We start from the raw sequence: 72,089 nt of genomic DNA on the forward strand, positions 1-72,089 counted from the left end.
TGCTGTGGCTTCCAACTTGCTACGTCACCGAGAGATCAAGGCTTAACAATTTCACAGTATGCCATGCATATCTTCTCTGTGCACCCTATAACCACAAAGAAAAATACAGAGTCTCACGTGTGTTTAAAACTGTCTGAGAGAGAAACTCTGGACGCCTAAAAGAACAGGAGCTTTCCAGACCAAGTTCTTTCTTCCACATCTCAAACTTGTTCCCCCCTCCCCGCATGCCCTGTGGTATCTGGGTGGCACAGACAAAGTTCCTACTAAGAACACATCTGCAGTGGTTGAGGAAATAGCTCAGTGAGGAAAGACACTTGCTATGCAACCATGAGGACTTGAATTTGGATTCCCAACAAAAGCCCCGTGCAAAAGCCATGCACAGCAACACATATGTAATCCCATCACCAGTAAAGACAGAGATGGGGAGATGCCTGGAGCTCACTGGCCAGCTGATGTCGCTGAATTGGTGAGTTCCAAGTTCAGCGAGAAACCCTGCCTCAAAAAACAAAAACAAAAACAAGTTGGAGAGCCATTGAGAAATATATCAGATTGTCAACCGGTGGCTCCACATATGCATGTATCCAAATTACACAGTCATGTGCATAACACACACACACACACACACACAGAGAGAGAGAGAGAGAGAGAGAGAGAGAGAGAGAGAGAGAGAGAGAGAGGAGAGAATCTATCATGTCCATAATCATCTGGCTCACTCAGTTAACTGAGACTCAATATTCCTGGTAGCTTTTCCTGCTAGAGACAGCTAAACTATAACTGAAGGTAACTGGGAATGACATAAATGTGCTTCACAAACCTCAAGGTAAATGAATGTATTCCTAACTCAATATCCCTTTAGGCAGAAACCACAAAAAAGGATCGCAGACATGCCAGCATCACCTGACACAAAGGATTTAGCATCATTACCGCTCCTCTCAAATGCCTGACTCTGTGAGTTAGCAGGCAATTACTGTGGGGACCTCTTCAGCATCCCCCAGCCCATCCCTGGCATTTTACACGCAGGAAGTCATAAGCCCAGAAGTCCATCCCCATGAGGACCTCTAATGCCTCTGTGCCTAGTTCTGTCTCTGGTACAGTCAAGTCTGCAGAGGACACAGCTGCCTGCTAATTGGAAGAAGACCTGACACGTCCTCCTGACTCACTTGCAACAGTGGCCCTCTCGACTGCCAGGGAGCAGACTGTTGATCTTCTATGTCAATCGCTAGCCACTGGATTTTCTGCCCTGGGAATCTTGTCCAAATGAAGAGTTTTTCTTGGCTTTGCAAGGCTGCCATGCGGGCTGTCAGGTTATAAATATGCATTTCTGTGCCCAAACCCAGATGTGTAGAAACTCCTCCAAATGTCTGCCCATGAGCCATGATTCTGAATGGAGCACTGCCTGCCCCCATGGGACTGTGCAACCTGCCACATAAGGCAAGGAAGGAGCTGGGGACAGTATGTAGAATGGAAAAAAGTCAGGGCAGAAGGAAGGGGCTATAACTTAACACGAGTTTGCAAGGTTCTGAAAAAGAGCTAGACCCACGAGCTCAGCTCTCTACGTTCAAATAGTATCTTTACTACTATACCTCTCTGGACACATCCAACCAAACCTGCTCTGCCGTTCCCATTGCTCGGACCAGATCTGTCACACAGTAGGTGTGACACATAGTAGGTGCACTGTAAGTACTTACTGGGTTGGATTGATCTGGAACTGAGCTCCACAGAGAGCTGCTGCCATCAAACATAACTCTTACAAGTTATTAACCTCTGAAGGCAGGAGAAGAGGCAAGAACCCAGCTGCGTCGATCCAAAGACACATGCAGTCCAGGTAAAGAATCCATGCAGAGCCTCAACCTGGTCTCCTTCCCTATGGAACTTCATGTAGTCAAAATGGTCAAAATGTGTGAGATCGTAGTTAGATGTGTGGTGTGTTCATCTCACCACCTGAAGTGTTTTGGAGGGAAGTGACTGGGGTCACTGCCAATACTCAATCACTGTAGTATCTCTCCACTATCGCAGGGAAAGCAGAGAACAGGCTATGGATTATAGTGGTGCTGGTGATGGCGGTGATGGTTGTGGTGGTGCTGGTGAGGTGGTGATGGTGGTGATGGTAATGATGGTGGTGATGGTGATGCCCATGCTGATGGTTCATAGAGAGTAACTGTCTTAGTCAGGGTTTCTATTCCTGCACAAACATCATGACCAAGAAGCAAGTTGGGGAGGAAAGGGTTTATTCAGCTTACAATTCCATACTGCTGTTCATCACCAAGGAAGTCAGGACTGGAACTCAAGCAGGTCAGGGAGCAGGAGCTGATGCAGAGGCCATGGAGGGATGTTCTTTACTGGCTTGCTTTCCCTAGCTTACTCAGCCTGCTCTCTTATAGAACCCAAGACTACTAGCCCAGAGATGGTCCCACCCACAAGCAGCCTTTCCCCCTTGATCACTAATTGAGAAAATGCCTTACAGTTGGATCTCATGGAGGCATTTCCTCAACTGAAGCTCCTTTCACTGTGATAACTCCAGCTGTGTCAAGTAGACACAAAACTAGCCAGTACACCCCCCCTTCCCAGCTGAGCAGAGCAGGTTTATCAGTGATGTTCAGGGATTCCTTCCCATGTCCTCTGCTCTCTTCACCCTTCAGACAGTCACTCAGCGCGTTTCTCTCTGAGTTTCTCTCTTCTCTCCGTCATTGTGCATATCCCCCTCCCATGTCAGGAGAGGTTGCACTTCATGTCATCTTCACACGATGTGAATCACCTCCATAGGTAATCTCTCTCGGAGTCTCAGAAGAGGTCCTATGGCATTGATGTACACACTGGAGCAATTTACACAGAGGGAATTGGAAAGTGCTGTAGAGTTCTTCTCAGATCTTAAAAATCGTTCATTGGTTACTGTACTGGCTAGTTTTGTGTCAACTTGACACAGCTGGAGTTATTACAGAGAAAGGAGCTTCAGTTGAGGAAATGCCTCCATGAGATCCAACTGTAAGGCATTTTCTCAATTAGTGATCAAGGGGGAAAGGCCCCTTGTGGGTGGGACCATCTCTGGGCTGGTAGTCTTGGGTTCTATAAGAGAGCAGGCTGAGTAAGCTAGGGAAAGCAAGCCAGTAAAGAACATCCCTCCATGGCCTCTGCATCAGCTCCTGCTTCCTGACCTGCTTGAGTTCCAGTCCTGACTTCCTTGGTGATGAACAGCAGTACGGAAGTGTAAGCTGAATAAACCCTTTCCTCCCCACCTTGCTTCTTGGTCATGATGTTTGTGCAGGAATAGAAACCCTGACTAAGACAGGGGGCCACAGAGAATGTTTAATCATGGCTGTGATCTGAGCAATGCTCTTAGAATGTACTGACAGCCAAAGTGTGCCAGACACACAGAAATAGCAGAAGCCAGGCCTATGGAAGCAGGCTCATTCAGGGCTCAGGAAGAGATGAGAATCCCTGGAGCGAGATGTGCAAGAGTGGGAAACCTTGTGGGAAACATGGAGACAGTCCTCTGTGGTCTACACGAGAGCCCGTTACCTAAACAATAGCAGTATGAAGACTTTGTATTTGAGGGTCTTGGTTCAGGTAAAACAGGGAAGGAAGGGGATCAATTTCCTTGTGAAAAACAGTAGAACTGCCCCTTCTGCCATGTGACAACATTGGAGGAAGTCACCATCTCTGCAGAGTGGGGCTTCACCAGACACTTAATTGGCCAGTGGCTGCATCTGGGCTTCCTGGCATCCAGAATCATGAAGCCTATCTCAGCAGCTCTCTGTCTGTCTTAGGAGTCTGAACAGAATGTACACGATTCTGCCTCATGTGTCAACTTTTGCTGTCTCCAGATGCTCAAAATTCTTGTTGATGCCCCCTGCTGCACCCACAGAACCACACAGCAGTTTTCATCAAAATTTCCCCAGACTCTGCCCATCATGAGCCCTCCTCTGAGGCCATGGGACTCGCTGACTCATTTTCCCGTCCGTCTGCATGCATGAAGCAGCTTCTCGGCTCCAGACACCATGTACAGCTAGAGACCTCAGAGATGTCTGTGACGTACCGGCTCACCACGAGAAGCTAGTGCGGAGCTGGGAAGACAGAAGTATCCTATTACCCGTGATGTCTCACTGTATCTAGAATATGATGGGATATAATGGAAGAAGCTCTTCTCGAAGGATGAAGTAGGCTTTAGTCATGGGACTCTAGAGGAAAGATGTGGATGGCAGAGTCAGGGTTAAGGAGCGAGAAGAGGAGACAGATGCACATGCCCAGACACAAACTCTCCTAACTGCTGTCTGGTGACACCAAGTCATCTCCAAACCCCAATGTCTTCAGGTTTGTAACTTAATAGCTTTCTCGTGGTATGGAAATTTAGATTTCGGGCTCACCTGAGTCTTCTCAGCTCAGGGAAGAGTAGGTTGGCTTTAGTTGCATTGGGGGTGGGGGGTCAGCAGTGTCCATCAATGTGCCTTAATCTTGACATCCAGCATCAACTTCTGAACTACTTGCTTATGAAGAATGGCATGGGTCCTTATCTACTCCCCAAAATGTTTAGTTGCCAAAGATAAACCAGGCTGAGCAAGAGGCTACAGAACTGGGCTCACCCTGGCTTCCTTCTCTATTGAGAGCCTCGTAAAACCTACCCTTTTGTTAGGAATCAAATATTAATGAAGAGGGTGAATAATTCAGTGTGCCTGAGGAGCCAGGAGGAAATCCCTGGGGATATTTTGGTGCTCTGGGGACTCTACAAGTGCAGCCCTTTGTACCAAGTAAAAAGGAGAGGCCCTGGTTCCAAGATGGGCTCTGAAGCCAACCTCGCTCCCCACTGGGCCCGTACCTTCTGCTTGCCTCTCGGGTCACTCACTGTGCTGCGCTCTCTGCTCCTGCTTTGACAGGCTGGAATACATGGTTTGCAGCGACAGGCACATGGCATCTCTCTCTTCCAGCAGTGGAAAGCCCATTTTCTTAGTTTGGTTTCTACAGCTGTGATTAAAAAAAAAAAAAAAAAAAAAAAAAAAAAAAAAAAAAAAAACACTGCCCAAAAGCAACTTGAGGAGGAAAGAGTTTACTCCATCTTATAGCTTACACTCCATCACTGAGGGAAGTCAGAGCAGGAAACTTGAGGCTGGAACCTGCAGGCAGGAACTGAAGATGAGGGCATAGAGGGAGGCTGCTTATTGGTTTGCTCATCAACACTCGATCAGCCTGCTTTCTTATACCATCTAGGACCACCTACCTAGGGGATGGTCCCGCCCACAGTGGGCTGGATTCTCCCACATCAATCAAGAAAATGCTCCACACGTTGCCCAAGGGCAAACCCCAAACACTATTCACCAAGTAGACTGTTCTCCAGCCTTCCCCACAGACTTGGTACCTCAAGGAAAGACAGAGTCATGCGTCCCTGGGTGACCCTTCCCTGTCCGTGCATCTTGTCTATGTCAGAAGATAGGAGACAGAGGCAAGATCGCTTATGCTCAGGAAGACAATGAAAAGAGGCTGAGAGCCAAGCCTCTGAGGAAAAGCCAACAACGACGACAATTCATTTGTTTATCCATTTATTAATTTATTCGATCAACAAATAGCTGAGTGTCTGCTATATGCTGGCACCTGGCCAGGGCTACACCAGAGAACAGAATAAACGAATGGTCCATTCTCATGGAAGGCCAGGCCTGGGAAGACAAGTCCAGAGGAGTAGCCATGGTGGCCAGATCCAGGCTCTGGAATCTCTTTGGCTCCAACTAAGATAAAAGTAAGTTCAACTAGGGTCAGCTGTGGGCAACCACTACAGTTTTCTTCCCGGGGCAACTTGAAGCATTATGATCTTGTTGTTGAAAGAATGTGCTTAGTCTTGACCACCCTGCCCACTGTGTGGCAAAAAGGAGGTTTATTCACCCCTGAAATACAGTCTCTATATGAGCAAAGTGGGGACAGTCACACCCGCTGTTATTTATTTTATTTATTAATTTATTTACTAAATCAAAATTTGGTTTTACTTATTAAAAGTCTGTTGACTATAGGAAGTGTCACATATAATTATAAGCTCCTCTATAGATCTTAACCTCACTCTTGGAGGATCAGAGTTTTAACTCCATGTCTGTTAGCAGAGACTGAGGGGAGTTTCCGGGAAGAGTCTCTACCATCAAGTCCCCCACACCCGTCCCTCACAAGGCAGAAATATACCAAGAAGAGAACCATGGGAAACCTCAGTTCTGAGGAGACCATGGAAAGCACATTACTGTAATGGGAAGCCTCGCAGTGAGACTAATAATAGAAAGGCAGACCCGCAGCGACCCAGCGGCGGGGTAGTATTAAACAGTCAGGGGCTTGGTGCTACTGTGGTGCACCGCGCTCTTTCCAGGGGCAGCAGCTTACTTGACGTCAACCCCAGCTGTGTAGATCTTGGGTGAGGTACTCAAATTCTCCAGGCTTCTTCGGCCTTAATCAGAGGCACAATTTTCCTGCCTCACAGTGTTGGGATTATAAGATCAAGTGTCACCGACTTAATGGTAAATACTCAGTGGGAGAGGCACTGGGCGAGGGGTATCTGCTAAATGTCAGCTCTTAGCTCGGTAGCGGTAGCGCAGACCTTCCTGCAGCGCTGTGAAGAGGGAGGCAGTCAGGCATTCCATACACAGGACTGCTAAATAACCAAAAGGTGGGTAGCAACCAGTGACTAACGCGATTGCGCTCGCTCGCTTGTGCTGGCCAGCATCGTACTCCATGGTGAGGGGTTACGTTACAGGGTGGCTCTTCTTCAGGTGTTTAACTTCACTTCACAGCCAGGCACAGAGGGAGCACACCCCTGATCTCGACTTAAACCTGCTCAGATCCTGAGCGCTCGCTGTTACTTGAATGATTTTGGATGGAGGCTGTCACCATTCCAGAAAACAAGAAGAAAGTTTCCTTCATCTCTCTCTCTAATCCAGGTTCCAGGTTCCATTTAGAAGCCTTTAGCTGTAGCAGCCTTCTGACAGGAAGCACCACCTCCCTGCCCCACGGGAAACAGAGAAGCACACAGAATGGTTCTAGTTACAAACTGCTGGGCATCCAGAAAGGACCTGTAGAGACTGAATCCCCCACCATATACCACTGATCTGGAGTCGCCAGCCTCTGCTGGTACCCAACACCCCCATCCAGGGCATCCTCTGCATTCCTGCTTACTGTGTGTGGTGAGTCTTCTAGGTTTTGGTGTGTGAGGCACAGTGCCTTAATCTCTAACTGTATCAGGCACAGCTAAAGTAAGATCTGGGCAGGTGCCTTAGGGTGTGGTTCTCAACCTGTGGATCATGACCCCTTTGGGAGGGGTCCAGGGACCTTTTCACAGGGGTCAAATATCAGATCTCCTGCACATCAGATATTTACATTATGATTCATAACAGTAGCAAAATTACAGTTATGAAGTAGCAATGAAATAATTTTATAGTTGGGGGTCACCATGACATGAAGAACTGTATTAAAGGGTCACAGCCTTAGGAAGGTCTTGTGGGTAGGACCACCTGCTGTATATATAGCATGGGGGCCTGAATTTGAACTCCCATAAGCCACATCAAAAAGCCAGGTGTAGTCATGTGCCTGTAATCTTAGAATTGTTGGGAGAACTGGAAACAGGATATCTGGGACTTGCTGGGCCCCAGCCTCCTCCTGCCCCCCCATGTTTGGTGAGAGGCCGTTTCTCAAGAGAAGAAAGTGGGGAGTAATCCTTGACATGTATGTAAGACACATGGAAAGAACACCTGATATTTTCATCTGACCTTCATACCTGGACCACATACATGTACACATGTATACATGTTCACATACACATATTCACATACATACATGTACACATACACACCTGTTCACATAGATACATGTTCATATGCATACATGTACACATATACCGCATGCACACACCCATACACATACATTAAAAATAGAAAAGTGTAATTGGAGAAAGGAAAGTTTAGATGTGTTCACCATTCAAGAGTACAGCCCATCATGGCAGTGAACTCATGGTGGCAGGAACCTGAGGTGTGACAACTGAGGAGTCACAGCATCACAGGCAAGAAGCAGAGAGCGGTGACCTCTGGTGCTCATCTTGCTTTCTCTTCTCTGTTCAGCCCAGAGCTGTACCCCGTGGCATGGTTCTTCCTACTTCTAGGGTATGTCTTCCACCTTAATTAACCGCATCTAGAAAATCCCTCCGACACATGGGCAGAGGCTAGTTTCCACGGTGATGCTAAGACCCATTAAGTTAGCAACCCAGACCGACTATCTCACTGTCGCTGAGCCTCTCTTCCTCTTCCTTAGCTTGGTGACTGAGTTTGATTCTTTCAGCCTCTGCATAGGGTACTGAGAGACCAAGGAGCCATCGATAAACTGTAAAGTTCTCCTGTAGTTAACATATTTCTCTCATGGCCTAGAGGAACGAGTTTCCATCAGAAGGCCCATTTCGGAGTCTACTGAGATCCATCAGCTAGCAAAGAGAGTTAAGACTTCTCCCAACCCCCACCCCTCCTCAGATACCACTTCTACAAGACATGTGCTCGCCTCGGTTGGCTTTCTCCAGACAGCCCTCCTGTGAGCCATTTCCCTCCAGAGAAACTGCTATTCGAAGGGGGTAGTCTCCAAAATTTAGATGTTCATGTCAACCCGCTGAGACTTTTTAAAGTTAGGGATTATGTGCACATAGCATGTGTTCTACATCCAGACTTACCCATTCCTCTCTCTCTTTCCTGATAGGAGCACTGTGGCAGGACCTGCCAGACCTCTGGTGTCCCCAGATCCTGCACAGAGACAAGCATGTTGCTTATGTTACTGAATTAGAAACAAAACTGCCTTCCTGCCTAAAGACATCTACCACAGCAGCTACACAGAAAGAAATGAGCAACCCACCCCCATACACACACACACACACACACACACACACACACACACACACACACACACAAACCTCTTCCGGAAGAGGCAGCTGAGACTGCTCACTCTAAGGAGAAATTAATTCCGCCCAGAAATAAATCCCCATTGCACTGGCCCAGGAGACCGTTAGCAACTGTGGTTACCCCCAGGCAGGTTCTCCCTGCGAAGGCTGGGTTGACTCACTGCTCCAATCTCCTCCCCTCACAGCAGTTTGCCTGAGCCTGAGGGATGGCCAGCAATTATAGAAGGCTAAATATTTCAGCAGCCCAGAGGGGGCTTCCCAGCAGCCAACAGGAAGCCATTTTTCTTCCTCCTAAACTGTTTATTAAAATACAGAGTTAAACCCAGCGAGGGAAAACATTTCCTACCTCTGCCTGCAATTAACCAGCTATTGCAATACCGAAGTTTTGTGCACACTGTTAGGCAATAACACTTTTTGGGAGGAACCCTGAGAGTTCCCAATACAGAATCAACTGGATTCGGGTTCCAACCTATTCAAGAACTAGCCAGTAGATGGTCTGTGAGACATTGCTCTCTGAACTTCAAGGCCAATAGGCTGGCACAGCAACACCTTCCTGTCAAGTACAGCGCTGCCTACATGAGAGCCAAGGGCAACCCCAGACAGCTGCTGTGACCAAAAGCTTCTCTCCCATTCTCCACAATAGTGCGTGTGTTGCTCAGGCTCTGGGTGACCGGGATAGCAGGAGGTACAGTCTGCCCAGTGACAGAGCGTGGATTCTTATTGTTAGACGTCACCATGGTAAACCTGGTCCCCATCCATGGCAGGATTAAGAAAGGACATTCTGCACAGCTGACTGCTCGTGGCGAACACATCTCCTTGGGAGCTTCTGGAGGATGGCGCGTCGTTTCCAAGAGATTCCTTGAGAATGCAGTAGATATTTTATACTCTTGGATATCGGTGGGAGTCGATGATAACTGTCATCATCGGGATGGGATCTAGGTGAACTGGGCCCCTGAGCATGCCTGGGAGGGAATGTTTTCATTCTGTAAATTGTGAGAGTATCAGCCTTACTAGTGCGTGGGACTGTGCCCTGGTCAGAGGATCCTGGCGTACATAAAATGGGAAAAAGAAGCCAAGCTGGAAATCATACAGTCATCCCTCTATGTTCCTGACTGTGGGTGTGATGTGACCTGCTTCACACCCCTGCCTCCTTCCTTCCCCTGACCGTGGGTGTGATGTGACCTGCTTCACACCCCTGCCTCCTTCCTTCCCCTGACCATGGGTGTGATGTGACCTGCTTCACACCCCTGCCTCCTTCCTTCCCCTGACCGTGGGTGTGATGTGACTGGCTTCACACCCCTGCCTCCTTCCTTCCCCTGACTGTGGGTGTGATGTGACTGGCTTCACACCCGTGCCTCCTTCTTTCCCCTGACTGTGGGTGTGATGTGACTGGCTTCACACCTGTGCCTTCCTCCTTCCCCTGACTGTGAGTGTGATGTGACTGGCTTTACACCTGTGCCTCCCTCCTTCCCCTGACTGTAGGTGTGATGTGACTGGCTTCATACCCCTGCCTCCTTCCTTCCCACCTTGATGGACTAAACCCTTGGACCATGAGCCAAAACAAATCCTTTCTCCCCAATGTTGCTCTTGTCAGGGTGTTTCCATAGCAACAGGAAACAAGCCTAAGTCAGTGTTTCTCTGTGTTGCAGTCACTTTGTTACCACGAAGGGATGGACCCCAAGAACAAAAGCTCTTTCACAATGTTTCAATGAGCAACAAGATGGAAAGAACCTGGAAGCCTGATATGACAGACAAGCCTTTCCATTAACCACCATGTTTCTTGATCCACTGGAATTTCTGATAAGGAAAATTATTAATGTCCTTCTGCGTGTGAGACATTTTTAGTGGAGTGATGTTTTATGTGCATCTGGTAGTGACTTGGAACACCCCCATATCAGCATGTTTAATCTTGGGGATTTCATCTGTCCCTCTAATCAGCTGGTTAGAAATCAGTAAATTTTCAATGAATACCATCTGATGCACACACAGCTCAAGGTTTGGAGGATGTGCAGTGTTGTAAAGAGTAAATGAAATTTGAAATCCAAGGTGTATGGAACAGCCGTGATGGTGACAATGACCCATGACAGATGATGATCTGCTATCGATGCCCAGAGCCAGCAGGCCCGTGCCTCCTAGTGACAGCCAGACAGCCAGTAGGCCCACGCCTTCTACCTTCATGGAAAGGGCAGAGTGTGTTAGATTATCTGGGGCCTCAAGACTCTCTCTCGGGGCGAGTGGCCTGTGTCTAAAGGCCAAGGATTAGGAATGGAAGCCAGCTCATCTCCTAAAGGCCGATGCTCAGGAATGGTAGCCTGCTCATCTCCCAGCTCTGCATGCAGCTCTCTTGGGTCCTCTGGCCTTTGGGCACTGGCCCTGCAGATGCTGAGCCCAGGACACAGCTCTTATATCCTTGGGTTTTGAGGTCTAGACACTGCTTCCTCGCCCACATGTGGTCTTCCTCCTGGGAATACATTCTCTACAGAGCTGGTTCTTTGCGTTTCCATCAAAGCAACCCTTATGTGGATATCCTCTTTTCCTCTCTTTCTTTACTTCTTCCTTCCTTTCTCTCTCTCTCTCTCTCTCTCTCTCTCTCTCTCTCTCTCTCTCTCTCTCTCTCCCTCTCTCTCTCTCTCTCTCTCTCCTGTCTGTCTTCCTTTCTTTCTCTCTGGCTTTCTTTCCTTTTTCTTTTCTTTCCTTCTTCCTTTCTTTCTTTCTTTCTTTCTTTCTTTCTTTCTTTCTTGTTGTTGTTATTTTTCTGTTTTGAGACAGGGTGTTGGATAGCCCGGGCTAGCCTTGAACAATTTGCTCTTTCTGAATCAGTCTCCCAAGTACTGGGGTTGCAAGCATGAACTACTAGACTCAGCGTTTATGAGGGGACCTTTGATGACCAAGTCTAAGCCACATTCATAGCTTCAAGGGAAGCTGGGAATTGACTTCTGAGCTCTTGGGGATTTTCTTTTAATAAAGAAAAGGGGTCAGAAGTGTTAAGTGAAGTGACATGAACCTATATTGTCAAGCACTCAGCTTTATTTAGCTGGGAAGTCCTTTTGTAAAGCTGACATTTTGGGCAAGGAGCTTATCAGGCAACATTTAAATAGTAATTTAAGACCACTGAAGACAGAGGTCCACATTCTGACCCCACTTAATTATTATTATTATTATTATTATTATTATTATTATTATTGTTGTTGTTGATGATGATGATGATGTTATCTCATATATTATGCCTCTCCCCTCAGTTCCCCTACCTCCACCCCTCAGTCTCTTTTCCGCACCTCCCCTCTCCCCCAGATTCACCTGACCCCACTTCTTACCAGCTGGGTCCCTGTACTTCTTAGCTATGTATATGACTGTGGGTGTCCTTGAGCCAGCCTTGGTCATCTGAGCCCCAGCCTGGCAGGCCTTGGTTCAGAGGCAGGGAGGCTGAGCACAATTCTTTTCTGTCTACCAACTGGTTTAATGACCTTCAGTGTGTGATGGAAGTGCCTTGGGACTAAGTCTCCAAACATTTTAAGTGGTAGCTCGGACCAGATGGTGTCTAAGCATCATTCTGTCTCATCCTTAGAGCAGCACTGCCTCATCTGACAGCTCACAGTACATCTGGTTCCTAGAGCAGCCATTTTCCCCATTTGCTCTTAGTCGCTTCTGCAGGAGTCACCAAAAAAAGTAGCTTCCCCAAGAAATCGGATGGTCCAGCTTCAGTGAACGTGCACCTGATGTTTCCCAACTTAACAGCTACCGGGGAGGGTTTTGCAAGCACAGCACCACGCCAACATCTTCTAATAATAACGTCTCTCCCCAAAGACCTGCTACCAACCTGTGGCAGTTAGCTGCCTGCTGATTCATGCACCCTCAGAAGAGGACAGTGCAGCCTAGCTCACTCATTGCCCACAGATTGGGTGTCCTCCACCCTGGCTCCTAGGGAGGTGAGGGGTTTCCTCAGGTCCGTTTACCTGGGAAATGCTATAAACATGGCAACCTGTAGCTTTGGAAATTCCAGCCCCTGCCCTGCAGGAGCTTGTCACAAAGGCTAACTCCTGTGATCCGGCCATCAAGATCCTATAGCATCTATCAAGTGACTTGATTGGTCGCAGGCCAGCTTCTGTCTCCTTTTCTGGGCCTCCGTTTCCCCTTCCTACAACACAGAGATTAAAATACCAATTGCAGAGAATTGGTAAGAGCATTCGGATGCCATGGGTGGGTGCTGGGGTCTGTAGGTGCCATTGTTTCAGCCCTTCCTTATCACCTGGGCATCCTCTGTTTCTGGATGGTGCCCTTCTTGGGTGGCCCTCTCTTCAGACCTGTTTCGTAGAGTCCTCCAGTTTCCCTCTAGACTACCCTCACAGGGAGTCTCTGCCTCCCTACAATCACAGCGGCAGCCCATTTAAATGAGTTAAGCATGCCATTGAGCCAGTCAGTGGCGGAGTTAAACAGAATGGGTTATGTCAATAATGAATCATGCTAAGTTTTAGTGATAAAATTTTAGCTCGAGGGAAATGGGGATCTGGGTCCCCACCAAAGGTATCCATGGGGCCTGTGATGCCAATTAATCATACACACACACACACACATGCAAGCAAACACATACCCATGCACACATAGACACACACATTGACACAAATACAAAAATGTGTACTTGTTCACATACACAAACATATACATGAACACACAAACACACCACCATTACCATTAGAAGTTCCCAGAGCTGGTAGGACATCCCACGTTCTCTGAGCTCTTGGTGGGCCTGTACTCTGAAGCTGTGCTCATGGTGGGTGAGGGATTTGGCATGGGGCCCAACGGCTCCTCTGTGGAGTGTGCATCCCTTCCATCTTGAGACCCCCAGCCGGCTCTGGCCACGGCCATCCTAACTTTGCCCGAAGCTCCGGAGACCCTCATTCTTCTCAGCCTTCCTTTCTCCCCATAATAGCCCAGTGTTTGTTGTGTGTGCTTTCTGGATCAGCCTCATGGGCAGATGCTACAATACCCTGTCCAGTTGTTGCTACAACCCAGTGAAACGCCCTCCCAGTCATCACCATTCCCAGGAGAGGACACTGAGGCACAGCCCCAGGATAAGCAACAGGTGCACAGGATCAGATCCTGCGCACTGGACTTCTCGTGCGGCATCATCTCCACCCACCACAGAGAACACCTCCCCACCCCCACCCCTGGCTGGGTGTCCTCTGAGGACACCGCACACATTCCAGCCCAGGAAGTCACCATGCTCTGATGGCACAGGTCTGCGGGCTTCCTTCCTATCCACATGGTCCTCCCCAGGGGCATCTGACAGAAGGTTTTGTGTCCAGGCCCTGGCGTGGTCCATTCTAGCTGTCCTACTGTAGTGTTTGAATGCAGGTACTCACCTGCGTGGCTTTGTATCATTGTCTGCAAAAGATGGCAGCTCTGGATAGGATTATCCCAAGCACTGTGGAGGGACCTGGGCAGGGACCTGCTACTGTGGTGAAACTCACCTGAGCCTGACAACCCCACCGCAGGATCAGCGAGTTTGCTTAAGGAGGGACAATTCCCCCATAGCTTTAAGGCTGAGCTTCGCTCTCCGCTCAGCCCTTCTTATTCCCAGCAAGATAACCAGTCTAAAAAAAGAAGGAGAAAAAAAAATGCCACCCTTGGCATCTTCTTTGTCCCTTTTCTATCTGCTCTCGTTTCCATGGAAACCCAAAACCATTTGCCTCCCTCTCTCAGCTATGCCTTCTCTCCTACCCCAGGCCTGCCTGGTTGGTTTCCCCCAGGCTCCCAGAAAGCCATGTTTAGGATTCCTCCCCTTGTCTTCAGACTTCCCAGCTGCCTCCAGCATTCTTTTGTCTCTTGTTCCAAAAAGGCAAAAATGGCCTTTTCCAGCGGCTGCTCCCTCGAAGTCTCCATAGCAGCCCTACTGTGTGTGGGATTTGTCAGTGGGCCACCATAATGCATGAAGAGGCCTCAAACCAAGGCCAGAGTAGGGAGGACACTGCCGGGGCTCTGCAAGAGGCAGCAAAGCCCACTTCAGCATCCCTATCGTGGTGACGTTGGGACATCACCTGACCAGGTAATCTCTGTCTCTCAGCCTTCGTCTCCCCCTTACGCATCCACCCACATTCACCCACTCCCGACCCCCCACCCCTGGCCACACACAGCCTCTAGCTTCCCCTCTACAAAACCCACAGTTCTTCAGAGCCTCTGGGGTAAGCAAAGCTGGCCTGGCATGCGTAGAACTCCCCACTTCTCCACCCCGCTGGCTCCCGCCCACTGGCACAGCTGGAACAGCTGCAGCCATCTCTCTTTGGCTTACCTGCCAGCTCCATCCTTGAGCTGACGACTAAGCCTCTGTTCAATGTGGCCTTCTCTGCTTATTAAAATTCACACACCATCTTCTCCTGCACCATTAAGAGATTTGCTCAGCAGCCCGGACTCCACCTGCTTGGGCAAGAGAGGGAGGGAGGAAAGGGGTTAGCACACTGTAAAAATGGTGGCCAGGGGAGCACCAGGCGAGTGTGCAAAGGGGATGGATCCTGAAAGACTCTCATTGTGCAAGCAAGGGCTCTTAACAATGAGCACCCAGTGATACTGTTAAAGGATGGGTGAGTGCTAGGCTGTGGGCAAACACTGACGTGTGGACTCCCCCAATGACATCACCAGACACTCAGTGACCACATGTTTCCTCCATGCCAGGCACTGGCCCAAACTCACTAGCTACATTCTTTTATTTTTAAAAGATTTATTTGTTTATTTTATGTATGTGATTACACTGTAGCTATACAGATGGTTGTGAGCCTTCATTTGGTTGTTGGGAATTGAATTTTTAGGACCTCTGCTCGCTCTGGTCAACCCTGTTCACTCTGGTCTCTGCTTGCTCTGGCCTAAAGATTTATTTATTATTTATATGTAAATACACTGTAGCTGTCTTCAGACACTCCTGAAGAGGATGTCAAGTCTCATTACAGATGGTTGTGAGCCACCATGTGTTTTCTGGGATTTGAACTCAGGACCTTTAGAAGAGCAGTCAGTGCTTTTACCCGCTGAGTCATCTCTCCAGCCCTTTTTTAGTGCTTCCTTTTCACTCATCCACCCACCCATCCATCCATCCATCCATCCATCTATTCTGTTTCTTGAATATGCATGGGGGTTGCAATGTGTGCTCTTGTGTGTGAGGCAATCTTGTGTATCAGTCTTCAGGCAGTCAGCTTTTCCCCTGATGCAAGCTTTCTTTTTGGTTCATTCGGTGAGTGAATAGGGCCACACTGGCTGGCCGGTGACTCTGGCATCCTCCTGCCTCTGCCTCTCTAGTGCTGAGAATGGGATCATGTGCATGGCTGACTTTTTCACGTGCGTTCTGGGCTTCAAACCTGGGTACTCGTATTCACCCAGCAAGTGCTTCCCAGCTGAGCCAGCACCTCAGCCCCCACCAATAGCTTACTCGAATTCTCAGTGGTGTGCAGTTGGGGAGCCTCTGCCCTCTGCCCCTGTTCCCTGAGGCTATTGCTTTCAGCTCTTGGTGGGGCCGGTTCTGTTTAGAGTCACCCCAAGTTTAGAGAAAAGATTTTTGTAGAGCCTGACTTGGAGGTTTATTGTTTGTTTGTTTGTTTGTTTGTTTGTTTTGCTGTGGGGTGTAAGCTTCTTGTCCCAGTCCCTGTGCCCAATACATACACACACCCCATCTTCATCTTCCCATCTTGGCTGTGAGTGCTTTGAGTTAGAGCCTCAGCTGCTTTGCAAGACCACATCTGTCACAACATTGCCGTATGAAGAGCTACGTACATGCTGCTTTGCCTTGATGTGACAGTCACAAAAGCTTTCCACTAAGAGGTTCTTCTGGGGGGCGTGGGGTGGTAACTATCTGGGGGCCTCAGCTGCTGGCCCTCTGGCCTAGCTAGCTTCATGTTCACTCCAAGGCCACATTCCTGCAGCCAGTGACTGAACACAGGCCTATCCCTGCAAGATGCGGGGACTCTCGCTGTGGGCATCTTTGGTTGGACAGTTCCTGAAGCATACAGCTGCTCCCATTTGAAAGAGGTGCTGAAGCTCTTCCCCCTCCTGTCTCCCCCACTTCCTCGTTTCAGCCAGCCCACACGCCCCGTAGTTCATGGGCTGCCTCACACTCTCTTTCTCTCTTAGATTCTTTTTCTAGTTTATTTTTAAATTTTAATTAAAATATAATTACTACACTTTCCCCTTCCCTTTCCTCATTCTGACCACTGGCACCCCCCCCCCATCACTTCCTTTCAAATTGATGGCCTTTTTCTTTGTTATTGCTACATATATGTATAAACACACACACATATCATGCAGAGTCTGCTTGTGTGTATATGGTTTCAGGACTGCATACTTAGTGTTGGATAACCAATCAGAGGGCTCATTGCTGTGAAGGACGAATTCTCCCTCACTTGACAGCTGCTAGTTGCCTGTAGTTCTTTGTCTGGGAGAGAGTGCCCGTGAGGTTTCACATTAGCCTGTCTTTTGGTTCAGGTCTTGCTTAGGCAATGGTGGTGTTGAGGTATCATGGGTGTAGCACCCTGTCATTTCTAGGAGACACAGTCTCACTCCTCCTCTGGCTCTTGCAGTCCTTCTTCCTTGGTGTTTCCTGATCCTTACACATGGAGGTTGTGTTGTGGTGCATCCACTGAGACTGGGTACCACCCCAAGATCACTTGACCTCTACAGTATGGCAAGCTGTGGGTTTCCGTAATGGTCTGCAGCAAAAGGAAGGCTCTTTGATAAAGGGTGGGAGCTACACTTATCTGTGGGTAGAAGGATGTATTTCACGATGCAGTTAGAAGTTATGCTGGTCTAGTAAAATGGTGTTAGTAAGTTCTCTAAGATTCATGACCTCGAAAGCCCCAGGTAGTTGGCTGGATTTCTAGTACCAGGCTCTATTTCCTTCCTGTTGAGTGGACAACTCAAACAGGATCTAAGTAGAAAGCCTCCTGCCTATGACCTAGGATGTATAGTACCAGAGGGCGCCATGCAAGCTACCAAGGGAGAGAAGCTATGACGCCCATGAACCACAATGACCATCATAACAAAATGTCCCTGAGGGTGCAGTGGTGGCACTTGGGTAACAGTGGCAAGCCAACACTGTCTCGTGGGACCTGGGGCTCTCACTACAGTGCTCTTGAAAGTGGACTCCTAGGGATGTCAGTATGGCCCAGCCAGGGGGGCTGATGTAGCCGTGGCTGTGCAAATGTCTCCTTTAAAGCTCTGTGTTCTGGGTCTTCCTGTGCACACCCAGGACGGCAATGACCGTAATCTACACAAAAAGTCTGTCTGGTGTGTGGGGAGTCACCATACTCTTCCACAACTGCTAACCCATCCCTTGTATTCTAAAGGACACTGCTGCATCTTCCAGGGCCCTGGGAGGGACACTGTGACAGGTGTCCATCATTTCTCAGGCCCATTTTGGCTCAGGGTTTAAAGTCTCTGGCCTGTTCTTATTTATCATCTTGCCTGCTTTCCAGCCTGCAGTTGGACCTCAAATCTGTGGCTGTCTTCTTCCTTTCTGTCTCTGGCCTTAAGGATCTAAATATTCTAAAACCAAACCAAACCAAACACTATTCCTGTTGTTTTGTTGGGCTTCCCAGAGGGAAGAAAGCTAAATATGTGACCAAGCATCTCTCCCTTCTAAATCTTAATTGGTTTTTAATCACAGATTAAAAGTAATTAGAAGTTCTTGATTGAAGATAAGGTTCTGAGATGGATGGCGGTGAGAGTGGCATGTTAGTTTTGGGGTGAGCCCCTCAACATAGTGAAAGATAACACGGGACCAAGCCGTGAAGGCGGGTGTAGGAGTCTGACTGTCCCCGCTCTGTCACATGCTGAGAAAGGAGGTGTAATGGTTGGCTTCTGCTACTGTCCACCTATCCAAAGTAGCAGTGAGTGGCCCCCCCATGGGAATGCTTGTGGTTCTCAAGCTACGCCTGGGGCTTCCTCCTCTTCTGCTCTGAGTTCTCAGAAACGGACCTACCCAGAAGCCATCTGCTTTCTGACATCTGGGTCACTCCACCTGCTTTCAACACTCATGAATTCCCCCTCAGACTCACTTGACAATTCCAGCAACGGCACAACTCCCTCAGTCTGACTCCTGCAAAATCAACAGGCAATCCTTTCATCTTCCTCCAGGCAGGAAGACGACACAGAAGCCACATGGAATATATTCTAATGAAGTAGCAAGATTGTGAAAGATACATTCCATTTATCTATTTGTTTATTTACATCCCAAACCTGCATCTTCTCCTGGTTCTGCCCCCCCCCCCACCAAGTCACTCCTCCCATCCCCCCTCTCCTCCTCTGAGAGAGTGGGTACCCCCGGACATCCCCCTACTCTGACCCATCAAGCCTCTGCCAGATTAAGTGCATCCTCTCCCGCTGAGGCCAGACAAGGCAGCCATGATGACTGAAGAGCACATCTGCTACCTATGAGCCGGGGCCTCAGTCCAGCCCATGTATGTACTTTGGTTGGTGACTCAGTCTCTGAGTGCTACAGGGATCCAGGTTGGTTGACTCTGTTGGCCTTTCTGTGGAGTTCCCATCTGCTTCAGGGCCCTCAGTCCTTCCCCCGACTCTTCCACAAGAGTCCCCGCCCTCTGTCCAAGGTTTGGCTGTGAGTATCTGCATCTGTTTCGGTCAGCTGCTAGCTAGAGCCCCTCAGAGGATAGTTATGCTAAGATCCTGTTTGCAAGCATAACAGAGTATCATTAATATTGTCAAGGATTGGTGTTTGCCCATGTGATGGGTCTCGAGTTGGGCCAGTTATTGGTCAGCCATTTCTTCAGTCTCTGCTCCATCTTTGTCTCTGCATATTTTTAACAGGACAAATTTTGGGTCAAAAGTTTTTTGGGTAAGTTGGTGTCCTTATCCTTCCACTAGATGTCCTGCCTGGCTATAGGAAGTGGCCTCTTCAGGTTCCATGTCTCCACAGTAAGGTCACCCACATTGACTCCTGGGAGATCCTCTATACCAGGTCTCTGGAACGTCCTAGAGGTTCCCGCCCCATCCTAACCTCAGCAGCTGCAGGTTTCCATTCATTCTCCTAGCTCTCTGGGCCTCTCTCATGTCCCCCCTATTTCCGCCACCCCCCATTTCCCTCCTTCCCTCTGTCATTTATGACTATTTTGTTCCCCCTTCTAAGTATGATTCAAGAATCCTCACTTGGGCCTTCCTTCTTGTTTAACTTCTTTGGGCCTATGGGATGTGTCATGGGTATTCTGTATTTTATGGCTAATATCCACTCATCAGTGAGTACATACCATGCATGTCCTTTTGGATCTGGGTTACCTCACTCAGGATGATATTTTCTAGTTCCATCCATTTGCCTGTGAAATCCATTTGTTTTTAACAACTGAATAGTATTCCTTTGTGTAAATGAACCACATTTTTGTATCCATTCTTCAGTTGAGGGACATCGGGGTTGTTTCCAGATTCTGGCTATCACAAATAAAGCTGCTATGAACAGAGTGGAGACAGCCTGGCCCGAACTGGCCGGAACTGATAATTCCATCACTTACCTGAGTCATTGCCCAAAGAGGACTCTGAGGGTGGCTTTGAATAAGTCTGTCTGCCTCTGGACCAATCAGCAAGAACATGTAATTAATCGGAGATAAAACCCTTATGACTGACAGGTTGGCTGTGGTTCATTATCTTAATGTTTGCCCTGGGCTCTGTGGCTGTTCAGTGATTAAAGAGGGCTCTAGAAAACAGTGGCCCATTTTGCTCTGGGTTCCCTGGTTGTCTGCTAAATGTCTTGCCATAATTACATGCAACATCTCTATGCTCCCCAGACAAGATTTACATAACATAGGTGTCGAACCTAATTCCTAAAGCACAAACATGGTGTTGGGGGAAGGCACTCTAGTATGCTGTAGAAGGCATCCCATATGTGACGCACTCATTCAAACCTGTGGTTTCATATACTGCCTGTTCTATAGATCTGCCTAGATAGCGGCTCACACAGAGCTTCAAAGCAGAGCTATTTCACAGGATAACACCTTAGAGGGTTAATAGAGGGTTAATTCCCAGCTTAAGATGTGAATGTGTGGCATTAGGATGAGGCAGTGTGCTAGACTATTAAGGAATGCCACAAGAGACATAGTTCTCCACCTGGCATTGGAATGTCCCGGATTCAGCCATCTGGGGAACTTGAGGAAGAGTCAGACTGAAGTATTATAGGATTTCTGAGCCAGCTACCCCTTACCCATCTCTGTGCTGGTCAGTTTTGGGTCACGTTTACAAAACCTAGGGTCATCTGGACAGAGGGAATTTCAATTGAGAAAATGCCTCCATCAGATTGGCCCATGGGCAAGTAAGACTCTGGACTGCTTTCTTGATTAATGACTGATATGGGAGCACCCAGCCCACTGTGGACGGTGCCACTCCTGGCAGGTGATCCTGGTGTAAGAAAGCAAATCTCGTAAGCCGTAAAGAACAATCAATCCATTAAGCAATGTTTCTTCATGGCTGATGCTTCAGTTCCTGCCTCTGGCTTCCTGCCTTGAGTTCCTGCCTGACTTCCCCACCCCCTTTTTTTGGGATGGTGTTCGAGACAAGATTTCTCTGTATAGTCCTGGCTGTCCTGGAACTCACTCTGTAGACCAGGCTGGCCTCGAACTCAGAAATCCGCCTGCCTCTGCCTCCCAAGTGCTGGGATTAAAGGTGTGTGCCACCACCGCCCGGCCTGACTTCCCCTCTTGATAAGCTACAATTATAGCCTGAAATAAACCCTTTCCACTCAAAATTATTTTTGGTCATGGTGTTTTATCACCACAGTAGAAACCTAACTAGGATGGTGCCCCATGTCTCCATTAGGGTTTACCACTGTGAACAGACACCATGACCAAGGCAACTCTTATAAAGGACAACATTGAATTAGGGCTGGCTTACAGGTTCAGATGTTCAGTCCATTATCATCATGGCAGGAGCATGGCAGTGTCCGTGCAGATGTGGTGCAGGAGGAGCTGAGAGTTCTACATCCTCACCGGAAGGCAAACAGGAAAAGACTAGTTACCTGGCAGCTAGGAGGAGGGTCTTAAAACCCACCTCCACAGTGACACACTTACTCCAAGGCTACACCTCCAAATAGTGCCACTCCCTGAGCCAAACATATTCAAGCCACTACAGCTCATATCCCAGTGTTGATAGACCACGGGCATCTGAGGTCAAATAGAACCTGCTTCCATTGTGTGCTGAACAGCATGAGCTACGTGCTGATCCTGACCCCGTTGTCTCCACCACAGGCCCATCTCAGCTATTGTTTGCTAAAGGAGACAGATCTCCTATGGGGTAAGTAGCAGCGAGGGGCATCTAAGGTAATTCCCACAGGCCTTAGTTCCTTGAACCTATCCTAACGGCAGCAGTTACCAGTCAGCACTGTAGACATCAACCTTGTTTATGGTGCCTGAAAACCAAAGGTAAAAATCCTGTTCTGTTCCCTTACAGGTGAAGACCCTGGGGTCCAGAGGTCAGAAGGAACTGTCCAACGTCAAACCAAACCAAACCCTTCAGGAGAAGAAAGATCTGGTGGCCTATTCTGCATGCTGCTTCAGGCTGCCACTGTCCTGATGGACTGTGACATCCTTGAAGTGGGAGCTGGACTCAACTCACCTTGCTCCTCTTACTCACCTGAATCCAGTGCAGGGCGAGGCACAGGGAGGCACCCTCCTCTCCATTCTGACTTCTCTGCCGAGCCAGGTCTTCCCAGCTGCATTCCTGTGGGTCAAAGCCAAGGAACAGCTCTCCTCTTACACTAGCAAATCCTATTATGGAGTCTTTTTCTCAGCTATATAATTTGTCTCCTTGATAAGACAGAATTATGAACTCACATTCTGTGAACTCATAACAAGGCCTGCCACTGACATTTGTAAGGCATCTGTCTTAGTCAAGGTTTCTATTTCTGCACAAACATCATGACCAAGAAGCAAGTTAGGGTGGAAAGGGTTTAGTCAGCTTACATTTCCACATTGCTGTTCATCACCAAAGCAGTTGGAACTCAAGCAGGTCAGGAAGCAGGAGCTGATGCAGAGGCCGTAGAGGAATGTTTCTTACTGGCTTGCTTTCCCTGGCTTGCTCACCTTGCTCTCTTATAGAACCCAAGACTACCAGTCCGGGGATGGTACCACCCACAAGGGGCCCTATCCCCTTGATCACTAATTGAGAAAATGCCCCACAGCTGGATCTCATGGAGGCATCTCCTCACCTGAAGCTCCTTTCTCTGTGATAACTCCAGCTTGTGTCAAGTTGACACACAAAACCAGGCAGTACAGCATCTATGTGAAACATGGTCTCAAGAAAGAAAGAATCGGGGACAGAATTAGAAGGAAAGAGACCTTAAGAAGAGGAAAGAAATGATATTCCCTGAGTTACTACAATTGCACAGCGCTCTGTAAGGCAAGGGGACCCCTTTGAGCACAGGGTCCCCAAGGCTCAGGCTGCATTTCATTCAATCTAAAAGAGGGAAGAAAACATTGTGATTAACAGTGGAATCACAATGGCTGTCCGCAGCCATCCTCTGAGCCTACCTAGGAAGGTTCTAGAAACCCCTGGAAGCAGAGTTCCCTGGGGACTCCTGGTCTTTACTCTGATTATTTCTCATGGTCCCATCCTTCTAGACGCTTCCGTCCTCATCTGTTCCAGACATCAATGTATTCTTGTCTGGGGAACGTGTGTCATTTGGGGAATAGACGGACCTGTATATAACTAATATTCTATTTGTGGACTGTGGATGCGTCACTTACAGTATGAACAATGTTTTGGGCTGTGTGTTTTCTGCTCCACGGTCTGTTTTTTTTCTTCCATCTAGTTGGTAACGATCAAGATGAACACTACATTTTCCCCCACATCTCTAGAGACAGACGCTGCTGCTGTGCGAGGCGAGGGGAGCTGATATCTATTCAGCTCAGGTTGTGCACCAACAGCTGGCTGAAGCAGTGATCCCACCCATGTGTATCTTGGTGAACGAGTGGGTTTCTTAGAGTTCCTTACCGGCACGTGGGAAGGGTCTGCTTACAGAGCATGAGTGACTGAAAAGTAGCTTTATTACCAAAAGCCCAACACAGCACGGGTGGCCATTTATGAAAGTTGCATGCGTGGAGCTCCCTGCAGGAGCTGCAGGCAGCTGAGTGGTTAGAGAACATCCATTCCTAGCAACTGCTGTTACATATCTAACCCCGAGGGTGACCTCTGTCTGGGCCCTTGCTCAGCTCTCCAGGGGGAAAATGTGTCATACCTGTTAGTGCTTTGAGTCACCAGCTCCACGGACCCGGACCGACAGGGCAGACTGAAGAGGGGGATGGCAAGCCAGCCATGTGTTCTCCACTCTCCCTCTTTTTTTTTTTCAATGTTAACTACAAAGACAGACAGTCCAGGGAGGAGTTGCCAGTTTGCTCAGGGACTGGGGATGGGTCTTTCTTGAGCACTGTCTGCATGCCTGGCAGACACCAACGCTCATCAGCATCATCTCCAGCTTTCTCTCACTAACTCTAAGAGGGGATGTCTTTATCCAACTCACAGATAAGAAGGCAGGATTGAGGGGCTCGGTGGATTGAGTGCATCCTCCACAACCAACAACTAGAAGCAGCCAGAATGAGATTGCAATCTGGGCCTCCCTGTTCCAAGGTCATGATGTTCAGGCTACACTGCTACACTGGGTGCTCCTTTTTCTTTCTTCCTTTCTTTTCTTTTCTTTTCTTTTTTTTTTTCTCTAGAAAACAGACCAGTGAATGGAAGAAAGAGGCTCTGTGTGGAGCACCTGGCTGTTTTATAAGGGTTGATGGCTTTCGCATCTCCCTGTGGTGACTGCTTGGAGTGAACTTGCTGTTCCTGAGCTGGGGCAGAAATCATTTTCCTCCCCTAGAAGCTGCCAGAACTAAGAATAGGCCGGGGACGATCTGTGTATTTAATAATGCTCCAAGCCCAGAGTGCCAGCCTGGCCAAGCGTCACCGTGGCTAATGGATTGTGGCTTTGGGGGAGACAAAAAAAAGGCTATGGCTCCCATGTAGGCAGGCCTGGGGAGTGCTAGGCTTGCCTCCCAGGGAAATGGGATGCACGCATGCGCATACATACATATGTACCCACACACCGTGTACACAAACACCACAATCAACCACATATAACACATGCCACCATATGCACACATGTATGCAAATTCCTATCACATATAAATATTCCTATATATACACTTTACATAACACACATGAAATCACACACTACACAAAATAGGCATATATACTATACATAGACACACTGCACTAAAATTGCTACACACATAGATACGTAGACGCACACATGAACATGTGCTTTACACACACAATATGCATATATCATATACAAATAGACACACTACACATACCCCACATTCTCAGCTCATACTACAGTTTTCACACATATGTCCATCACACACAAAATATCACCATATACAACTTACAAATCGCACATACCACATAAAACAAGCATGTATATACATAAGTAAGACATAGTATATACTACATGATGATACCACATATATACATACAACATGTAGGCACATGCATGAACATATGCTGCACATGCACATCATATATACATACACACACAAACACATGCTTAACACACACCATAATAAGCAAACATGCATGCACACACATCCACATATACAAGTACATTCAAAACATGCATGCATACATACATCACACATCACAACTATATACCACATAAAACATATATATATATATATATATATATGTATATATATATACATACATACACATACGTATACATATACAAAACACAGCAGATACACAATAGATCAAACACACATACATACATAGCATATACATACACAAACACATAGACACACACAAGAGTGCATAACACACACCAGGCACACATCACACATACATACATACATATACATTCATATGTATATTCAACATGTACAGATATAGGTCATATACAACATATACAGATATAGGTCATATATTATATATGAAAATACACCAGATGCATATCACACACATATATACAGCACACACATGTAACATATAGGCACACACATGAACGTACATCACAATGTTCATTATGTATAGTCATATACAAACACACACTACACACACTTAACACATACCACAATATCCACACACATGTACACACATGCCAACAACACACAAAACACACATACACATCCAAGACCTTATACATCACACGTACAAACACATGTAACACATAAAATGCACATTCACACATCAGACATGCTCTGCAAACATTTATTTTTTTAAACATTTATTTATTGTTATATGTAAGTACAACTGTAGATATCTTCAGACACACCAGAAGAGGACATCAGATCCCATTACAGATGGTTGTGAGCCATCATGTGGTTGCTGGGATTTGAACTCAGGACCTTCGGAAGAGCAGTCAGTGCTCTTAACCACTGAGCCATCTCTCCAAACATTTTTATACATCACACATATACACAACACATACACATAAACACACAAATACATGTATGCAATATGTTCGAATACAGATATACAACATACCTCATATGTGCACTATGCATTCAACCACATACAACATTCAGAAATGCACAAGTACGACCCGGAGTGGGAAGCTTCTGTTTGGACAGCATTTCCTCAGGTCCCACAAACCAGTATGTCCCTGGGACGCTTGGAGAGGTTGGGCTTTGGAAACCTGATCTCTGTGGGACCCTGGAGAACCTGATCTAGTACAGTCTAGTTAAAGAGAAGCCAGCCTCTAGGCCCTCCACATCCTCACTTTGTTCTGAGGACTTCGTTTGAATAGACTGGCATGACCAAACCTACGTGCAACTGTCTGCGTTACCCTAAATTACACCTGTCCAGCCCTTATCTGTCTGATGTTGCCCATTTCCATTCAAAGTGGGTGTGCTGCTCTGTTTATTCACTGACTGGATGCTTTTCTTAGATTCTTATATGCTGGACTATACGCCCAAAGTGGAAATATGAAGTGAACCCTGATTGTTAGAGCCATGCTTTGGTAGAGAAAAGATATTTAATGACCATGGTGATTACAGTTCAAATTAGTCAGATCACAAGACGTGATTCTGCTTGGCTCCCACTGAAGCCCGTGGAGGTATTTCTGTGAAACAGCGACTATACAGATGAGGATGATATCAACCTAGCCATGCCAGAGTCAACTCAATCTCTGCCCAGAATCATGCTTTTTCTTCCATCTTAGGACTTCTTTCCTTTGTAGGAAAGGTTGTAGATGTGAGTGGGTGTGCATGTGTGTGTATGTCTGTGTATATGTGTGGGTGAATGTGTATGAATGTCTGTGTATCTGTGTGTGTGTGTATACATGCCTGTGTATATGTGAATGTATATGCATGTCTGTGCATATTGTGGATGTACGTGTTTGCATGTCTGTGTATCTGTGTGGGTGTATGTGTATGCATGTCTGTGTAGATGTGTAGATGTGTATGTATGCATGTCTGTGTATCTATGTGTGTATACATGTCTGTGTGAATGTATATGTGTGGGTGTATGCATGTCTGTGTATATGTGAATGTGTATGCATGTCTGTGTATATGTGTGAGTGAAATGTGTATGCATGTCTGTGTATTTGTGTATGTATGCATGTCTTTGTATATGTGTGGGCATGTGTGCATGTCTGTATATATGTGGGAGGTGTATGCACATCTGTGTATATGTGTGGGTATATATGTATGCATATCTATGTATATGTGTGGGCGTATGTGTATGCATGTCTGTGCATATGTGTGGGTGAATGTGTATATGTGAGCATGTGTGTGCACCTGTGTGCACAGGTAGGTAGAGGTCAGAGAATGACCTCAAGTGTCTTTCCTTTAGTACCTTCTGCCTTTTTCGTTTGAGACAAGCTCTCTCGTTTGCCTGGAGCTTCACTAAGTAGGCAAGGCTAGCTCGCCTGCAAACTTATAAGGATACACTTGTGTCTGCTGCTGCTCTTGCCGTAGCTGAGACTGCAAGAGTTTCATACCACGCCCAGGTTTTTAATGCAGGTTCTGGGGTCTTAGTTAGAGTTAGCTGGAGTTACAGTTGTCTTAGAGTTACTATTGCTGTGATGAAACCCCGTGACCAAAGCAACTTGGGCATGAAAAGGTTTATTTCACTCACAGTTCCAATAACAGGTCATCATCAAAGCAGGGAGGGGCTCACACAGGCAGTGAAGGAACTCTAGCAGCCCGAGCAGAGCAAACACGGCTCTGGCAGGCCTTGCCCTATGCCCCCGATTCCCTCTACCTTGCTAAAAACTATTCCATTACATTCCTAAAGCTAGCCACCAAGGTATGTTCCCTCATTTGGCCCCTTCCCCCTCCTGATACTGACTACCGAGGTCCAGCTATCAAAGTATTAAAGTCCAGCAATCAAAAGCCCTTTTGGCTCCCCTAATTAACATGCCGGATCAAGATTAAACACCTCATCCTAACACGGGTTTTCCGGCGTACCTTTAGAAACTGCTATTTGTCTCTGGACCACGCCTCTCTTCCAGAGGCAGTCCTTTCTTTGTCCAGGACAATTAACCCTGCCCCCTCTCTCTTGTTTCTTTCCCCCTTTCCTCGAGGACAAAAAAAAAAAAAAAAAACAAAAAAAAAAAACCAAACCTCCTTTGTGTTGAGAACTTGGTCTTGAGGTGTCTTGAGCTGACTCAGAGGGTCCCTCCAGAGCTGATGTAGAGACCACAGAGGGGTGCAGTTTACTGCTCGATTGATCTGCTTTCTTATAGAATTTGGGACTATCAGTCCAGGGGTGGCCCCACCCACCATAGGGTGGACACTCCCACATTGATCACTAATTAAGAAAATGTCCTACAGGCTTGCCTGCAGCCTGATCTTATGGAGTCATTCTCTCAATTGATTTTCCCCTCCTCTCAGATGACTTTAGAGTATGTCACATTGACATAGAACTAGCCATCACATGGGGATACAAACTCAGGCCTTCAAGGCACACACTTCACCAACTGAGGCATCTCCCGAGGCCTCTCTGCATTTACTGGGGAGGTGACTTGTCACAACACATGTCGAACTATGTGAATTCCAAGAGGATGGCTGGAGAGTCATGAAGACCCAGGAAGGAAAGGTGACTGTATGGGGAGAGAGAGGAAAGGGGAGAAAGCAAGAAGGCAAGAGAGCAAGAGAGAGCAGAGGGGGCAAGCAGCTGTTGCCAGGTAACAGTGGGGCAGAGCCTAGATGAAATGCCAACAGTGACTCCTGCAAAATTCCCAGCTAAGGCAGGAGGGAGATGAGCCTGGCCCTGTGTTCCCAGACCCACTGTCTATTGTTTTTTGTGGCTGTATCAACAGCTAGGGAGGCCTGACCTGAGCTCCAGGGCACGGTGGGAAACTGGAGGACCCTGAGATAGAATATGCCCCTCATGACCAGGACAACAGAGACCACCATGTTGCAGGTGGGGATGTAGGATTTCCCTGGCAAGGGACCATGAGAACACAGGGTTTGGGAACACAAAAATCCTCTTCGTACTCTTTGAGAAACTGGGTCAGCTTGCTAACCAAGCACCTTCTTTCTCTGGCGTTTTCTACCTGGAATGCATTTCACGCACCACAGACAACCTTACTGCCCACAGGGGACCGAGCAGTCTAAGAACGCACCTTAAAGCTAATGACCAAAATTAGGCGACATTTTAAGTTAGGGGGAATCAGGGGCGAGTGACTGCAGTCCCTTCCCTGAGGGGCTGGAGTTCTGAGGTATGGAAACCAAGCCATGTCCACACAGATACCACAGGAGCCCCTCCTCGTGACAAAGAATTGATTCAGCTTCGAGGCACACTCTGCGACAGGAGGCAGAGGCAGCATTTAGAGGGACAGGAAGGAGTCCAGATTCAGTCCTGGCTTGAAGTGACCTTGGGCACGTCCCTCCTGTTCACTAGCTCTTAATCTCTTGGCATGGATCTGATGAAAATGTTAGTGTGTCCCAATCAAGACTCTGCAGGGCAACCAAGCTAGTGGGAGCTACTCTATACCCACATATGCAAATGCCCACCCTCACACCCATGCAGCACACCCAGCAACACACACCTGGTAGAGCTTACACATCCACAGAGATGTGGAGGTCTCTCTGTTTATGTTTCTGTACAGCCAGCCCTCAGAACCTCTAGGTCATCAGTTCCAGGACCCTGGGAGCTACTCACGTCTTCAGATGTTAAATCCCTTGCACGATGGTCCCATGAAACCTACAAACATCCCCACATGTCCTTCAGCCCATCTCTGAGTTACTCGGAGTACACAATGCAGTGTGCCAGGTAGTTTGGGAACGGTGACAAGAAAACGTTTGCACCTGTTCTATACAGATGCAGTGTGTTTTCCAAATATATATATATATTTTTACTCAGGACTGGTTGAATCTTTGAATGTTTAGCTACAGAGGGCTGTATTTTATAGATGTGTATGCTCTGGGAGTATTCTCTCTCTTTTTTTCTCTCACTCCATATATACACATACACATACACATACACACACACACACACACACATACACACACACACATACATACATACATACATACATACATATATGGGCACATACACACACATACATACATACATATATATAATCTGCACACATGTATGTATGTATGTATATGTGTGTGTGTGTGTGTGTGTGTGTGTGTGTGTGTGTGTGTGTGTGTCTTGTGTGTGTGCACTGAGAGGCAGAGAGGAGAGAAGAAATGATAGGGGGGAGAGAGAGAAATTTATTTTAAGGGTCTGGCTGTCATAGTCATGAGGGCCAGCCAACAAGTGTTAAGCTTCTAAGATGAGCTGCAGACTGAACATTACAACAGTTCACGATGCCTTGAGTGAGAACTTCAGTTCTGTGCCTCTGACCCTTGGCTGCCTGTAAGTGACTGAGCCCTGTAGGGGAGGGTGATTGCTTCCATTTAGAGCCTCTGACTGCAGCCTTTGCCAGGAGCTGAAATCTTATTGTTTTCCGAGCTGATCTCACACCTGAAGAGCATGTGTGTGCGTGCATGCATGCCTGTCTCACTCCATATATACATATACATATACATATACATATACATATACATATACATATACATATACATACACATACACATACACATACACATACACATACACATACACATACACATACACATACACATACACATACACACACACACACACACACACACACACACAGACATACACATACACATGCATATGCACACGCGCACACACACACACACACACACACATACACACACACACACACACATACACACACACACACACACACACACACACACACATACACATACACATACATCCCTCCTACTCCGGAGTCTCCCAGCTCAGTGCCCCTCCTGCTGAGAGAGGAGGAGTTGTCAGCGGTGCTCAGGTTACATTGTGCAGGAAACAGAACCCAGGGCTTCCTGCACAGACAAGCACTCCCAGCCTGAGCTGCTGTGTCGTCGTCGCAGCTTGACCTCTGTCTCTACACCTGACATCATGGCCTCTCTGTAATGCTTCAGTGCAGCCTGTTACATCATCCATTACACACTCAGGGTGGAGCTAGACCTGTGCCAGGTCTGTCTAAGCTCTAAGTAGCTGGAGCCTGGCCTTGTGGCTTCATGTCTGGACCTACTCAAGGATTCCCAGTTACCGAGTGTTTGGGCCTCATTCACATTTCCTATTTTGCAAATAATTCTAAGACACATCTGCCCTGGTGTGATTTCTATTCATAGGACTGAATATTACGGGCTAAGTAATTCATTAAAAATAGATAAAAGGCTGTATGAGATGCACCCAGAACAGCCAACACCTAGATCAGAGTGGACCAAGTAACAGAGACTTGGGGCCCTGCCAAGCTGACATCTAGAACTAACCACACCGTCCCTGGTGACCTGGAAGGTCTCTGAAAGCTTTCTGTGTCAGGGGCACGTTACCCTTAGTCACTAGCAATACCAGGGAAGCAGGAATGATCCGCCTCCCAACCCCCCAATGCAGCGTGCGACAGAAAGCTCTCCTCCCTGTGTTATTCCCAGGTCATACTTTAGAGCAGTCAGCCTGACCCGCAGACAGCCCCACTCCCATGCACTGACTCTTAGAGCTGACAATGTCCTTAGCTGTCCATGCGGACATCCGGGGTTATTCACCTCCATGACTAGAGAGAGTTAAAGAAAGTAATACCAGCGGACTGCTTAGCAGGGTAAGCATATTCGAAAACATCTCGTTGCTCAGAACCTTGCATTTCTTTCCTGCCAGTCAAACCCCATCTGTCAAGCTTGCATTCCCACCCCTTCCTGAAGTCACTATGGTCATGAGCATCCGCTCTAACCCATCAGCACTGCTGCCCCAGTCCCTTTCCAATGTTCCCCCTGCTCTGGTGACCAGGTGCCATGTGAGTACCATCTGGGGACACTGCTTTCCTGACTGTCCCCGACAGCCCTTTCTGTGTCCCCTTCCCATTTCCCTCCCCCCAACCACCACCCTGTCAATCTGTTTAGGCTGCTGCTGTCTTAACCCACTTGCTGTGTTGCCTGCCCCTCCCTCCTTGACTCCGCAAGGGTAGAGCTCTACCTGTTTGCTGACAGCTAACTCCCCCAGTGTCTTAACGCATGGACTCTGCCCTGAGGATGGTTTGATCACAGTGACTAATCACCATGCGGAGGCAGTAGTTGAGGGCCTAATGAGCAGCCCATAGATGCCACCCGGCAGCACCCAGACTAGGTGGGACAGAGCTCCGGTGTGCAGTGAAGAGAATGTGAACACATGAAGTGGAATGTGAGCTTCCACTTCGCAGCACTGCTTAGAAGTTTGAACCACCCAGGAGCCAAGAAATTCTCTCTGAATGCCCCTCCCCAGACCACCCCCAAACACACTCGGCTGCCACATCAGCTAGGTCACTAACAGAAACTCGGGCACAGAAAACAGTATGGTAAAGGAGCTGTGTGACTCACTGAAATGCTTGCTCTGAGATCCATGCAGAAGACAGGCTTGTGCAGCCACATCAGGCCCCGGCCCTCCTGAGATAAAGCTGGCTTAGAGGACCTTGGGTTGGCAGGGTACTGACTGATCTGGGTTTAGCCTCTGCTTCCTGCCCCTCCTCAACCTCACTCCAAGAGGCCACCTCCGACCACTCCTCAGGGCAGGGCCCCCAGTTTGCAAAGGTGTTGCTCTAGCCTGGGTCTACGCACTTGGCATGTCTCCTTACCTCTTCTCCTGCCTTGGCTCACCCTCGTGCAAACTAGATATTACAAAGTGACCTGGAATTCCTAGCTCCACTTACGCGTCTGTCATCAGTGGACTCCACATCAGGTTTGAATGTAGCACGCTGCACCATCTGTCATACCCACAGGGGCAGAACTGGGCCTTTATGGGGTCCATCTTGCCTTCTGAGTTCCAGCCTGTCTGTATGTAGGTTGTAGGCTGACAAGTACTCAAGGATTCCTAGTTAACTGGCGTTCAGGATTCATTCACAGTTCCCATGATATGAGTGAGTCTAGGGTTAACATCTTCCTTGGTTGGTTTTCTGTTAACAGGAGTGAGCGTGGATAGGGTGTGTGTGTATGTGTGTGTGTGTATATGTATATATGTGTGTGTGTGTGTGTGTGTATATATGTGTGTGTGTGTGTGTATACACACACATATATATATATATATTCACACACATACATGTATGTATGTATGTATGTATGTATGTATGAGAGAAAGAGGACTACACTGCACTTTGGGAAACATGACAAACACAATAGGTGAGCTCTGCTCTCTTATAAAGCCAACCTGAGAACCTCACCCTCATCATTATTTAATCCAAGTAACACGCCAATGGTCCACCTCCAAATGCAATAAACCAAATAACTTTGGGCTGTCTCTATCATGTGACCTTTGGAGGGACATATTCAACCCTAGCATGTGAGTTTCCCCATTTTTTTGAACCATTACTATCTTGAGCTGTTTCTGAGGAACCTCCCACTGTTGGGGTGTCTGTTTTCAGATCGGTGACACCCCACCCACACTCTGTTCTCTGCAATGGCGCAGGGCAAGCAGCAACTGGCACATTTCCCACAATGCTCTTCTAACAGTGGCCCAGTTTTATTCTGCAGATGAGGAAATCCCCTTTGAGACATGGAAGGGGAAAGAGGAGAAGCCCGTGTTGTGGGCAGGCAGGAGTGCTGAGTGCTGGGTACTCTTTGCTTCCCATCACCCTCTGGAGACTTCCTGCTGCAGCAAAGCTCCGGGCAGCCTTAGTCTCTGACAGTGCCTTTCCTACAGCACCCGAACTCCGGTCCTCCATAGGATGGACACCATCTGCAGTAGACAACCTCACCTCCTATTGCAGATGGCTCAAAGCTGTATTTCTCACTAGGTCTGTCCTTCAGGCAAGGAATGGCATCATACAAGGTCACCCTCTGTGCAGGGTAGTAACAAGAAGCCAGTGACTGGTTGGTGCATGCATTGAAAAGCTCAAATCTCTGACCATCCCAGCTCCAGAGATCTCCATAAGCCTGGCCAAGGCCTCACAGCAAACACACTGAAGTTGGCTTCTCCCCTGCCTGGGGCTGTCTTCATTACTTTTCTATTGTGATGAGAAGATGCCATGATTAAGCCAACTTAGATGAGAAAGGGCTTATGGTCCCAGAGGGATAATGGACCAAGATGGCGGAGCAGGGACAGCAGACAGCAGGTGGCTGGAGAAGTGGCTGAAAGCTCACCTCTCAAACCACAAACAGGAAGTAGAGAGCCCACACTGGGAAAGATGCATGAAACCTCAACATGCCCCACCCCCCAAGTTACATATTTCCTCCTGCAAGCCACACCTCCTGAACTTGCCCAAACAGTGTCACTAATGGGAGACCAACATTCGAATGCTCCTTCACGTGACCACACCTTCCTCCCTCGCTTCCGTACAGGTGTATCCTCCACGAAGAATCTCCAGTAAGGCTTCCATTTACAGCTGTCCTTCCCAGTGTGTTCCCGTTGAATGCAAGCAAACACAGATCTTGGCTGTTCATACCTGCACATCAGTCACACAAGCCACACACTTGCAGGCTGAGTTTGCTGTGACAGCATGTACTAATTATCTTACTGAAACAGACAACCAGACTGGATGTGGAGCCTTGCTCTCCTCATGGTCAAGTGAAAAGCACTTCAGACAGAGATATGTTAATTCATGTTGTTGTGAACTAGCAGCACATAGTGGAACTGTTGCCATGGCTACTCAAGAGATGGACCACATCCTTGTGGAAATGGCATGTCTAGGGCAGGTCTTGGAAACCTATTGTTGGTGGGTATCACTCTATGTGAGTGTGTGTGTGTGTGTGTGTGTGTGCACATATATGTGTGTGTGTGCATGTGTGTGCATGCATGTGTTTCTGCATGCATGTTTGTGCATGTATGTATATGTGTGCATATGTATGTGTAAGTGTGTGTGTATGTGTGTGTGCATGTGGGTATATGTGTATATATGTATGTATGTTTGTATGTATGTGTGTATATGTGTGTATTTGTGTGTTTATGAGTGTGTATATGTGTCTGTATGTGTGCGTATATGTGTCTGTATGTGTTATGTTTGTGTATATATATATGTATATATATATGTGTGTGTGTGTGTGTCTATATATGTGTGTATGTATGTGTAGGTATGTGAGTATGTGAGAGTGTGTTTATGTGTGCATATATGTGTATGTGTGTGTATGTGTGTGTATATGTGTGTGTATGTGTGTGTATGTGTGTATGTATATGTGTGTATGTAGACTAGAAGACAAATTCTGGTGACATTCATTAGGCATTACCCACCACTTTTGTCTGTTTGTCTCACTGACCTAGAACTCACCAATGAAGCTTGACTGTGGTGCCAACAAGCTCTAGGGATTCGCCTGTCTCTGCCTCCCAAGTGCTGGGAATACAGATGCACCCCACCATGCCCCAATTTTTTATTTGGGTTCTAGGGATCAAACCAGCAAATGGCATGAAGTGTGTCATCCTGGAGCTGGTCCATCCAAGTGGTCATGGCTAATCTCTGGCAAACATAAAACACACAAACATCCAGGTAACCAGGTCTCTCTCTCTCTCTCTCTCTCTCTCTCTCTCTCTCTCACACACACACACACACACACACACACAGCTTTTTCTTCTCATTTCCTGCTGTGTGGTCTTCCCTGATCTATCCTCTAGCACAAGTGTCCCCGAGATGTCCTGCAGGATTCGCCAGCATCCAGGAAGAACCTCTTTCATCCTCATCAGGGCTGGCCATCTGCTGCCTATTCTCCTAGACTCTACTGCTGTATACTGAGCCATTTCTTCCCAGGAACACTGCAGGCAAGGCACACACAGCATCATCTAGAAAGCACTTGAAAAGTCCTGGTCTCCCTGGGTTAGACCCTAAGGATACTCTTATAGACACAACAGTGGTACTTTCAAAACCATGGGATGAAAGGCTTAGTCACACAAGGGCCCTGGAAACAGTGGGTGACATGGTTGAAGGCTGGACTTCAATGAATCCTGAAAACAGATAAGTCCAGAGAGGCTTCCAGGAGGAGGTGACAGCTCAAATTCAACACAAAACAGGAAGTCCTGGGTTTCCTGAGGAGGAGATTGGTTGTGTCTGGTGCAGCAATCAGCACTCGGGAGAAGGAAGGCACACACAGGCAGAGTCCTGGCAAGAGGAGGCACCGTGTGAACATTCCAAGGAGGCAATGGTCCAGCCTTCACTAAAGCATCCATGCATAGGCAGATGGAGCTATGACATCCTGTGCCCTCATCTAGCCAAACGCAGACCTCACTCAGACCTCAGAGGGAAACTGAACTCACAGCCAGATGAGAGCCGGATCCGTGTTTTGTCCTTCCTACCAGGGGTCCACAAAAAGTGAGAGTTTACACTGTGACCAGTTAAACAACTCCTTTGCTCTGTTCCATGTTTTAATTGTAAAAGCAAGGCTGCTCCAGGGACCCCTCAATGGAGCCCAAACCCCACAATGCTGGAGCTACCCAGTCAAATATCACTGAGTGCTAGGAAGAAGAAGAAGAAGAAGAAGAAGAAGAAGAAGAAGAAGAAGAAGAAGAAGAAGAAGAAGAAGAAGAAGGAGGAGGAGGAGGAGGAGGAGGAGGAGGAGGAGGAGGAAGAGGAGGAGGAGGAGGAGGAGGAGGAGGAGGAGGAGGAGGAGGAGAAGAAGAAGAAGAAGAAGAAGAAGAAGAAGAAGAAGAAGAAGAAGAAGAAGAAGAAGAAGAAGAAGAAGAAGAAGAAGAAGAAGAAGAAGGTGGTAGTGGTGGTGGTGGTGGTGGTAGTAATAATGATGATGTTTGAATTTATTTTAATTTGCTGGCGGCACTGTCAGAGAAAAGGGTCCATAAGGAGGTGTCAGGAAGGAGCCAGATGGTGCTTAGACTTGTGAGAGGCGCAGGAGAGGAACCAGGCATTAGAATCCCTGGCCTCTGTAACCTGAAAGCCAGGTTGAGAGTCTTCTTAGAGCTCCTGGTACAGTAGGTTCTGAAGAGACAGTTGCTACGTGTGACTCAACTCACTCTGGCTCATAAGACAGAAGCCAGTTGCGCTTGGTGAAGTTCAGGCCACCGTCTCATTTCTAGCCTCATGACTCACGGCTCCTGGGAAATCAAGGGCTCAGCCTGCACCCTGCCTTCACTCACAGGCAGGGCCCTCTCAGGGAGAAGCTCACTGCATGCTTGTGGTGGAGCAGGGTCGAGAAGCTAGGCTAGTCCTCTTGTCTACACTGCTACACCCCACAGGACTATCACTTGGGGCTGTCGGCTGACTATCAGGACCAACATCTGCCAGCTGATAGAGCACCCACCTAGATAAAGCACTCTTGGGAGGCAGTGGACAAATCTGTAGGGATGGCAATGTAGTTGTCGTGGCCAGAGAGATCTGGGGACAGGGAAGACCCCCCCCCCATACACACACACACACACACACACACACACACACACACACACACACACACGAGCCTCAAAGCATAGCACTGAAGAGCACCTCCATCATGAAGCTGGGACCATCACAATAGAGAGAGCACTAAATACTTGGTAATTTTAAAAGGGCTTTCAACCACAGTAGCTCATATAGAGAGCCCCTGGGTGGCCCTGCTCCTCAGACGGCTGTTTCTATGGAAAGCTAATAGGAACATTCCGGGGCTTCCTCGGAGCCTTTCCTGTGAGAGGAAATTCACCATTTCTTAAAATTTATTTAGTTTGGGTTTGCCCCAGAGTGGAATTCCATCTCCTTTCAGAGCAGGCCCTGTAGACACCCCAAATCTCTCTCCACACTGTCCTCAGCAAAAGGACACCCTCCCTCCTCGCCCCTGCTCACACATTACCACACCTCCCCAGCCAGCCTGGAGCTCTTCCAACCGCAAAGCTCAGCTTGTTCAAACTAGGGAACTTCCGCAATTAGTAAGGACTATCTGTTAGGCACCAGAGCCACCTGCTGGCTAAAGCCTTGCCAAGCTTGCAGAAGGGGTCTTGTATGTCCAACCCTAGCCACGGCACACAACTCAGGAAGGCTACCAGTGCAGCCCAGTACAAAGCTGTCAACATCCCTTATGACGTGATGTTGTACATTTCTAGCGTGTGAACTTTGTGGATGACAGTGCCATGTCACAGTGTCAAAAAGCTAGACACTCAGGAAATGGGACAGTCCAGCATAAGCCACTTCTACTTCAAAGTGCATGCCTTCTAAAGCCATTTGGTCATAAATGCCAGCAGTTAACTGTGAAGGGAAGTGGTTAATTAGAATTAAGCTTCATCAGAAATCACAAGAGAGCTTGAGAGTTACGTGGAAACACGGAATGTTGAAAAAAGCAAGGGAAAATCAGCCAGAGATGCACTGTAGCTTCGTGCTTGAAAAGGAGTTATAGTCAAGGGATTTTTGTGCTACTATGAAGTTCAGGTATTGGGTGTGAGAGTTACAGAGATACTATAGTTTAAATGTGAAATGCTGGGGCTGGAGAGATGGCTCAGCGGTTAAGAGCACTGACTGTTCTTCCGAAGGTCCTGAGTTCAAATCCCAGCAACACATGGTGGCTCACACAGCCGTCCGTAATGAGATCTGATGCCTTCTTCTGGAGTGTCTAAAGACAGCTACAGTGTACTTACGTATAATAAGTAAATAAATCTTTTTTAAAAAATGTGAAATGCTGAGAGGCGTGGAGATGTCACATTGGAACATAGATGTAGACGCAACAAGAGGGAAGACACAGCACACACACACACACACACACACACACCCCTTCATGACTGTTATACTGGATCAGGATGGCAGGGCAGTGTGTGTGCAGAGATGCGTTAGGGTGGGCTCTCTAGGTGACGTGAGCGAGGGAGCAAACATAACACCAACACAAAAACATGGCTCTCACATCAACAGGAATAAGGGATCGCTTATTCTGGAGCCAAATATGAATGGCCATGGCCTTAAGAACACAGCCCTAGATAATTCAGATCCCATGGTCTGGCGTGAGTTTTTATCGTAAAGGAGCAAATGGAGCCATGAACCAAGCATTTGGTAGATACATGGGTACAGTCATCAGGTAAGCAAAATGGGAGCCAAGTCTCTGTTATAACCTCAGCTTCCGCCCACTGACAGTCTGAGCCTGTGGACTGGCGCAGGCAAGTGGCTTCCTAAGAGTACATTGCAAAGTTTTCGGGGTTTTTTTGTTTGTTTGTTTTTATTTTTATTTTTTTGTTTTTTCCTTCAATAGTCTTAGTGTGTTGGGTCAGACAGAGAGACACAGCAGGCTGGAGAATAAAGGCTTGCCCTGGGGGTGAGAAATAGTCCATGATAATCTGGTCTCTGGTCTACAGTGATTTAACTCTCCTTAACCATGAAGTTCATCATTTGGCTTTGCAAAATCTCTACCACAGGCGGGGTCCCAACCCACCCCAGTGGGGACTTCAGTTCTCAGAAGAATGCAATGGGATTGAAAGAGGCTGAGATTGGCTCTTCAGCTGTTCAGAGTTAAGGTCAAGGGTTTGGATCTCTCTGCCACCATACGCCCCAGCCATTGGATATGACAGTTTGGGAGACCTTACGATTTGAATGTAAAATATTCCCTGAGGGGATTTCTGCGACCCTTGTGGGCAGCAGAGAGATGAACTGTGGAAGGCAGGAGTGCAGTTCAGTGCAGACTCAGTAGCTGCTATCAGCTCAAACTTCAGGAGTCTCACACCAAGTTATTTTAGACGTACTTAAGCACAGCCTAGTTATTGAAATAATTTTATGTATAATCAAATATATGCTGATAAAATATTTTAAAAGCATGAGTTTGAATAATATCCTACTATGATTTGAATGTTTGGTGAGTCTCCCAAATATAAATATATACTGGAATTAAACTCCCTCTGTGAGCTACTCAGAGGAGGAGACACTGATCTGACTGTAGTGTTCAGACAAGGTGCTATTCCTTGGGTGACAGGAACAAACATATGCTCACCTCAGTGAGAAACAATAACAGACCAAAGTACACATATGCCACCAAAGTCCAACTTGGCAAACCAATGAATTTATTGGGGTTACTTACAGAAGCATAGACCATTGAAGGCTATTGCATCATCAAGGCTCACCCCAGTATCAGCTAGAACTCATGAAAGCTGGAACCCAGAGATCTCCACATGACTTGCAGGCAGCCTGACAGGTCCAAGAGTGCCCCCACTCCCACCCCAGCCATCCTTACTGCTGACGAAAGAAGAGCTGTGTGCATCTGTTAAGTTTTAGGGACTTTTTTGAGACTTTTGAGTTGTTTACTTCCAGAGTCTTAATGAGCTCCCTTTCCTGGGTCTTCACCAGGATGGAATGCTTCCAGTCAGAGAAAATTGCTACACAACAGCAGCATAGGGGGTGGATATTTGATTAGGGGAGGGATCAGGACAGAGTTCAATGATGAATGAGTGATGATCTAAGAAGACAGAGAGACTATGGGAGACATTCAGATACAAGTACACTCCTGGTCTCTTGCACATGCTGCCCAGAGCCACCTTGGGACCCTGCCAGCAACAAAGAAGCTACCACTGGCTGTGGCTCTTTGACTCTGGCTTAAACCTGTAAGCCAGAAGAGAGACCTTTCCTATTTTAGTGTACCAGACTGTGGTGCTGTGTTATCAGTCATAGACACTGGACAAAGGCAGACGCTATCTGAGCCGGTAACTTTCAAGTATATTATGACCTGAAGGTTTGTTCTTCTCCCACATTCTTAATTATAAACTTTTAAATGTGTCTTTAGTAACATGACAGTTTCCCATCCGAACTCATTCTCACCCTTCATTCCGACAAGCTTCATTTCACTGGGAACCTTTTGCATATCCAGGCCTATGAACGAAGCCACACCTTACGATGGATGCCGGAGAACTAGGCATCCCATTGCTGGTGTGTGGGACTTTTCTTGACGGTGGCATATACTTCATATGCCAGTGTCATGGAAGTGTTTGGAGAGCTATTGCTAAGTATGGCAAGTCCGGAACCTTGAATGTCTCCTCTTTGTATGTACAGAAAATTGATAGTCTAGACAAGAGCAATGAAGCTTCCGGCTCTTGTGTCTGTCTGATTCCAACCTACAGGACTATTAAGACATTTTCTAGCTGGGTGGCCTGTGCCCATCTTCCTCCACACACTCAAGAGCCTTCACATTCTTACTTAGCCTGTGATTCTGGACTCTTCTCCAACACCATGCACCATGCCCTTACGCAGTGTACAGGAGCCTGGAACAGTCTAGATCATGACACCTGCCTCCCCGACTGTGTCAGCTTGTGGGAGTGCCTCTGTCCTGCCCTCCTCTCTGTGGTGAGCTATAGCTGAGACCCAAACCCCTTCCTTAACAGACTTCTGACTTGGTCCTCATAGCATATCCCTTCCTTCTCCTATACCAACTACAGTCTTCCTGTAGGTGTGTGTGTGTGTGTGTGTGTGTGTGTGTGTGTGTACGTGCATGAGTGGGTCAGAGGTCAACATTGGGGGCCTTCCTTACTTTTTGAGACAGAGAATATGGTGGCTTGAATATGCTTGGCCAAGGGAGTGGCATTATTTGGAGACATGGGTTTGTTGGAGTAGGTGTGTCACTGTGGGCGTGGACTTTAAGACTCTCATCCTAGCTGCCTGCAAGCCAGTCTTCTCCTAGCAGCCTCCAGATGAAGATGTAGAACTCTCAGCTCCTCCTGCACCATGCCTACCTGGATGCTGCCATGTTCCCTCCTTAATGATAATGGACTGAACCTCTGAACCTGTAAGCCAGCCCCAATTAAATGCTGTTCTCATAAGTGCAGCCTTGGTCTGGCATCTGTTCACAGCAGTAAAACCCTGACTGAGACAGGCTCTCTCACTGATTCTAACATTCAGCCATTAGGATAGATGGACCAGCCAGTGAGCATCAGGGGTTTTTCAGTCTCTGGTCACCCCTAAGCCTCAAGGCTGGCGTTTCGAATACTTGCCACCACGTCCAGATTTTACGTGGGAACTGGGGATCTGAACTCAGGTCCTCACGTTTATGTGGCAAGGATTTTACCAACTGGGTTCTCTCCCCAGGCCCTCCCTATGGTTTATAGACCTGGTTCTCTCTCACCATCCACCAGGCCCCAGGGGATAATGACCTTTATTCACATTATGTGATGTATCATAAATAGATAGTGTAAGAGGAGTCTGTGAACAAGGAAGGCACTTTGTAGTCTACAAAATGTCTTCACAAAATAGGTTCCTGCCTACAAAGGGGCTCCCCAGCTTCTGAGAGAAACAGAGATGGATCCAAGCACCAGACTAAATACCTAAGAAACCTGAATAAGAAACTGTAGAGTTGGGTTTGGGGTCAGCAGTAAAAGGTGATCTACAACTTAAGGGTAAAACGAATGATAATCATTTGGCTTTCTGTGTATGAGAAGGCCTGGCAATAACTGAACATGCCACACAGTGGCAGGAGAGGCTCACTCTTACAGGGACTTAATATCCTGCGTCTGGTGGACACAAGGAAATAAGGACCTTCACGTTTGTTAAGTGCCTACTGTGTGCTAAATGTATACAGTTTGTATAGTTTGGATATGACATAACCCAATACAGATACACACACACATACACACACTACACACACACACTCACAGTTCACAGTCATGTGTTTGAACACTTGGTCCTCAGATGGTGGTGTTGTTTGGGGAAGTTATAGAAATTTTAGGAGGTGAGACCTAGGTCGGGTAAGGTGTGACTGTGGGTAGAGAGGGTAGACCTCATGGGCTGGGGCTTGGAGTAGCTCCAGCCTGCGTGCTCTGCTTCCTGACTGCCAGCTCTAAATGGCCAGCTACTCTCCTGATGCTCCAGGCACAAGCTGCTCCTTCTGCCAACTCTTCTCCACCATACTGTTTCCTTTCGGGCTATGAACCAAAACAAACTCCCCTTCCTTAGGCTGTTTCTGTCAGATGTTTCATTGCAGAGATGAGACCGGTGAGATGGGGCTGGGTGGGGAGGGGGTGGTGCAGTGGCAGGGGGAGAGCCTGTCTGTCCTCTGCTGCAGCTGATCCCAGAAGAGATTCGCATCTTCTTCTTGAATCCAGTGTCTGATGCTTCCAAGGTCAGGTCTCAGGCGCAGATGGCAGTAGGGGTGGGAGTCACCAAAGATGCCAAGGGCATTTGTATGTTCTTATTTCTCTTACATTTCTTCCTTTTTCCACTTTTGAAATGATACAAATGAATGACCCAGAGTCACCCTGTGCCCTATTAATCTCCCTTTTATGCAAATGATCATCTCTGTTGGCTGTGTCCCTTCCCTGGCTTGCTCACGCATTAGCAAGCACTCAGACACTAGTTTGAAGGCTGAGTTCCCATTGGGTGATTGCTCCATTGCTCCGATCTCTCTGTTGACTTAACACACACTGTTAAGTAACATATGACATTTGACACTGTCTGGAATGTAGAATGTGCTGGAAGAATTTATTTCTGTGTGTAGGAGTAGATGAAACAAAGCAGACCCTGGATTCACCATTGAACCTAGATTAGGAATTCCCTCCCCTACATTCGTCATGATGCAAATTTAGATTTTTGATGGATTTCCAAGCCCCATTAGGAGGGAAAATTTTTGACAGAGCATTGCTTCTCCATTTATTTATTATTTATTTATTTATTTACTTATTTACTTATTTAATGTATAGGAGTACACTGTATCTGTACAGATGGTTGTGAGCCTTCATGAGGTTGTTAGGAATTGAATTTTAGGACCTCTGCTCACTCTAGTCAATCCCACTTGCTCCAGCTGGCCTCACTTGCTCTGGTTGGCCCCTGCTCACAGTCCCTGCTCACTCTGGCCCAAAGATTTATTTATTGTTATACATAAGTACACTGTAGCTGTCTTCAGATACACCAGAAGAGGGCATCAGGTCTCATTACAGGTGGTTGTGAGCCACCATGTGGTTGCTGGGATTTGAACTCAGGACCTTCGGAAGAGCAGTCAGTGTCCTTATAAGCTGAGCCATCTCGCCAACCTGTCACGTCTCCTTTTACAATAACAGCAAAACTTTGTACATGTTCTGAGTCCATCAGAAAGAGCTCAGGTCATGGGCTGCCTCAGATACCTCTGAGAAGTGAATGTGTAGCACCAGGCTCCCTCAGCTGAGATGTATAACAATTTGCAAATGGGAATATCTGGAGGGTAGAGCCACGGGGGTGTGAACCTGCTCAAGCACTCTCCGGTGGGTGCCTTTGACAGGAAACTGGAAGAGAGGCATGGTAGCCACCAAGAGACCCCACCCAGACCCTTCCCTTTATGTGACTTGCTAAAACATGCGTGGAAATGTTAGATGGGGGAGTCACCATCCAGACACACTGAAAGCCCATGCTAGCTGGGGCAAGGCTGCAAACAAAGCAAAACAAAGGTCACACAGAAGGTGCAGAAGATCATTGTCCCTTAACCATACAGACTTACAGCTATAGATGACAGTGTCACTGAGAAGGGGCCATGTCTGAGAGCAGGGATGTAGACTAGCTCCACTTCATCCCTGGCCACCGTGGGATGAGCCCATGAGAATGACTCATGCCTTCCTCAGGTCTTATGATTGCAAGCACCTTCCTCTTGGCTTGATATTCTGCTATGGCTACTTGGAGGTTTTTGAAAAACTTATGATGTGAAATTTATGCAGAGTGTCTTGACAACAGGAACAAACACATTGTGTACAGGGGACAGTAGGTATAGATGGAAGAGAAACAGGGCAAGCAATTTAATGGAAAAATTATAGTCTTTTCAATAAACCAAATAACTGGATAGATAACCCTAAACAAATAAATCAGCATTAAACCACACATCACACTCAAAAAACAAAAAACAAAAACAAAAACAAAAACAAAAAGAAAAAGAAAAAGAAAAAGAAAAAGAAAAAGAAAAGAAAAGAACTCAAATAGATCACAGGTCTGATGTATTATACATTTGCATGATATAAACCAATGATAGATATAAATATATTTATATGATTATTTAAAATTTATATTTTACAAATAAATTTATATTTTCATATGAGTATTAAACTTTATGATATGTTTATATAATATAAACCAAAAATTCATGGTAATGTCAGAAACAGGATGAAATCCTTATGAGTTGTGTGTGTGTACATACATGTGCACTTCTGTGCACATGCATGTGGAGGCCAGAGGACAACCTTGAGTGTCAGCTGTCATTCAGCAGGCACAGTCCACCTTTCTTAGCTGAGACATGGCCTCTCACTGGCCTGAAACTTGCCATTGAGGCTAGGCTGGCTGGTCAGAAATTCCAAGGGACCACTTCTCCCCACCATGCCCAGAATTTTTATGCAGGTACCAGGGATTGAACTTGGATCCTCATGCTGGCAAGATAAGCACTTTACCATCTCCCCAGTCTGGACAAAGACTTCTTAGATACAACACAAAGGAGAAAATATAAATCAGACCTCATCACAGTAGAAACACAGGCTCTTCTAAAGACTGGGGGAAATGTATTTGTGTCTCAAATGTCAGATAAAGGACTAGTTTTCAACATACAAAGAACCTTTAAAAAAAACATGAAAACAGACAAAAGACTTCAATTGACACTGTGTCCGTGAGTAGACGTACATGCCAAATAAGCATTTCAAAAAGTAGTTGACGTCTTCCATAACTAGGGAAAGAAAAATCCTAACCAATTTGAGATTACATGGCATAGCTGTTGAACAACTTTTCTGAAGAAGCAAAGCCAACAACAGAGAGTTCAAGTAAGGATAAAAAGCCCTGTGGTTCTCTTGCTGCTGGGAATACAGAACAGCATAGATACATTACAGCTTGGTATTAACTGTGTGCTTTCCATACAGCACAACTGGGGTGATTCATCTCAACCGTCACCTTGAGGAGGTCTAGAGTCACCTAAGCATGCCTGTAGGGAGATATCTTGATGGTGGAGAATCTCCCACTGTGGGCAGCATCATTCCCTAAGCTGGGGTCCAAAGAACGGCACAAAACAGAGCAGTGGAGCTGAGCACCAGCAATCATCTCTCTGCTTCTTGACTGTGGATGTAGTGTGACCAGCTCCCTCAAGCTCCTGCTGCTTTGACTGTGACCTTGAACTATAATTGAATTGGATATAATCCTTTTCTCCCTTTAAGCTGCATGCGTCCAGGAATTTGTCACAGCAACAGGGAAAGAACTAAGACAACAATTGTGCTCTATGGTTTTAATCTCCAATAGGATAAAGCTATATTGTCATGAAAGCTGTACATGGGTGATAGCACCAGGACATATGGAGTGAAGTCCTGTTTGTAAATAAGTTCCCACCCCATTTGTAATAATAGACACACTAATGACAAGTAGATAAGGAAATAGAAAATGTGTCCAACCCATGTGCATCCCAGTATGGCTGTGAATGGGACCAATGCATTGTGTCAAATCGCAGAGACAGAATGTTGGAACTTCCTCCCCACAAGGTGATTGTCACCAAGGAGGAGAAGACTCTGAGGAACATCGATCCCACCAGCCCAATGCAGTGTACACAAGAGAGTCCTCCACCCATCCCACCAGCCCAATGCAGTGTACACAGAGAGTCCTCCACCCATCCCACCAGCCCAATGCAGTGTACACAAGAGAGTCCTCCAGAGCAGACCACCACATTAAGAGAGAAAGCACCCCACCTGCTTGCTATCCAAAATATTTCCTCCCACCATAATGGGATAAAACTAAAAGTCAACAACAGAAAGACTTTTACAAATGCATGGAAAGTAAGTGATAATATTTCTAAATAATTGATGAGTCAGAAAAAAAAACCCACAAGGAAAGAGAATATGAAAACGAAACAGTAGAATTTGTGACGTATATGTAAAGCTACACAGAATAGGAAATGGCAGCTCGAGAGTTTATATTCAAAAAGAAGAGAGACCAGGGAGTCCTTGGCCCAGTGGGTAAAGAGCTTGCCTTGCAAGGATGAGGTCATGAGTTCGATTCTTACACCAGAACCCACATTAAGCTGAGTGTGCCTAGCCCCTTTCTCCTACGGTGAGGTGGAAGATGGAGACAGGAGATTCTCCAGAAGCTCTTGGGCCAGTTAGCTGGGCTCTAGTTTCATGTCGTTTCTGTGATAAAATTTGTCAGCAAAAAGAAGTTTAGGTGGTAAAAGGACTTATTTCAGCTTACGCTTCAGGTTACAGCCTGTCCTTGTGGGAAAGGTAAGAACGTTAAACATCTGTCACATCACACCTAGTGTCAAGCGCAGAGAGAACTGAATAATCCATGTCTATTTGTGTGAGTGTGTGAGTGTGTGTGTGACACAGTTGTGAGCGAGGGAGTGTGTGTGAGAGTGTTTGTGTGTGTGAGAGAGAGTTGTGAGAAGAGTGTGTGTATGAGAAAGTTTGTGTGAGTGAGAGTGTGTGTATGTGATTTGTGCATGTAAGAGAGAGTGTAGTGTGTGTATGTGTATGTGTGTGTGAGGGTGTGTGAATGTGGTGTGTGTGTGTGAGAGAGAGAAATAGCGTGGTGTGTGTGAGTGTGTGTATGTGTATGTGAGGGAGTGTGTGAGAGAGAGTGTGGGAGGGAGTGTTGTGATAGAGTGTGTGTATGTGAGGGAGTCTGGTGTATGTATGTGTGTGTGTACACACATGTGTCTAGAAATCAGGAAATGGGTAAGAGTCATGGTCTCTTACAGTTATCCCTCCATTATTCCTACAGAATAAATGCCATATATTCTTGTTTGCTGGATGTCACACAGTCTTGACACTGGGGAGGACTTACCACATCCACAGGGAATGAGGTCAAGAGAGCGTGCTCACTGTGGAGTGCTTAGTAGCAGGCGCTTTGTCGTGGGCTGAGAGGCCTGAGTGGGGAATAGAGAGTGCCTCTGATCATTCAGGCTAAGACCGGTCCGTTTGCGTGTTCTGAAGTCATATGACAGCTGTAGCCTGACGACGCCCACATCTCTGTTCCAGTCAGGACTCCCTCTGAGTTCTAGAACTGCTCCAGTCTGCCTGCCAGACATCTCTGCTGGAGTAGTCCCTTACACTCTAACTGCCACAGGCACAACTATTAACAAAAACAAACAAAACAAAACAAAACAAAACAAAACAAAACACCCAATAACTTGTTTACAGGATATGTTCTCTGTCAGTTCTTAGGCAGGAATTCTCCTTTAATCATCTCATGTGGTGTGTGTGTTTGCATGTGTGCGTGCGTGTGTGTGTGTGTGTGTGTGTGTGTGTGTGTGTGTGTGTGTGTGTGTGTGTGAATGCGTGTGTTTTGAGGGTTGAGTCCAGGCCTTAAACGTGCTAACAAAGCACTCCACCACTGAGCTGCCTCTCCCAGTCCCTTTTCACTTTATTTTGCTGTGACATCTTACTAAATTGCCTGGGCTGGCCTGGAATTTGAATCCTTCCTTAGTGACCCAGGAAGCTGGAATTACAGCTCTGTACCGCTGTGCTCAACTGCCTTTTAACCCTCCCAATCATCCGGAGGCACAGCATCCTCATGACTGCTTTACAGATGAGAAAAGCTGGACCTTGAACTCAGATCCTCATGTCTGTGTGGCAAACACTTTCCTGGGCAAACTCTCCCTAGCTCTAAACAGCTCCTAGATGGAAGAAAAAAATTAGCTCATCATAAATACAAATTACTAAACAAACCCTGCAACTTACAACTAAAGGCCTGGCTTTGCAGCCACTTGGTCTGAAGGGTGGGGCATATCCCTGCTCAGTCTTGTTAAACCGTTCTCAGCAGCCAACGGAGTAACAAACCAATTAATTTCTCAAACACCACCTCTGTCGTGTCTGTTTTATCCTCCAGGCTTCTATGAACAGATTGCAGCAAAGCTAAAAATAAAATGTCACAAAGACTGGCTGGAAAGCTAGGGTTTTCATCTCACAGATGAGACACCAAAAGATCCCCCAAAGTCCCTGGGCTGCCAGAGAAGCCTGTCAGTTTCAGACAGTCACCCAGAGCTGGGAGGTGTAGCTCAGAAGCAGAGCGCTTGCCTAGCAGCAGGAAGACCCACATTCCATACCCAGCCCCACGGGAAAGAAGGTCAAAGCCTGCCTGGCCCCAGGCTCAGTGCCGACAATGGCTAGAGCTTGTTTCATAAACATCAATTCCAAAACAAAAACCAAGGTTTCCCTAGGCCAAGAAAAACAGTGTAGACTTACAACCTTCTAAAGACCTAAGCAAACTAAAAAGATGATGGATCTCTGATGGTCAGCCCCGCAGTGTGAGCTTTGCCTTCCCACAAGTGGCTCAGATACAGTGAATCCTGAGGAAGGAGCATTGGTGTTTGCCTGCTTGCCTCTGCTTCTTGCTGGTAAATGCATCTGCCAGTGCTGTTGCTGCCTACCACTACCACACTTCATTGACATTAAACTCCAACTTCATTGGACCAGAAACTCTCCAGGGATCTTCTGAGGCCTTCAATACCAGACTTAAATAGCTGGGGCTTCAGCTTCATGCACTGGGCAGACACAAGTTTCTCAGTCCCTCAAGCACAATGATTTGGGCGAACATCAAATTGTAAACATACCTAAGACAGGACAAGGTATTTTTTTTTATGTCTCAATTGTGTGTTCTAGAGTTTGAATTTTGTAGAAGTTGATGTCATGTCACAGTGTCATTCATGAAGTTGGACGCCGCTGGTAAGCTGTTCAGTGACTGTGCTTTTGTGATAGAAGCAGTCAGTTGGTTTGGTTCCTCTGGGAAACCTTGCTTAATATGAGAGTATAGCAAGCAATGTTGGCACCAACTCAGTTAATGGGGCTTTTAAAGCCAAAGCCAACCAGAATAGTACAGCAGTTATTCACTGAAGCATGCAGCCCTCTGAGGCTTGTGGGGAAGCCCAACCCCTAGTGTGAGGGTGTCTGGCAATGGAACCTTTCTGAGCATGTTTCAGTGAGGTCATGGGGGCTGAGCTGAAAGATGGGATTCATGACTCCTTGTAAGAGACGACATCAGGAAGCGGGCTGTCTCTCTCTTTCAGCCATGTAGGAACACAGAGAGAAGGTGGGCATCTGTAACCCACAGACTGAGCCCGCAGCAGACCTCAGCCATACCTGGATCTTGAATTATGAGAAACTTCTAGTGTTTACATTCTCTAGTCTGAGGTGTCTGGTTAAAGGGAAAAGGGCAGCTTTGCCATGCAGAAGCCTGGGACACAGGCACTGTAATCAGCTCGCCATTGATAATGGAATGGGCCCAGCCCACAGGACCCTGGTGTGACTGACTGGCTGAGGAGTACACGGTAACACTGTGGGACTCTGCTGCGGGAAGTGAATTCTCTGGCCCTCACAGCATGGAGCATCCGAGGAACTCTCTAAGAAACACTTGCTGGGAAGCAAAACTCCAGTGGGGAGGCGGAGGGGAATAAACCTTAGCCAGTGACACATTCCAAACCTCAGAGCCATCTGAAGTAAAGGTGCCATCGAATCCCAAAAGGGGATTTTGCTCTACTGTGCAAATCACGCCCAGGACCTGGAGAGATAGCTTGGAAGTTAAGAGCTTTTACTGCACAACCATGTAGACTGGATTTGGGATCCCAGCGCCCACGCTCTGCTCAAGCCTGGAATCCCATGAATGTCTGTAATCCCACCTCCAAAGGGGGTGGGGACAGCGGGTTTCCAGTCTAGCAGAGGAACTATGAGCTCCATGTTCAGGGAGAAACCCAGCCTCAGAGGAATGGGCAGGAAGGGAAGGAGGTGGACGCCTGAAGTCCTCTTCTGCCTCTGCATGTACACAGACTTGGGCACCTACACACACACACAAGTACACCACACAGACACGGTCACACACACAAACAACCAAGTAAATAAATAACTCCTTTAAAAAATGGGGGTCTGGGAAGGCAGCTCCCAGTGGCAAGTCTCTTATTTACTAGTGAATGAGGCACTAGACTCAATCCTGAGCACTGAAAGACAATTAAAGACGTTATAGAGCCACTGGGGGAGTTTGGATTATTCCTATAGAACAGATAACAGTATTGCATTAGTGTGACGGTGACTAACTCTGATAGTTATGCTCTAAGGATAGTCTTATTCTTAAAAATATACGATAAATTCGGTACAGTGATGCGGTGGTGAAGATTCCCATAGTTTGGTACCTACCTGGGTCTATATTCATGCTGATGAATTGCTCAGGGTCTCTAGAGGAATAGAACTTACAGAACAAATTCATTTACTAGAGTGACTTACAGGCTGTGGTCCATCTAATCCAACAATGGCTGTCCACCAATGGAAGGTCTAGAATCCGGTGGTTGCTCAGGCCACAAGGCTCAGTGCCTCAGCTGGTCTTCAGTATACGCCAGAGCAAGCAGGAAAAGAGACAGCAAACTTCTTTCTTTCAATGTCCTTTGTATAGGCTGCCAGCAGAAAGTGTGGCCCAGATTAGAGGTAGATCTTCCCAGCTCAGATTAAAGGTATGTCTTCCCATTTCAAATTAAGAAAAAAGGAAAAAAAAATCCTTCATAGGTGTGTCCTGACATTTTGGGGTTTTAGTTATTTCCAGATGTAGTAAAGTTGAATAACCATCTCTATCTGGTTTGCACATCTCTGAGAGCAGTACTTAGGTGGGTTTCCAAACCATATTTCAATCAGCTATAGAAGAAATGCAGAATGCAAACCCAAGCAGACGTCCCAGCATCCCTGACTTCCAGCCAACACTAGTCTTCAAGACCAACTGGGCTTTTTACTTTTCCAACTTATGTGTGTGTAGTACATATGTTTGTGTGTGTGGAGTGCATATGTATGTGTGTGTATAGTACATATGTGTGTGTATGGAGTGCATATGTATGTGTGTAGTACATGTGTGTTGCATAGAGTGGACATGTGCATATAGTACATATGTGTATATGGAGTTCACATGTTTGTGTGTGTTTGTGTGTATAGTGCATATGTGTGTGCATGGAGTGCATATATGTGTGTGTGTAGTGCACATGTTTGTGTGTGTAGTACAAATGTGTGTGCATAGAGTGCATATGTGTGTGTGTAGTACATGTGTGTATACATGGAGTGTGTGTGTGTGTGCATGTGTGCATGCGTGTGCCTATTTTCTCATGTGTGTGGGCAGTTGTGGAGTGTGAATGCAGAGGCCCACATTGATGTTCAGATTCACCATTGATTTCTCCTTCATGTTGTTCACTGAAGCAGGACCTCTCAGTCAAACACTGGCCCACAAAGAACCTCATGTCTCCACCATCTGAGGAAGGAATTATAGGCAGGCAACCCCTTGTCCACCCAGCACTTAGGTGGTGTCTTAGGGCTTTTATTTCTGTGATGAAACACCATATCCAAAGCAAGTTGGAGAGGAAAGGGTTTATTCGGCTTATACTTCCACATCTCATCTCATCACCAAAGGAATTCAGGACAGGAACTCAAGGCAGGAACCTGGAGGCAGGAGCTGATGCAGAGGCCATGGAGGGGCGCTGCTCACTGGCTTGCTCTACATAGCTTGCTTAGCCTGCTTACTTATAGAACTCAGGACCACCAGCCACAGGGGCTGGGCCCTCCCCCATCAATAACTAACTAAGAAAATGCCCTACAAGCCGACCTGCAGCCTAAGCTTAGGAAGGCATTTTCTTAATTGGGACCTCTCCTCTCAGACTTTCTTTAGTTTGTGTTGAATTGACATAAAACTATCCAATACTCATGGGCTCTGAGAATATAAATTCTAGTCTTCACATTTGTATGATCGATGCTTTAAGTGCTAAGCCTTCTCCCTAGGCCTTAAGTTGACTTTTTTTTTTTAAATTTACTTTTGTCTTATATGCATTGGTGTTTTGCCTGCCTGTATGACTGGGAAGGGGCCAGATCCCCTGGAATTGGAGTTGCAGATAGTTGTGACTTGCCATGTGGGTGCTGGGAATTGAAACTTGGACGCTGGAAGAGCAGCCAGTGCTCTTAACTGCTGAACCATCTCTTCAGCCCCATCAAGCTTGACTTTTTATAAGTCAACACTCCTGTAGCTACAAATGGCAATTAAATGTGGTGCATTGGCTGACTCCAGGGCTCCAGAGTCCCAGGGCCTCAGGCTGCTGCCCCAAACCATATCACTGTCCTTGATCTGAATTATCCCTGCTTTTAGGCCCTTTCCTCCCATAGGAGTTAGACATCCCCAACCATCCCAAACTTTATACCTCTCAGTTCTGTGGTCTTGGGAGAAAAAGAATCACTCATTTTGCCTTGACTTTGCAATGACAGTATCAGCTGACTCTCCTGGGAACAGTATGTATGCTGTTGGGAGGTGGGGGAGGGTCTGTCTCTGGGGAAAACAGTTCTTAGAGCAGAAAAGGTCAAGAGGGTGGAAGACCGGCATGTCAACCATACTGACCCTCTGATACCCCAACTTGCACACACCATGGTCTTCCCAGATTCTCAAAAGTGTCGCTAGCCAACGCAATGTACCCAAGTCATACAACCAATGTCATCATCCTCGAGCCCACAAAACAGAGTCCACCGGAAGTCAGACTCAAATCCAGATCCCATGTCAAGACAGATAGGTGGGTTTCACTCATCTCCATTGAACCTGGAAGTTCTCTCCAGAGGACTAGGAACATATAGGCTCAAATGTGTAACAGCAGAGAGAGGAGAAGAGGGGGCAGGAGCACTCCTCATGAGAAGAGGCAACAGGAGGGCCTGTCTATTCACAGCATCTAGCTGTAGAACTTGGAATCTGGTCCCAGCTAAAATCTGGAAGGCCCAGGGACCTTACTCTGAGGAGCCACGACATGTGACGTGGTGGCCCGGAATTGCTAGACCAGGTGTTGTTAGGTTCAAATGCTGACTTGACACTCAGTGTCTGCTCCTCTCTGAATGGTAACTGCCCTGCAGGGCTATTCTTGGGACTAAGAACCAATGAGGAGACCTGGGCTGCAACACACTGGAAAACATCTTGGTCACTGTCACCACCGTCATCATTTTTCCTGGGAGACAACAGGTCAGAGCCGCCCTGGGCTGGAGGAGAAGCACCTCCCTGAGTCACCGTCTGCACCACCCACCCACCCCCAGCAGAACTCCGAGCTCCCTCCATTTCCTCTGGGTGTAATCAGGGCTTTAATTAAAATGACTTCATCAGACTGTTCAGAGGAGCAGTCAACAGAGAAAGGAGAAGAGGCTCAGCCTGGAGACTCAGGCTTCCCCTGTGAAGACACGAAGGTGTGGGTGGCATGGCCCATCTAGCTGGGGAACTGGGGGGAGGGGAGCACTTTCTGTGGGTGGAGATGATGACGAAAAGCAGCATGGGGTTTGGGGAGAGCAGACATTTCTGAGGATAAGCACCTGCTGCCACAACAGCAGCAGAGGTCCCCAGTCTGAGCTTGAGATGGCTACATTCCCCAGAGAGTGCGAACTGAGAGTGGCTGGGTTAGATAGTTGAATTTCTCAAGGGGGTTCCCTTGCACAGACCCTCCAGCCTTCCTGCATCCTCACCTACATCTGGAGCTGTTTGCTTTGAGCTGATTGAGCCAAGAATCTTCATTAGAAATGGAATTCCTCAAGAAGAACGAAGACCAAAGTGTGGACACTTTACCCTTTCTTAGAAATGGGAACAAAACACCCATAGAAGGAGTTACAGAGACAAAAATTGGAGCTGTGACGAAAGGATGGACCATCTAGTGACTGCCATATGCAGGGATCCATCCCATAATCAGCTTCCAAATGCTGACACCATTGCATACACTAGCAAGATTTCGCTGAAAGGACCCAGTTATAGTTCTCTCTTGTGAGACTATGCCGGGGCCTAGCAAACACAGAAGTGGATGATCACAGTCAGCTATTGGATGGGTCACACGGCCCCTAATGGAGGAGCTAGAGAAATTACCCAAGGAGCTAAAGGGATCTGCAACCCTATAGGTGGAACAACATTATGAACTAACCAGTACCCCGGAGCTCTTGACTCTAGCTGCATATGTATCAAAAGATGGCCTAGTCGGCCATCACTGCAAAGAGAGGCCCATTGGATTTGCAAACTTTATATGCCCCAGTACAGGGGAACGCCAGGGCCAAAAAGGGGGAGTGGGTGGGTAGGGGATTGGGGGGAGTGGGTATGGGGGACCTTTGGGATAGCATTGAAAATGTAAATGAGGAAAATACCTAATTAAAAAAAATATCCTTCTAAAAAAAAAAAAAAAAAGAAAGAAAGAAATGGAATTCCAAGGGTCTGGGAAGACAGCTCGGTGGGTAGAGTCTGTTTCCACCGACACAAAGAGGTGAGTCTGATCCTCAGAGCCCAGAGCTACACATGAGGGCTTGCATTGTGATCCCAGCCCCTGGGAGTGGGGACAGGTGGATCTCTGGGCTTTGTGGGCTGGACAGTGTAGTCTACTTGGCAAGTCCCAGTCCAGTGAGACACCTTCTCTTGCAGGCAGATCTCTGAGTTCGAGGCCAGCCTGGTCTATAGAGTGAGTTCCCAGACAGCCAAGGCTACACAGAGAAACCTGTCTTAGGGGGAAAAAGACACTTTTTCCCAAAAGATTGGTAGCCCCTGAGGAATTGTGCCTGAGGTTGTCCTCTGACTGCCACATGAACCCTTCCCCACCACAATGAAGTGACTTTTACAAACACATAGATGGTTTAGAATGTTCCAGTAGTGACATTTAAAAAGTCAAAAGAATCAGACAAAATATTCATTGATGGATAAACATTAGGTTTGGTTTAACTTAGTATACCTAAAGTATTGTCACCACTACGAGTGGTGTTTAAAAAACATTCAATTTTGAGGCTTCATCTTCAAATTCCTGCCTGCATTTCCCACTTCTCATTTTGACTCAGTGAGTTTCCAGGGCCATGGCCTGCTGTCGTTGGCCAGCACAGGTCTGGACTGTGAGCTCAAGGAGGACAGTGGCCATGCTTCCGTGCATCACAGTACAGTCAGACTGTGTCCTGGAGAGAGTCCTCCCTGACCAGGGAGCCTGGCACAGTACCTGGTACTTGCTTGGTGGTTCATACTTAATGTCTGGGTGAATGAATAAAGGATGGAGTAAGTGAATGAATGATGCGAGTGAGGGTCCCTCTGCTCCATACTTACAGAGAGTGAATGAATGATGTGAGTGAGGTATATGAGGGTCCTTCTGCTCCATATTGAGGAGAGCTGCAGGATGCTTCTAATTCTCCGGGCACAGCGATGCTAGGGACCCCTGCTTTCCTGGATAGGTTTCTTTTCCGTTACTGTGATAAAACACCCTGACTGAAAGCATCTCAGGGAATAAACAGGGTTTTTAAATTTTTTTTTCTTACAGTTCAGAGGGATAGAGTCCGTTGTGGCCGGGAAGATATGGATGCAGGATCGTGAGGCCAGCCTGGTGCCCGGGAAGCAGAGGGAGGAACAGGAAGTGTGGCTCAGCTATGAAACCTCAAAGCCCGCCCCTGGTTACACACTTCCTCTGGCAAAGCTATACCTCCTAAAGATCTCATAGCCTCCCTAGACACACTACCAACAGAGACCAGGGGCTCAAACACACGAACCTGTGGGGGATATTTTGCATCCAAACCACTGCATTTCCTGTGCTGTGGGACCTTCACTCATAGGGGATAGAATAACCCACAGGTGAGCCACACCTGTCTATTCAGTCACCATTTGTAAAATCTGCCCTGCCGTGTGTACCTGGGCAAAGGACATAGGTAAGGCCATCCAGAAGGTTAGAGGGTAGATTTCACTTCTACAGTCTCCTAATTCTTGCATCTGTTCATTTATTCACTCATGAAACACTCCCAGAATCTTCCCTTTAAGACAACTGCCTGCCAGGTGCTGGTGTGTTCTGTGGACTCAAGTTCCCAAGTTGAGAAAAAGCCATCCCTGTGTTGACAGATCTGAAGCAACAATGGACTGGGGGGAACTTCGTGACTGTGGAGGGCTTGGAATGTGGGTCAGGGGCCATATTACTTGTGTTACTTTCAGTCCCCATAATAGACAGTCATTGCCCACCTCTGTGTGACCTAACATCCTGTGATTATTAGGGACATCTTTGTTGGGAGAAAATAAAGAAGGAAGAAAGGAAAGATAATTATGTTGTCAGATAGCATCTGAAGCCATAACATACTGCTGTAGTTCATTGATAATATTCAGGAGATGTATTGAGTCATCGCTTCCTTGTGTTCTGTGTCTGTAAATCCATTATGCGGCTGCTTCCATGTGGGAACATGTCATTTAGGACAGATGACCGTGTGTTCTCAGGGACATAGTCACTCATTTGACTCAGCATAAAGAATCCCTTACTCCCTTTGAGGGGAGAGCTGTGTCTTGTGTTCCCAGTTTTGTGATTGGATTGAAGGGTCCTGGCCTCACCCTACAGCCTCTGCTGCCTTCTATCCAGCAGAGCACTGGTGTAAACTGGAAGAAACATGGGTGAGTGACAGGTTCCCGTGTAACACACTCACTCTCCTCCTGTGAACCAGAGCAGCACAGGAACAGCTAGGGCAGTCTTCCACACTCAGGTATAAAATGCCGTGGCCTAGGAAGGCTAAGTTGCTTCATGATGCTGTCACTGGCAAGTGACAGAGCTCAGGCACAATCCAGTTCAGTCCTCACTGTCTCTGGGTTGTTCGAATGAGAACGACACCCATATATTGGAATGCTTGGCCCCCAGTTGGTGGAACTGTTTGGGAAGGACTAGGAAGTGTGGTCTTGTTGGAGGAGGCGTGTCACTGGGGAGGTTTCAAAAGCCCAACCTATTCTCAGCTAAGGCTTTTTTTCTCCGTCTCCCACTCCCTCTCCCTCCTTCTCTCCCTGTCCCCCTCCCTCTTTGTCTCCCTCTTCTTCATTCTCCCTTCTCTCTCCTTCCTTCTCCTCCCTTCCCCCTCTGCCTCCTTCTCTATCTCCTTCTCCTTTCTTCTCCCTCTCCTTCCCTGTCTCCCTCTCCATGCCCCCCCTCTCTCTCTCTCTCTCTCTCTCTCTCTCTCTCTCTCTCTGACACACACACACACACACACACACACACACACACACACACCACATGTGGATCAGATGTAAGCTCTCAGCTATTGCTCCAGTCTGCCATGTTCCCTGCCGTGATGGCCATGGACTCAGTCTCTGGAACTGTAAACCCCAATAAACTCTTTCTTCTTCTATGCATTGCCTTGGTCGTGGTTTCTCTTCACAGCAATAGAAATTCTCTAAGACACAGTCCCCAAACTGGAGGCTTTCACCACACTTGAGACACTGTGAAGCTCCAGCCCCGTGTTCTCCTTTTGGGGACATAGGACTTGGAACATAGTAGATGTTCAGAGAATCTGAACTGAGTGGATTTTTTTTTTACTTTCTTCTCATCCCTTTCCTCCTCTTCACCCCGTGTGCATACACATATACATGTGTGTGTGTGCACGCATGTGTGACATGTGTGTGTGTGTCTACATATGCCATGGCATGCACATAGAGGTCAGAGGGCAACTTTCAGCAATCAGTTCTGTCCACCTACCAAGTGGATCCCAGGGATCAGACTCAAGTCATAGGCCTTGGCGGCAAGCACCCTTACCCACTGAGCCATCTCACTGCCCTGGTTCTTGTTGAAACAGTGGAAGACTGGGTTCCTACCTCCACACTTGAGCATCATTACAGCTTTCCCATTGTTTTGAACGAGATGTACATTCTTTATAGGGAGGAGCCAGTGGGGGAAGACAAGCACTTTGGAGTCATCTGCTCTGGGTTCCAGTCCCAGCATTGCCCATGTGTGCTGAGAGACCTCAGTAAGGTTGACTGCTCGGTCTATTTCTATGCACTGATGTACAATGCATGCTTTGTGGTTCCTACTAAAGGGACCCAGGCTGGGCTGCAGTTTTCCTGTAGAGGATGTAGCCTTGAGAATCACCTGTGTAGAGTACTAGGTATTTAACAAGGTCCCCTGCTGGCCCTCATACTAGCAGCCTCAGTCTCTTTTTAAAAAGCACTGACAGTGTTTTAAACAGAGGAGTCTCTCTAAGGGACTGACAGAGGGAGGAAGGAGTGCTGGCATCGGGCCTCCAAGCCAGTGGGTTTACTCTTGTCTGTTCCCAAGGATAGGTCCTGGGCCATGACTCCCACTCTGACCTGTGTGCTTCTTAAATAATTTATCAAGTCACTTAATGAGGCAATCATGACTTCTTAAATCCTTTTGAGAGGCTTTCCAAAAAGACCAGGCCTCCACCTGAGGGATCTGCAGCCCCCTGCCTCCCTCATCTGGATCCCAGATGAGTGCCAGAGGTCAGGACAGGCCCCCACTTCTGGCTGGAGCCTTTTAAGGGACACACTGTTCCCTTTCTCCACATCCAAGCTCTTGGCACATACGAATTATGCATGCAGGGCTTGGCTTGGCACAAGCTCACTATCTGAGCATCTCAGGAGATAGAGGCATATCCCTTGTTCAACTGCAGCCCAAGTGGAGCTTGTGGTGGCCTTTGGCCTACCAGGCACTGTGTTCTTGTTAGTCGGGAATGCTTGGGAGCACTCAAGGCTTGCGGCATGCCACCTCTTCCAGCAGGTAAGACTGTCTCTAGGACAGAGAAATGCTATGGGACAAATAAAATAAGCTGCCATGACAGACACAAGCCAGTGTGGTCCTGGGGTGGGGGGGCTCCAATTAGAGATGCTTTTTAAGATTTTATTTTCAAAGTTTTAATTATGTATATGTGTGTGTCCGTGTGTGTGGGTCCAGGGATTGCACATAACCGCAGGTGTCTAAGGAGGCTAGAAGAGGACACTGGATTCCCTGGAGCTGAGGCTGCAAATGGTTGTGAGCCACCCACATGTAGATATTGGGAATAGAACAAGGGTTCTCCGTGAGAACAGTGTGCACTCTTAACTGGGCCATCTTTCCTGTCACGAAGAGGTGGCTTCTGAAAGGAAACCTGAGGAAAAAAAAGATCATCATAGCAGAAGGAACCACAAAGAAATTGTCCCTGAAGGAGGCATACCAGCTGGTATCCTCCTGGGAGAGAAAGAAGGTCCTGGGATGACCCTCGCCAAGATGTGGGCTGAGAATCCAGATGAGGGAGAGAGGAGTCTGGAGGCTGATGTCTGACTCCCGCACTAAGTCTCTCCCAAAACTATTTCTGGAGACTCAGCATAGGCACTGCAGGCAGCACAGAGGTCTCTGTGCTCCCAGGGGACCAGGAATGCTAAACACACAGAGTTGTCCCTTCAGAGGGAGGGACACATAACCTGTTATCTGCCCAGAAGGTTGGGAGCAAATGTGGTTAACAGGCTGGTGACCTCTGCGCTATCTATGTGGCCGAGACCACGCTGGATCCTCCCCAGACCCTTACTGTGAGCTTGTCAATCTACAGAACTCATCTTTTATGGAAGATGTCACATGTACTTTACAAAGAGTTTTGATGTAGTCACATCTTAAGCTTTGTTGTATATGGGATTGAGTTAATTATCACCACGAAAGTTTACACCAAATTGTGCTGTGCTTACATATGCCTAAACTAAATTACTCGAGGTCAGACTCCTGAAGTTTGAACCAACACCGGCTACTTAGTCATGTTGGAGTGAACTCTCCCACAGATTGTCACTCTGGTGGTCACAGAGACCCCTCTTCCTCTGGGCAGATACAACCCCTTACCCAGCCACAGAAGGGGAGTGTGGCTGGACCCTGAGTCCCTCTACCCTTGTGCAGTCTACATACACAGGGGACCTGGATAGCATCCTCTTCTGACTCAGATAGAAGGGAGAAGTCGGAGCCTAGTGCTGGCCGGATAGACAACTCAGGAGACACCACTAAGTGAACGGCCAACAGAACGCAAGGCGACCTCCAGGGTTAATTTGACATTACCACTTCTTGCAGGTCATTTAGAGAGAAGAGTGAGCCTGTAATTGGCCACTCTGTCAGGAGAGGGTTAAGGTGGGAGCCAGAAGAGAAAATCTAAGTAGAAATGCTGTCAGAGCTCCAGAGTGGGTGGTGTTGTCACCTTGAAGGCTCCTTAGCACAGCCTCCTGCTCTAGGTAATTTAATGGTCGCAGAATGGTCTTTATAAGAAATGGCTCTGGGACAGCTGGATATGGTTTTAGAAAAGAAAAACCCCAACCTTTATTTCATATCTCCTATAAAAATAAAAAGAGGTGACAGTCTGAAGCATAAAGAACAGGAAAGGTGAGGTGTGTTTTTAGCTGGGATTTTAAAAATTCATTAGATTATATTAAAGCTAAAATAGCCCCGGGTTGAGAAAACATTTACACGTGTCTGATATAAAACGTGTTTGCAAAATATATAAAGAACCCTAGCAACTCAATATCAAAATGGCAAGTGATCCAAGCTTTCCAAAACGGAGTCAACGATTTGCACAGAGCATCCGCAGAGGGAACGAGATCACTGAGTAGCCCCTGAGCCTGTGAACTCAGCCTCAGTGTCACCTGCAGCCACAGAAACACATATCTGAGACCTAAGCAAATGCTACTTTATACCCACGAGGGTCGCTAAATAAAGAGCACTGAGAGGATTAAGTGTTGGCAAGAAAGTAAGTCAACTAAGATTTTTGTGTTCTGCTGCAGATGTGGAACACACAGAACAAACAGAATGTCTCCAAAGAGGTCTCGACACCAGCGTACGTGAGAAACGTATTCACAACAGCCAACGGCTTGGCATAACCCCAGTGCCTGTCGGCTGGGTAGGCTTCGGTTACCCGTTCATCGGAACGCCGTTCTGCAGTAAAATGGGTCTATTGATACACCCAGCACGAGAAACAGAAAAAATCACATTGGTGTGTCAAGACTTAATAACTTGAATGTGTAAAAGTAAGTCCATTCGAGTGACCAGAAATACACCAAAGATTTAGTTTCTGGGGACAACCGTGGCGCTCTAAGGCATCATGGGAAATCACCTTTTTCTTCTTTTCCGTATGATGAGCCAATGCTTACCACTGACAGGTGACAAAGCACAGGAAGTGAACTCCATGCTGACTGGCTCCCCTCATCTTCTTTCAAAGGTGAAAAGCCACAGCCCAGGGACAGGGAGGGCAGATGAGCCTTGTCCAAGGACACAGGACTAGGGTGAGGTACAGGCCACAGGGTGCTCAGGGGGCTTGCAAAACAGAACTAAAACAACTGGGTTGCCTCCACCGGGTCCCTCTCTTCCTCCAGAGCACAGTTGGGAGAACTGTCTGGGTTTCCAGTGGGCAAGGCCAGGTCTGAAGGGTGAGAAGCTATGTGTATTAGTTAGGGTTTTACTGCTGTGAACAGACACCATGACCAAGGCAAGTCTTATAAAAAACAACATTTAATTGGGGCTGGCTTACAGGTTCAGAGGTTCAGTCCATTATCATCAAGGTGGGAGCATGGCAGTATCCAGGCAGGCATGGCACAGGAGGAGCTGAGAGTTCTACGTCTTCATCCAAAGGCTGCTAGTGGAAGACTGACTGACAGGCAACTAGAGTGAGGATCTTATACCCACACCCACAGTGACACACCCATTCCAACCAGGTCACACCTATTCCAACAAGGCCACACCTTCAGATGGTGCCACTCCCTGGTCCAAGGATATACAAACCATCACACTAGGCAAGGCCCTAATCTACTGGACATACTGTAGAAGTGACATTGCTCCAGGACCACAGCCTTAGGAATGGGTGACAGACGTGTTCATGAAAATAACTCAGACATAAATGTATATAGCAGATGTTTTCATAAACACCAAAGAACAGAAACATCACAGACATCCTTTGACAGATATGTAGTTAAGCTAACCGTGGTACGTCAATAATATAAAATACTACTCAGCAATAAAAAAGGAGCAAATTGTTCTCTATAACAACCTGGATGAACCTCCAGGTAGCTGGGTTGATTGACACTAACTAGAGGGTTATTAGTCATGGTTCCATTTATAGAGTTTTCTTGAAGTGACAGAAGTACAGAGATGGGAACAGACCAGTCGGGGACCATGAACACTTAGATTCCAGGCGGCTGGGGCAGCGGGGCAAGCAATAAAGCTTTGAAGAGATGGCCCTCAGGGCTTAAAGACCATTGCTTAGTCTGTGTAATTGTGAGCCTGAGCCTTTCATGGCTGGGCCATTTCTCCAGCTCCATTTATTCTTTCTGTGTGACTGCATGGAGGAGGCATTGTTGTTTAAGTTGTACACCACACATGCACACACACATACACACAATGCACACATACATACATATGCACTCACACATATGCACACATAAACACATAGACAAACACACACACACCTACAAACCTCTGCAAGAATGGCTTCATGGTGAAAGTGCAGTGGATGTGAAGGTTCTGGGTGGGCTGAGGAACTGCCAGGCCATAGAGCAGTCGTTCTCAACCTTGGCATCACGACCCCTTTGGGGTCAAATGACCCTTTCACAAGAATCGCATATCAGATATCCTGCATATCAGATATTTACATTACGAACCATAACAATAGCAAAATTACAGTCGTGAAGTAGCAACGAAAATAATTTTATGTTCAGGGATCACCACAGCATGAGGAACTGTATTGAAGGGTTGCAACATTATGTCGGTTAAGACCCGCTGCTGTAGCCCGGTGGGAACCAGTGGGGTTCCGGGGGGCACTGAGACTGAAGGCCAGTGCTTGGCCTGGAAGGGTGCAGAAGTGATAGATGCCAGAGTGAGGGAGCGAGGAAGAGTTGAGCCTGGAAGAGTTAGAGACCCAGGAAGCAAGAAAGGAAACAAACCGGAAGCACGGGGCAGGAGGTGGGAAGGAGAAAAGGAAGGGGGAGGGGGGAAAGAGACTGGAGGGATGGACACACACACTCCCAGAGAGCAACAGGCCCCTCTGGGTACCTCTGTGGCTCCCTTCACTGCATCGATAACCGTGACTTGGGCTACTTTTCTGGTAACTGAACCACAGGCACTGTTTGCAGGTTATGTATGCGATTCACTCCATGGTCTCCACTAAGGGCCTTCCTACAGCTCATCCTGTGGAGACATAATCCCTAGGTTCCGTTACTCCCATTCTACAAACGAGGATACTCAGATTCAAACGAGCACTAATTCACCCAAACCGCACAATACAAAAATGCTAGACTTTCCGCTTTGTTCTGCTCAGTTCAAGAGCCAAGCCTTCAGAAGTGTAGGAGCAGGGTTGCCACCGAAAGCCAGACACATCTACTCAAACAACTCCCGGAAAGCACTTTTGGGGCTGGAGTCAAGTGCCCTGGGAAGGGCACCCATCGCCCCAGCTGGCTCGCCTCAGACCTCACTTTCCCCATTTGGCCAGGGTAGAGAGAGGACTGCTAGAAATCAAGGGTCTGGCTTGGCCCGCCCTCGGGGGTGTGGTTGGGAGTGGTCACGTGGAGGGGCGCCGCGCCCGGGGTCTCCCGCCCACTTGGAGGCGTCTGGAGCCGAAGCCTGGAGCCAGCCAGGGCGCTGAGAGGGCTGGAGACTCGCCACCACGCCAGGGCTGCTGAGGTCACGGTCGCCGGGGCCCGAGGGCACCTGCTCGCGGTTCCGCCCGCTCTCTGATAATTGTGCGGGAGGCTGGACTCGCAGCGGCGACGGCGACGACAGCAGCAGCAACAGCGAGGACTGGAGCAGGGGCAGCAGCAGCAGCAGCAGCAGCAGCAGCAGCAGCCACACCAGCCGTGACACCATGGATCTGTCTTTTATGGCCGCTCAGGTAACCTGGAATCTTCCCCCCACGCGTCCTAGGGTCTCCAAGTTTGCAGGACCCCAGCCTCGCTGTCCTCCCGGGTGCATCTCTTGCATCCGTGGCCAGGTCCTTTGTCCCGAGCCGGGGAGCCCCACCTGGTGTACGTACTCGGGAGCTTGACTGTCCTGGATGGAGTGGCCCATACCCCTTGCACATCGAGGGGTGCAGTAGGGCTGTCTCCACTGAGCACCCCTACTTCTGAGAAAGACAGTTCCGAGGAGCCTGGGCAGTTGAAGTGGCCCCTCCCTGCCCAACCCCCACCCGCTGTTTGCTCTGGAGCCCCTGGACTGGCAGAGGGGAAGCTGCTCTCCCCATTCTGGTTTTGCTCGGCGCTGGTACTTGTTGGTGTCCTCTGGGAACCCCCCACCCCCTTTCTTCTCCACTGTGGGTGGGACTTTAGTCTCTAGCGCTCAGGAAGGCAGTGTGACAGGGCTTTGTGATAGAGATGCATGGTTTAAAAGCATTTTTGCTTTGTGCTGGGTTTGAGCAGGGAACCACCATCCGTCCCCACACAAAACAGGTTCCTCGTGGCAGGCGGACAAATGACCTCTTGGCGCTCTGCCTGGTCTCCGCTGCAGGAGAATCCCCTGAGTTGTGATCCTTGGTGTTCTCTTGAGCCAGAACAAAGACACACACCCTTTTCTGGGATTGTGTGTGGCCCCTGGGAAGACCCAGAGTCGACCATGGGTAAAGGCTACATTTGGCCGGACACAAGTCCCAAACCATGATATTTCACCTTCTGAGGTTGTGCTGGGAGCAGAGTGATAGGGGCGACATCCTGTCTCCTGGGTGCTTGTCAAGGACCTGCCCCCCCCCCCCCAACACTGCTGCTTGTTTTCCGGAGTGATGTTCGAAGGCACACTTTCGCCAGACTTTTGCCGGTGTGTTGGAAGTCTGTTTAAGATGTAACTTCAAAAGCCAGACTGGATATGGAGGGTTGTTCCCAAACGGGAACATCAAAGGAGCCAAAGTCCCCAAGTTGGCTCTGGGGAGTCAGGACCCCAGGCTTTGGGCTAGCTCTGAAGCAAGCAAGCTGTGAGCTCTAACAGCTCCTGTAACATGACCCAGCTAATCATATTCAACCCGTGTGTAAATACCATCATGTGCAAAACAGTCACTACCACTCTCGATGTAGGTGGGCTTAGCTGAGTGCTAACTGAAGAAAGAGAAAGCTCACAGGATGTCTGAGGCTGCCTCCCTCTCTGCATCCCACAGAAGCTGCTGTTCCCATGGTTACAGGATAAATTGATCATTACTAACTAACCTTGGGGCTGGCTAGAGCATCCACAGTTGCTATGGCAACCTGACAAAATAAACAGGGCTTTTCAGCACCTGTGGGCAGAGCTTGCTGGAGTCTGGATTGTGTGGTGGTGGCTGTGTTTGTTTTTGTTTTTGTTTTTTATAATTCACATTTCAATTGGTCAGTTTGTTCCTGCCAACAGATGGCATTGATTACGCACTCAGCACCATGCTAGCTGAAAAGAAGGAACATGTGAATGGGTGCACCAGCAGAAGACACACTAAGGTTTGTTGAGGACCTACTGTGTGTGAGCTCTTGCAAGTTCTATTAGCCTGGAGTTGTACAGATTGGGTGCCCGGTGTTAGGGAGAACAGTTGGTAAGGAAGGAAGCCGGCTGTGAGTCTAGACCCTAGGATCTGCATAGATTGGGCATTTCCCCCTTCTGGCTTCACCCTAGGGACACATTCCAAGATGGCTCATCATCTCCCTTCTTCTGGAGGAGCTGGCATCTTGGTGCCTCCTGTACAAAACAGGCCCAGTTGTGCTCAGCATTGCTTCTTGCTGTAGACCTGTCTCACTATTCCCATCAGAAGAGAATCTCTGTGTTTTTGTAATATGAAGGACCTAGCAGTGGGTGAGAGTGAGCACTCACATCTGGTGTGTGTGTGTGTATGTGAGAGAGAGAAAGAGAGAGAGAGAGAGAGAGAGAGAGAGAGAGAGAGAGAGAGAGAGAGAGAGAGCTTCTTTCCTCTTCCCAGTCTTATCTGGCAGTGAGCACCTGCAGAGAAATATTGGCACACAATTCACTTCTTTAGCCCCTTGTGTCACATACCCTGCCAAGCACTAGGATAGGGTGCTGAGGAACAGAGTTGGATGCGATCTAGGTCATCTTTCTGGGTAGTTATAAGGCATTGGTGAGACCAGGACCCAGCAAAAGAAATAGACCAAGTGTTGGGCTCAGCACTGAGCCGGTACATAGTAGGTCTTCAAAACGTCGCTCTTGGATGTTTGGATGAGAGCAAGATGAGGTGTGTGCTCACTAAAAGACACTCATGTCGACAGAGTCAGTGCAAGATGTCAGGTGTGAATACCATCAGTGGGACTCTGAGGAGGCAGTGGACATAGTAGGATGACAGGCCCCGAGTAAGCTTGAGAACGAGCCTCCTCAAGAAGGTGCATGGAGGTAGAGGGGCTCAGGGTAATTCAGAGCCCTTCAGGAAGCTATAGGACAGGAGATACAGTGGATCTGGCGGGATGGGGGATGGGGTGGGGGCGTAGTCAGGACCAGGTTACAGAAGTCGCTGACTGACAGATGAGAAACTTGGGTAGAATCGGAGAGTACTGGGATCCTTTGTGAGCTCTTCAGCACATAAATGGCTTATTGGTAAAGCAGTGCCTGGGGAAGCCTGTGGGCTCTACACGCCCCGCCCCCTCCCCCACGCCCCGCCCTCCCCACGCCCCGCCCTCCCCACGCCCCGCCCACCCGTGGAGAATGGATGGAAGGTGGAGGAATGGGCTGAGCTAGGAGTCTGTTCACTGATAGGGAGTGAAACTAGATCTACCTGACTCCAGATCTGGGCTTCCCGCCTTCAAGTACAGCTAACGCTAAATAGGCTTCCTGTCTGCAGGGTAACATGATGCAGAGCATGTAAGCCTTTGGAAGGATTTGGAGCTGCAAAAATAAATGTCGAGATGACACTCCGTCAGTTGTGGGGTGTGGATATGTTACCCCGACACAGGCATGTGTCTGACATGCTCTCTGTAGGAGGCTGAGAGAGGCCATAGAAGAGACTGGGCCTCGAAGGGTTAAGGCAGCCTGGGCACCTGGCCACCTTTCCCACCACAGTCCCCCACAGTGAGATTGCATCCATTTTTCTGCAGCCAGATGTGATCAGATGGGCAGGGCCACCAAGACTCCAGCGCTGGGGGGAGAGAGGGTCACAGATCTCTAGGATCCAGCCCAGATTCTTGCACTCAGAGACAGCCTTCCCCCATTTGTCCGCTCAGGAGCTGGGATCTGCTTTCCCATTCCTTCAAACCTGAGCCGCCCATAATGACTTCATGACTCTGAGCATGTCGTATTGGTCACACTTGGGAACTTCTGAGACTGGGTCCTGAGAAGTTGCCTAGGACTGGTGAACATCTACTCTAGGGAAAGCCACTGGTGTTTCCACGCAGGAAATATGATGGTGCTGGGCCCCGGGGCTCATTCCCCTAGGATTTGTGACAGGAGCCGCACCGTCCCATGCCCTTGCATCAAGCATGTCCAAGATCTCAGCCATGTTTCTCTCTTGGACTGTGTCTAAAGTGACTGGTGTCTGTCCAGTAATAATCGATGTTCCTGGCTTTAGAATCCCCTGTTGCTGTTAGACTTTGTCCAGAGCTTGCTCCCAGTCCCACCCAGGTATCCACATTACAACAGTACTTTCAATGACAGAGGCCTGGAGACACACTCAGCCAGCACGGTCCCTTCCCTACCTTTGGTGGAAGCAGGTCCCTGGCTCTCTTGCCAGTCTTGGGTCATAAAACGACATGTGGTCCTGGAAGGTCCCAAATGTGACACTGATGTCATAGCTTAAAATATTTAAAGCAAGAACTGACTCAGAATATGAGCGGCTCCCTCCTGAAGATTGGGCCTGTCACCTGCAGTCCAGCAGGTGACTCTGTTCTTCCCATTGTTCAGGCTATGAGGAAACAGGGGAAACACATCCTCTACAAGCAGAAGAGTGGAGCCCCTCTGCTGGTCCAAGGCTATCTCATAGTCTCACCCCTCCTCCAGAGCAGACCAAGAAGTTGGGGTGCAATGAACCCTTCTAGAATTAGCCTCAGGGAATCCCCCTATTTTCTCAGATACACAAAACATTGTGTTTCTGCCCACATTTAAGCCAGTTCTTAAATGTACAAATGAGCAGAAAAAAACTGCTAAAACACTAGAATTTCTTCTCCCTCAGCTCTTAGGCCAGAGATCCACACACAGGTGTCCACCTGTCCTGGACACTGAAGGCCTGGAAAGAGGTCTGTCTGCTCCCTGTCCATTGAGCAGGGGTGTCCCCTGCCATCGCTGCTGTCCCTTGACCTTTACAGACCTCATTCTCACCTCTGCTTCTGTGGTTACATGGCATCTTCCCTATTCGTGCCCTGTTCCCATGGTCCCCAGTCTGCTGGGCTGAGGGTCACCTTAGAACCGTATCTTGATCCCATCTGCACATATACAGAGATTCTGTCTAAAAATAATGGTGCTGGAAGTTAAGTATATTTCTCGAGGGGGAAAAGTTCAACTGACATTAGGATCTGAAGACACCGCACCACACACACACACACACACCTTAGTGAGCAGATTCCCCTCCAAGCCTCAGTTCTTCACCTTTGAAATGGGGATGAAGTGCTGCTTGTTTTGTTCATTGGTTTGGGATTTACTGAGTGTCAAGCCCACAGTGGATTGTGAGACAGGACACGGCGTGGTCTAGGAGCCTACCAGGGCCACCTTTCATAGAGCTTAGCTTGAAGGTTACGTCGTCGTCATGCACTCAGGATGAAGGACAATGAGCAATGAAGCCAGCATGTGCTGGCCAGTGTTGCCTTGACACAGTTAGCCCTCACTGGTAGAGATTACTTCAAGCCATTCCTTGGGCTGGAGCGGAGGGTCAGGTGGTGAAGCATTAGAGGTTAGGGCCAGGGAGCCTGGGGCCAGCTGGGTAGCTTCATGGAGAGGAGCAGGGTGGTGGGGGTGCCCTGGAGAGTGGGGGGCCTGATCTGGAGGTGTGGCAGATGCTAGCCCCCACGCTACATTTCTCATTTGTGCCAGGCACGCACACAGGCTGGAGCAGTGTTTCTTCTGTTTTAGAGAAAGTGGAAATGGTGATGTTCGTGTGCTCCATGTGTGTGTGTGCACATGAGTGTGTGCATGTGTGTACGTGTGTATGTGTGTGAGCACTCATGTGTGTATATGTGTGTGCACTCATGTGTATATGTGTGTGCATGTATGTAAGTATGTGTGCATGTTTGTGTGTATATGCACATGTGCGCACACATGTGTGTACATTTGTGTGTATGTGTGTTTGAGTGTGTATATGTGCTTGTGTATGTGTATGTGTGTGTGCATTTGTGTGTATGTGTGTTTGAGTGTGTGTGCATGAGTGTGTATATGTGCTTGTGTATGTGTGTGTGTGTACACGAGTGTGCGCATGTGTAGATTATAAGCGTGGAGAACAGAGGTCATTGGTGGGTGCTCTCCCTCACTGATTTCATCCTTAGCTCTTTGTACAAGGCCTTTCCCTGACTCTAGGCCCAGCAGTTCACTAGGAGGACTGTGTGACTACTGAGTCTGGGGATCCCTCTGTCTTGGCCTCGCCAGCACTGGGATTGCTAGCAGGTGTCACTGTGCCCGGCTCTTTATGTGGGTTCTGCGTCTCCAACTCGGGTCCTCGAGCTTGCTGTGCAAGCCCCTTACCTACTGAGCCTACTCTCCAGCCTCCAGATTGGATTTTTAACGATGACTTAGAAATCGGTAGCAACCTGACCGGCCTCAGCATGGGCTGATTGGATCCTATTGATTATTGAGGTTGCTAAGAGATCTCGAGGAGACATCTAAACTGCTCACACACAGTTCTGTGGGACAAGATTCAAGAAGGACCCCTCTAGGTATCTGCTGCAGTGACCTTGGTGGCCTGACATCTGAACATCCAACCCAGAGCTTCTTCACAGGGATTTCTGTCACACACAGCCCCACCATGACCACCACATGGCCACTCCCTCTCCACGGTGCTCAACTCTGCAGAATTTGTGTTTAGCGTTTGGATCTCCTCCCAGCACAGGACTCTCAGAGTCTGCCTGCTCCCTGAGGGTTAATGGCTCCCCCAAAAGTGAGAATTCAAGGAAGGATCCCAGGTCGAGGCTTCAGGCTGGATCCTCCTGATTGGGAAAACCCTGTGGCCATGTAGGTGTGTGGGGAGAGGATCAGCCCTCAGTTATACGTGTGGGTCTGCCTGTCTGTCTAGGAAGATGGGAAAACATGGGCCATGGCGTCCTTGGAGACTGGGAACTACACTGAACTATATAAAACAGGAATGGAGGCTGCTTTATCCTGGAGCTGCGGCAGATTTTCACTACCTTGCGCAGAGCCTGGCAAAGCCTTGTATCCTGCCAAGCGTAGGACGGAAACTAATTACTCTGAACTAGGTGGTGATTATGTTAGGTGAGCTGTGTGAACCTGCATATATTTGACCATTTCAGACCTGACCCTTCATATGACTGAATATCATATGAAGGAGTCTGAGAAGGCTGTTTCCGGGGAGCTGAGACACTACCCCCTCGCCTTCCCTCAGCCCACCCCTCAGAATCGTGGCTTTGGCAGATGGGAAGGCATCTTAACAGGACACTAATCCTGAGCCTGTCTAGGATCTAATCACTGCTGGGATGTTTCCTGTCTGTCCCCTTTGCCTTGTCTCACCTCTGGGGCCTTAGGAGACTGGGGGTAAATTTGCTTTTTATTTTTCACACAGAGGAGAAACACAAGAATCATGTTGTCTCTGGAATGGGTCTCGTTTGTATCGTACAAAGCAGACTGTGAGATCGTTCCGACAGGTCTGTGAAAAATTAGCAGACATTTCTTATCCATAAAAACACCACTTCCTAGAAAAATAGAATCTTGGGAAGCCAGCAATTTGCTATTTAGCCTGTGGCGGGGAGAGGCCAGTGATCCTCGAAGGCGTTAGGGAAACGGACTTAAAGAGGTGAGAAGGAAAACTCAGTTCAGATTGACTTCAACCTGGATCAAGCCTCAGGGAGTCCGATGCCAGGTGACTTTCAGCATATTTAAAACAGCTCAATCTGGGAAAGTTTCCAGGTGGTGACCATTCCCACCCCAGGTGCACAATAAAGCTTAAGGCGTGATCACATGGAAACTCCTTGGCAATGTGCATGTGACTCTGAGGGTGGGTTCTATAGCTAAAAAGCCTAGAATCTAGTGTCTCTGGCCAAGATAATACAGAGGTCAGCAGGCCA

General features: G+C 47.7%; 1 protein-coding gene and 2 long non-coding RNA genes across 3 annotated transcripts in view; 2 read left to right on the forward strand and 1 right to left on the reverse strand.

The window, feature by feature from the left end:
• Nucleotides 1-5,518: 5,518 nt before the first annotated feature.
• On the reverse strand, nucleotides 5,519-14,423 carry Gm2721 (predicted gene 2721). The gene is made up of 3 exons (NR_045085.1): nucleotides 14,362-14,423; nucleotides 8,669-8,738; nucleotides 5,519-6,961 (listed from the first exon to the last, which is right to left on the reverse strand). It is a non-coding gene; the product is annotated as a predicted gene 2721 (long non-coding RNA).
• A 186-nt stretch (nucleotides 14,424-14,609) lies between these two features.
• Nucleotides 14,610-23,639, forward strand: Gm46376. The gene is made up of 2 exons (XR_001780684.2): nucleotides 14,610-14,936; nucleotides 22,316-23,639. It is a non-coding gene; the product is annotated as a predicted gene, 46376 (long non-coding RNA).
• Nucleotides 23,640-64,518: 40,879 nt separating this feature from the next.
• D430019H16Rik (RIKEN cDNA D430019H16 gene) overlaps nucleotides 64,519-72,089 on the forward strand; it is a 39,240-nt gene continuing 31,669 nt past the window's right edge. The window contains exon 1 of the mRNA NM_001252508.1: nucleotides 64,519-64,813. Within this exon, the coding sequence (NP_001239437.1) occupies nucleotides 64,787-64,813 (27 nt within the window). The 5' untranslated portion in view covers nucleotides 64,519-64,786. The remainder of the gene's footprint in view (nucleotides 64,814-72,089) is intronic.

This window comes from Mus musculus, chromosome 12, assembly GCF_000001635.26.
Source record: "Mus musculus strain C57BL/6J chromosome 12, GRCm38.p6 C57BL/6J".
Classification (NCBI taxonomy): domain Eukaryota; kingdom Metazoa; phylum Chordata; class Mammalia; order Rodentia; family Muridae; genus Mus; species Mus musculus.